At 24.7% G+C, this 72,089-nt stretch overlaps 6 protein-coding genes across 8 annotated transcripts; 2 read left to right on the top strand and 4 right to left on the bottom strand.

The window, feature by feature from the left end:
• The first annotated feature begins 29,964 nt into the window (after positions 1–29,964).
• Positions 29,965–30,718, top strand: LOC122502275. Its single transcript, XM_043612231.1, has 2 exons — positions 29,965–30,310; positions 30,452–30,718. The coding sequence occupies exons 1-2, from the start codon at positions 30,094–30,096 to the stop codon at positions 30,571–30,573; spliced, it is 339 nt and encodes a 112-aa protein (XP_043468166.1). The 5' UTR covers positions 29,965–30,093; the 3' UTR covers positions 30,574–30,718.
• An 11,129-nt stretch (positions 30,719–41,847) lies between these two features.
• LOC122502266 (prostaglandin reductase 1-like) lies at positions 41,848–46,572 on the top strand. Its single transcript, XM_043612218.1, has 4 exons — positions 41,848–42,020; positions 42,207–42,504; positions 44,993–45,266; positions 45,613–46,572. Exons 1-4 carry the CDS (start codon positions 41,915–41,917, stop codon positions 45,952–45,954), a joined length of 1,020 nt encoding a protein of 339 aa, XP_043468153.1. The 5' UTR covers positions 41,848–41,914; the 3' UTR covers positions 45,955–46,572.
• A 124-nt stretch (positions 46,573–46,696) lies between these two features.
• On the bottom strand, positions 46,697–53,837 carry LOC122502281. Its single transcript, XM_043612237.1, has 6 exons — positions 53,400–53,837; positions 50,513–50,876; positions 49,737–49,991; positions 48,055–48,353; positions 47,625–47,988; positions 46,697–47,010 (listed from the first exon to the last, which is right to left on the bottom strand). Exons 1-6 carry the CDS (start codon positions 53,681–53,683, stop codon positions 46,753–46,755), a joined length of 1,824 nt encoding a protein of 607 aa, XP_043468172.1. The 5' UTR covers positions 53,684–53,837; the 3' UTR covers positions 46,697–46,752.
• A 546-nt stretch (positions 53,838–54,383) lies between these two features.
• On the bottom strand, positions 54,384–59,361 carry LOC122502265 (alpha-tocopherol transfer protein-like). The gene is made up of 3 exons (XM_043612216.1): positions 58,819–59,361; positions 55,920–56,283; positions 54,384–55,408 (listed from the first exon to the last, which is right to left on the bottom strand). The coding sequence occupies exons 1-3, from the start codon at positions 59,100–59,102 to the stop codon at positions 55,151–55,153; spliced, it is 906 nt and encodes a 301-aa protein (XP_043468151.1). The 5' UTR covers positions 59,103–59,361; the 3' UTR covers positions 54,384–55,150.
• A 278-nt stretch (positions 59,362–59,639) lies between these two features.
• On the bottom strand, positions 59,640–62,574 carry LOC122502255 (alpha-tocopherol transfer protein-like). The gene is made up of 3 exons (XM_043612201.1): positions 61,987–62,574; positions 60,347–60,710; positions 59,640–60,212 (listed from the first exon to the last, which is right to left on the bottom strand). Exons 1-3 carry the CDS (start codon positions 62,265–62,267, stop codon positions 59,955–59,957), a joined length of 903 nt encoding a protein of 300 aa, XP_043468136.1. The 5' UTR covers positions 62,268–62,574; the 3' UTR covers positions 59,640–59,954.
• Positions 62,575–62,681: 107 nt separating this feature from the next.
• LOC122502259 (alpha-tocopherol transfer protein-like) lies at positions 62,682–71,831 on the bottom strand. 3 transcript variants are annotated; one of them, XM_043612207.1, is made up of 4 exons: positions 71,801–71,831; positions 66,913–67,205; positions 65,960–66,323; positions 62,682–63,674 (listed from the first exon to the last, which is right to left on the bottom strand). In XM_043612207.1, the coding sequence occupies exons 2-4, from the start codon at positions 67,188–67,190 to the stop codon at positions 63,417–63,419; spliced, it is 900 nt and encodes a 299-aa protein (XP_043468142.1). In that variant the 5' UTR covers positions 67,191–67,205; positions 71,801–71,831; the 3' UTR covers positions 62,682–63,416. The 3 variants fall into 3 exon arrangements, with proteins under 3 accessions (XP_043468142.1, XP_043468143.1, XP_043468141.1); XM_043612208.1 differs by lacking the exon at positions 71,801–71,831 and adding an exon at positions 67,353–67,372; XM_043612206.1 differs by lacking the exon at positions 71,801–71,831 and having other exon boundaries at positions 66,913–67,332.
• Positions 71,832–72,089: the final 258 nt, after the last annotated feature.

The raw sequence follows: 72,089 nt of genomic DNA, 5'->3' as shown, positions 1-72,089 counted from the left end.
ATAATTGAATCCCTGTAAAAATTTTAATTTTCTATTAAATTATATATTAAAATTATTCATGGAAAATTCAATCCTTTTAAACAATTTTATTAGAGTTTTTGTAAATTAATTACATTTTTTTAAAGAATTTAATTAAATTTCGTAAAAAATAATGTAATTTTTTAAAGTAATTTTAATTGAAAATTATGAAAATAATTGAAATTTACTAAGAATTTTATTAACAACTTTTGAGAACAATTGAATTGTTTAGAATTTTATTACAATTTTTAAAAATACTGGAACCTGTTAGAGAAATTTTATTAAAATTGTATGTTGAAAATAATTGAATTTCTTCAAAAGAATATCTTATATGATATTTACAAAAATAATTGAATTCTTGTCAAGGATTTTACAATTTATAAAAATAATTGAATTTTTTCGAAGAATATATTTAATTTTATATCAGAGTTGTTGAAAATAATTGAGTTTCTATTAAAACCACTTGAAAATAATTCAATTTAAAAAATATTTTTAAAAATAATTGCGTATTCTTTCGAGAAACTTTGTTAAAATTGTATTGAAAATAATTGAATTCCTCCGAAATATTTTATTATTTATAAAAATAATTGAATTCCTAAAAAGAATTTTATTAATTATGGAAATAATTGAATTATTGTGAAAAAATTTATAAAAATTTTTGTAAACAATTGAATTTCTGTAAAATTTTAATTATTTATGAAAATAATTAAATGTTTGCGTAGAATTTTACCAAAAAATTTTTTTTTTTTTAATAATTGAATTCATTTGAAAAATTTTATTTGAATAGATATTAAAAATCATTGCCTGAGGAAATTTTTTGAAAATAATTGAAATTTTGCCGAGAATTTGATTAAAATTATTGAAAATAATTGAATTTCAAAGACAAAATTTTGTTATTTATAAAGATAATTCTACATAATTTGTTAGTTAAAAGTATGAAAATTTCAGATTTTTTCAAAAACTTTTTTCGACGAGTGAATTCGATTAAAATTGTATTAAAAATAATTGAAATTCTATATAATGAATTTTATTATTCATGAAAATAATCAATTATTATTTTAAATTTAAATTATTTATGAAAATAATTCGATTATTGCGAAAAAATTTACATCTCGTGAAATTTTTATATTATTTATGAATATAAATTAATGTTTCCTTAGAATTTTATCAACATTTTTTTTTTTAATAATTGAATTGTTTTGAAAAATTTTATTAAAATAGTAAATATTGAAATTTTCGAAAATCTAAATTCCAATGGAAAAATAGAATTAAAAATAATGTCATTCCTAAAAAGAATTTTATATTATTGAAGAAAATAATTAAATTTCGGAGTTGAAGTTCATTATATTTATGATGATAATTGAAATTTTGATGAGAATTTAAAAAAAATTTTAGAATACCTAACATAATTGAATTCCTGCGAAAAAATTTGTTGCTTTTGAAAATATAATTGAATTTCTATAATTATTTGTAACTTCTCCAAAATTCAAATTTTTTTTAGTGTTTTTAACTAAAATTCGTCTTTTGTTATTGAAACTGAAGTTATCAAATGTTTTCGTTATGACGTAAAAAATTAAAAATTTTTTTTAAGACCAAGGAGCAAATATAATTTTTGATAAAAAGAAGTTAATAATTATTTTCATGACATATTTAATGAAAATAATTATTATATCTTCTTTTCAATCCATTTCGTAGCGTGAGAGACAATATATATATAGTTATATAGTAATTTTAGTTTCATCTTTTGTTCGGATTCTTTCAGCTTCTTCGTTGGATTCTTCTTTAGGTCAAAATTGATTAAAAAACCTATTTTTAAGTAAAAATTTTATTTAAATCATTATTAAAATTAAAAATTGAAATCCAGATTTAAATCATAACAGCCCTGATTTTAAAAATTAAAAATTAAGAAACATAACCTAACATTTTTAGAAACTCGATTTTAGTCACTGCCTTCTGTTTTCTTCACTGCAAAAGAAGATACTAATTTAGTATACCTTTTCTTCACTGTTAAAAAAAAGGTACTAATTTAGTATAATACCTTTTCTTCACTGTTAAAAAAAGGTACTAACTTAGTATAATACCTTTTCTTCACTGTTAAAAAAGGGACTAATTTAGTTTCCCTTTCTTCACTGTTAAAAAAGGTACTAATTTAGTACAGATTTTGGTAGTAAATTGTAATTTGGTTAAAAAAAGGTACTAATTTAGTATACCTTTTCTTCACTTTTAAAAAAAGGTACAAACTTAGTTTCCCTTTCTTCACTGTTAAAAAAGAGTACAAACTTAGTTTCTCTTTCTTCACTGTTAAAAAAGGGTACTAATTTATAGTTTCCCTTTCTTCACTGTTAAGAAAGGTACTAATTTAGTACAGATTTTGGTAGTAAATTGTAATTTGGTTCTATTTTAATACCGAAATCACAGCTTTAATTTAGAACCTGTTCTTACAGTGCGTTTTTAAATTAAAAAGCAAATTTTATAAATAAAAAAAAATACTAATACAAGTGTACAACACTTTCTCTCTGCTCACTCGTTTTCTTCACTAACACAAATAACATACATACACATATGTAAGCCAAAAAATACGTTCAGTTCAGTTTCCCTTAAGTAGGCTCCCCTTTGTTCGGATGATCTCTCCGCCATCATGTCAAATAAAGTGCAGCAATTTCGCTGCTAGGTAGGTCCGTGCGCGACCCGCATGAGCGAGCATTGGGCGCGATAATGCGTTTCAAAATAGATCCCCGCAGTGGGTAAAGGTAGGTGTAAATACCAGTATTGGGCTGGATTTGGCGCATCCCCCCAACTAAAAGGAAATGCCGCCAAAAGAACGCTTTTTTCTTCTTTCTTTTCTTATTGCTAATAATTTCAATAGGAAGATTTTCTCACAGTTATAGTTCGTGCCTTCAAATTTCGATTCATGTGAGCATATATACTACTATATACATGTGTGTGTGATCTCATATATAGGAGAAAAAATCTTAAGAGCATGTAGAGAGAGTATGCCGCCTATGATGAAAGCCGCCCGTCGGCCATCGTGTTTTTCCCAAATGGTTAGTACCCCCTTTTTCTCCACTATCTTTTTCCTCTTGCTTTCCAATCTTGACCGTGTGTTCCCTCCCATTGGTGCAAACCAATAACAAAACGACATGAGAAGGAAGAGAAAAAAAGATGAACCTCATTGAATTTTCTATTATTTAATTCTTATTTTTTTTCCCTCTCTGGAACTAGTGATGCATAACGATACGAGATTTTCAATTATTATAAGGTTGGTTTAGTATAATAGTAAACAAGGGTCTTTCTGTCAGGAAGAACAGACTCGAAATTATAGGAATTCGGAGAAAAAAATTTTCTCTCTTTCTTCAGTCACAACATTAACCTACAATTTTCTTCTCCTGAGGTCTCTCTTTCTTCAGTCACATATATCAATATGAAGGATTTAAAAATTAAATTTAAAAATTAAATTTAAAAATTTTTTTCTCTTTTTTCAGTCAAATATTGATATATATGACTGAAGAAAGAGAGACGACATAACCTACAATTTTCTTCCCCTGACGTCCCTCTTTCTTCAGTTACATATATCAATATGTAACTGAAGAAAGAGAAACCTCAGGGGAAGAAAATTGTAGGTTATGTTGTGACTGAAGAAAGAGAGAAAATTTGTTTCTCTTCTTTCTTCAGTCACATATTGATATATCTGAATTATTTTTAATCTTAAAAAACTTATTTCTGTACATAATTAAATTCTAAAATAACTTTCAAAAGATTATAGTTTATTTTAATCGACTTAAAAAAATATTTTGTTAAAAAAGAATTTTCAATTTTCAAAAATAATTAAATTTTAGAAGGTTTTCAACTAAAATATTCTTAAAAATTATAAAATAAGTTTCAATTACTCTGAAGAAATGAAGCAGTAATTAAATATGTATTTAAGTTTATTTAAATTTATTTTTATTTTATTTAAGTTTTAAATAAATTTATTTTAAATCGCATGAAAAAATTATAGATTCCTAAAAAATTCCAATTCAATATTGTTTTAAGATTCAGTATAATTAATTTAAGATTCTAAAATATTAATTCAATTCAGTCAAGTTTCGCTTTTCAAATTTTTCCTCACTTGTGAATATATTTACACAAACTCTGTTTACTGTTCGATTCATAAAAAAATTTTCCAAAACCTCGTTGATCGAGCTAATTTCAATTTCGTTTTTAATCAAATTTTTTAATATTTCAAGAAATTTGAAAAAAAAAATAATTATATATTTAACTGCAAATATGAATATTAAATTTCCATCACACGGAGAGAGAAAAAATATTAAATTTTTTAGAAGTATTTTACAATTTGGGTAAAATATGCGACAAAGCAAAATTTTGATATAAAGAATGGAAAAAAAAAAATTATGTGAAAAGTAAAGTTTTATCAAATATTAAAAACAAGAATTTTAATATAAATTCAATTATTGTCGACAATTTTGATGAAATACTTTTTAAAAAAAAAATCATTAGGTATTTTCAAAATTTTTCATAAAATTCCTTAAAAAAAATTCAATTATTTTCAAAAATTTCAGATAAAATTCTTCCAAACAATTCAATTATTTTTTTTAAATAAGAAAATTCTTCGAAAAGAATTGAAATATTTTTATAAATAATAAAATTCTTCAGAGGAATTCAATTATATTTTTGTAATTAATAAAATTCTTTTGAGAAATTCAATTATTTTCAACATACGACTATTAATAAAATTTCTCTAACAGGTTCAATTATTTTTAAAAATTGTAATAAAATTTTTCTAAACATGTCAATTGTTCTCAAAAGTTTTTAATATAATTTTCATTTTTTCTATTAAAATTTTGCTTTATCGCATTTTATTTCCCAAATTGTAAAATACTTTAACAAAATTTAATATTTATTCTCTGTGTGCTTGTCTAGATAACATTATCTATATCAAAGAAATTGGCAAATAGTTTATCGTATGTCATTCAAGAAAGATGTTTAAATAAAATAAATTAACATTAATTATGTAAATTTGAAATTAAATATTAAATTCCCAATAATCTGAAGTATATTTAAAATTCGTTTATCTTCTATTACAATGTGTTTAATTTTTTTATTACAATTATTTTTATATAATAAAAGAAAAATTGGATATACGATGAGAGTTATAAATTATAAATAATAATTAAATAAATAAATAAATTAATAATAATAATAATAATAATAATAATAATAATAATAATAATAATAATAATAATTAACCAGTGTTGCCAAATTGGAAGATTTTTCTTCAAATCTAAAGAAAATTAAAGTAATCTGCGATATTTAAAGAATTTGAAGAAATATTGTAAAAACTTGAAGATTTTTTGAAAATTTTGCGAAGGCTGTGTATATATTAAGTAATAATGAAAATCTTTATAAACATTTAAATAATATAAACAAAACATTTTTTAAAAATAAATTAGAATTTTTCATTACATTTTTATGATTATAATAATAAATGTAATAATTATTAATTACTACAGTAAATGTTACTGTCCCACTTCTTATTTTGCAAATTACAAAATTTTATATTTTCAACTAAAAACATCAATTTTTCAATAATTTCAGATTCAAAATTTAAAAAATTTTATTATTAACTATTATTTTTAGCAAGGATTAAATTATTTTAAAAAAGTTTTAATAAAATTTTTGATAAGAATTAAGTTATTTTCAAAATGTTTAATAAAACATTATTCTTTGGAAGAATTCAATTATTTTTATAAACAGTAAAATTCAGGAATTCAATTATTTTCAAAACAATTTTAAAAAAATCACGAAAATATTCAATTCTTTAAAAAAAATTTTTAACAAAATTCTTGTTAAGAATTAAATTATTTTCAATAATTTTAATAAAATTCTTTCGAAGAATTAAAAATTTGATTCTTATAATAAATAATATTTTTTGCTAAAATTCAATTTTAATACCTACAATTTTAATTAAATCTTTTTTCTTTTTATATTCATCATTTCAATTTAATTATTATTTTCTACAATTTTTAACTAAAATTCTTCTCTAAATCAATGATTTTTCATTTTTTTTTAATAATTTTCGAAAAAGTTTTTTCTGAGAATTTTCAAATCCATTTCTTTACAATACAATTTTAAGTGAAATTTCAATTATTCGAAAATTCTTCAAATTAAATACATTGTAAAAAATAAAAAATTCAAATGATTTAAAAAAAAATTTAATAAAACTTTTTTAAAACAAAAATTATATCTACAGCATTGTTAGTTAAAAGTATGAAAAAATCAAATTTTCCAAAAATTTTAATTGTAACCTTATTCAAAATATAATTATTGCTAATAATTCACGCAATGATAATTTTAATATAGTGAAGAATTTTATGAAAATTTTTTAAATAATTTAATTCCTACTATATGATTTTTGTACTTTATGTAAAATAATTAAATTATTCAAAAGAATTTTGTTACTTATGAAAAGATAATTGAATTCTTTCCACGAACTTTATTTGAATGTTTAGAAAATAATTGAATTTCTGCGAAGAATTTTGTGAAATTTTTGAAAATAATTGAATTTCTGATGAAAATTTTGTTATTTTTGAAAATAATTGAATTTCTGCGAAGAATTTTATAAAATTTTTGTAAATTGAATTCCTAATAAAAATTTTGTTGTTTTTGAAAATAATTGAATTTCTGCGAAGAATTTTATGAAATTTTTGAAAACAATTGAATTCCTGCTAAAAATTTTGTTATTTTTAAAAATAATTGAATTTCTGCGACGAATTTTATGAAATTTTTGAAAATAATTGAATTTCTGTGAAGAATTTTTTTATTTACAATGATAATTGAATTCTTGCCTAGAATTGTATTACATTTTTCAAATAATAATTGAATATTTGCGAAGAAAATTATTAAATGTTTAGAAAATAATTGAATTTCAACGAAGAAGTTTAAATTGTTTTTGAAAATAATTCAATCATTTTAAAAATTCTGTTCTTTATGAAAATAATTGAATTCTAATATAAAGAATTTTGTTATTTATAAATATTATTGAATTCTTGCCAAAAATCAATTTTTTGAATAATTTCAGATTCGAAAATTTATAAAATTTACTTATTAACTATTCTTTTTAGCAAGAATTAAATAATTTAAAAAAAAATTTTTAATAAAACTCTTGATAAGAATTTATTTTCAAAATATTTAATAAAACATATTCTTTGGAAGAATTCAATTATTTTTATAAACAGTAAAATTCATCGCAGAAATTCAATTATTTACAAAACAATTTTAATAAAATCACGAAAAAATTCAATTCTTTAAAAAAAATTTTTAATAAAATTCTTGTTACACGGAGAGAGAATATATATTAAATTTTGTAAAAATATTTTCAAATTGGGGAAAAACTGCGACAAAGCGAAATTTTGATATCAAAAAATACTAAACTTTAAAAAAACTTATGTGAAATTTAGTATAATTATATCAAATATCAAGAATATTAATTAAATTCTAATATAACTTTACTAAATTTCATATAAGTTTTTTTAAAGTTTAGTATTTTTTGATATCAAAATTTCGCTTTGTCGCACTTTTTCCCCAATTTGAAAATATTTTTACAAAATTTAATATATATTCTCTCTCCGTGTAAGAATTAAATTATTTTTAATAATTTTAATAAAATTCTTTCGAAGAATTAAGAATTTGATTCTTTTTATAAATAATATTTTTTGCGAGAATTTAATTTCAATATCTAGAATTTTAATTAAATTTTCCCGAAAGAATACAATTATTTAAAAAATTTTTTGATAAAATTCTTCAAATGACTTTAATTATTTTCAAATTTTAGGAAAAAAAACTTTGCAAGAAAGTTTCAGTGGATTAATTTTAAAATTCAAAACATTGAAAAAGAAAATTTATTAAAAAAGTTTAGAATTAAAAACTAACTTCTGCGAACAGATTCAAACAGAACAATATATTAATTTATTTAAAATTTTTTGTGAACTTTAATTTCATTTATCATAGTTTAGAAAAAATTATAACCAAAATCTGGGGGAATTTTTTTTTGACTAGTTTAAAGATTTCTGAAGATACAGAATATATATTTGTATATACAGAAATTTGTAAAATGCAAACTGTTCCTTTGTGGGCTTATTAGTCCTAGGAACGTATATTTTTAATACATAAATAAAAAAAAATAAATAAATAAGAAAAGTTTAAAGATTTGTCGTTTTAATCATCTGGTAGTGGTGGTTATAATAGAAAATGTTAATTATTATAGAATAGAGATAAATTTAATAGAATTTTTTTTGATATTAAAGACTATGTAGTGTATAGAGTATAATGTTTAGTATCAGTTATTCATGAATAGGTAAAAGCCGAAGGCTTCTGGCTAAAGAAAATTCTGAGCACGAGGATACTTACCGCATGTTGCTATAATGAGTCGGGACCTCGTCCTATTCAAGTTGGAGCGCGGCACATCGCCTCCAAAGGGAGATTAAAGTGCCGCGATCTTCAGAACTTTTTTTTTTTTTTTTATTTATCAAGCGCCGTCTTTCTTCAACGTCTCTAGTTGGACCTTTCAACTCCTCTTTTCATCCTTTTCTTGGTCTGACTCTCTTTTCAAACTCACCGCGATCCATTTTTGCCATTACGTACTATATATATACATGCGATGCACACAAACATTTTGTATACACTTAGGCTATATGGACTCGAAGTTTACAGATTCGAAAGTCTAACCCTCCATTCATTGCGAGAAGAAGAAGAAGTGCATTCTACCATTTTTAGGTTCGTAAATAATGGAGCTCGAAATAATTACCGAATAAGTACATCGGAAAGGCGGAAGTCCGTGAGCTCATATACAAACCACTTGAGTTTACAGTCGATTGAACATAATTTTATACAGATTCCTAGAGAGTGACAGTTCTGTCGATTTTTTTTTGCTTTATAGGTTATGATTTTCTTTATGCTTGAAAATCGAGAACAAAGATTCTCGGAGGAATTTTCTTCGATATGAAAATCGTAGAATCGAAAATCGAAGAAATAAAAAATAATTTTGTAAAGAGAAATATACAGGACTTTAGGAACGCAACAGGGTGGGGAAGCTACGCGCCAAAAGTTTCCTATTGGTTCGTAATATTTCCGGAAATATAACCAGCCAATTAGAAGCACTCGACTTTTAAAGAGCTATAATACAGGTAACTGCATATATGCAGAGCTCGAACCATAGTGAAATTCTGCTATGAGTTTTATTATTCATGAAAATAATTAAATGTTCGCGTTTCATAATTTTATGATTCTTTAAAAATTATAAGTTATTTAAAATTAAATTACAAAATCGAGTCGCAAATATTTTTCGTGAATTTAATATAATAATAATTAATTTTATAGATTTTTTTAATCTTCTAGTATAAAAATTGATAGAAATAAAAAATTAAGGGAAAAAAACAGAAAAAATTTATACAAAAGATGTATTCATTGCAGAGTGTTAAGTTTGTGTTATAAGAAGTTTTCAGAAAAAAAAACATACAGAATAGAACGAAAAGAATGAAGGAAGAAAAAAGAATGAAAGAAGAAAAAAAAATACATTATAGCTGTGATCAGACACATTTGCGGCTACTTGCGGCACTGAGGATGAAAAAGAAAGATAAAGGTACATGGAACATCCCTTATTTCGCGGCGGCTCATTGCACGGCTCGTCGAATCCGAATACTCACTCCCCTGGATAGAGTATTCAAGTCCAGGTGGTTGCCGGCTCCCTTAAAATTTTAGGTACCATCCAGGGACGTAGAGATAGTGAAAAACCCCACTTGGGGCGCAGCTGCGCCTTCAATTCTTACTTTCGAATTTCTTCAAGATTTTTCTCCAACTTTTTTTTTTTTCAAAATTCGCATTTATTACTTTTAACTCGTCCGAAATAAAAATTCAAAAAATACTCTTCCTATTCGGTAAATAAATAAAATATACAAATAATTAAATATATAAGTAAATAAATTAAAATGTCTTATTTTTATTCGTTTTTTGGCATCGAGATCGCAACTATAAAAAAAATGCCAAAAAACGAACAAAAATAAGAGAATTTTTGTTCGTTTTTTGGTATTTTTTTTTATTTTTTACAGTTACGATCTCGATATGAGAAAAATAGAATTTAGAACTAAATAAATATTGTCGAAAGAGTTTAAAATTGAAATGTATTTTTTCAACAAGCGAAGCTTTTTATGAAAAGAAATTAAAAGGTATTTTTTTGGTATTTTTTAAAAGGAAAAAATAGTAGGGCACGTTTTATAGTTTTTAAATATAGGGGAGAGGGGGAATACTGTGAAAACAAGTAGATCTCTAAGAAAAACTTTGCAATTCAGTGTAATCCTGTTGTAATCGGTATAATCGACTATTAATGGTATCGTGTGACATTATTTTCTTGGCTTGACAAATAGCTGTATTTGAAATTGTCAAGGGGTTCACCCCTATAACCGACAAATTGTTACCATTATGACCCGGTTTAGCCTTAAGACCACATATTTTAACCCTATAGAAAAATGAAACCCTTACGGGATATGTATATAGGTATATTCTTCAAATTATACTCATCGTATAAATATCAATCAATAAAGTGTCTTTTTTTAAAAACAGAAAATTTTACAACATATGCAAAAAGGAAAAAAATTAGTAAAGAAAAAAAAGTAAAAAAATTTATTACTATTTTTTAAATTATGCTTTAAACGTTTTGGAAATAAATTATTTTTATCTACTGCGTTTTAACTGATTATAGAGAATTTTATTTAAAACTTTATTATATGGAAAATATCTATACGTTTTTAAGCGTTTTTAAAAAAGCTCCACTGCGGGGTCCGCAGTGGACCCCGCTTGCCAGCTTACGTAATTTTTTTAGCTTGCTCGCCCAAGGGTTAAACAGTAGAAAAATTAAAATAATTTTATAAAAAATAAATAAAATAATTTTTTATTTTTCAAACTGTACATTTTTTTTAGTAATAGAATGTTATTTGAAAATTGTATATATGAGATTTGAACGTGCGGTGGCGGATATCTCAGTCCGGTATATAATCCCGGTGCGAGAGGCACGCACGAAGCGATTACCCACTACCTTGTGAACCACAGGAGGTGGAGGGGGAGGTAAGCCACCCTTAAGAAGCAACGATACACCAGTATGAGAGTGTTTTTTCTGGTAAAAACGCAGAGAAATAACGCGCTTACATGCAATCATCCGAGCTCTTTCTTTTCTCAAATGGCTTTTACATTTATTAGTTGGGCATTTTTTTTTCATATTCTTTATCCTTCACCAGGATCGTATTTTTCGTTTTCTCGACTTCAAATTACTATACGAATTTCGTAATTTTTTCCAAATTATTATAAAATTTAGATAGTATTGACTAATTAAAAAAAAAGTCGGTCACTAATTCAGGAAACATTTTTACTAATTCAAAATTAGAGAGCAAGTAATGTAAAACTTGTAACAATTATTAATATTAAAATATTAAATTGCCTTTTATTTATTATTAATCCCTCTAGGATTAAATTAACACCAGAAAGGATTAGAGTAATCCAATTTGGTGTTATTTTTGACTATGAATGAAATTTTACTTTAAATCAAACACCAAGTCAACGATTTGTAAAAATTCAACGAATTTAGCTTCACCAGGGACAATAGTTTGTTGGTACCTTACAAACTTAATTACTAATTAAGTTAAAAACTTACTTATAAACTCATTAACCTACTAACTCACTAACATTCTAACTTAACTTACAAGCTTAATTACAAATTAAGTTAATAACTTAGTTATAAACTTATTAACCTAGTTACTTACTAACTAACTTAAAAACTTAACTACTACTTAACTTCTTAACTCATTAACCTACTAACTTACTAACTAATATTCTAACTCAACTTACAAACTTAATTCTTAATTAACTTAATAACTAACTTACAAACTTATTAACCTACTAACTTACTAATTAGTTAACCTTCTAACTTAACTTACAAGCTTAATTACAAATTAAATTAATAACTAACTTATAAACTTATTAACCTACTAACTTACTAACTAATTAACTTTCTAACTTAACTTACTAACTAACTTATAAACTTAACTACTAATTAACTTTCTAACTTAAATACTTATTAACCTAATAACTTATAAACTTATTAACCTACTGACTTACCAACTAATTTACAAACTTAATCACTAATTAACTTAATAACTAACTTACAAACTTAATAACTAATTAACTTTCTAACTTATAAACTTACTAACCTACTAACTTATATACTTATTAACATACTAACTTACAAACTTAATTACTAATTAACTTTCTAACTTATAAACTTACTAACCTACTAACTTATATACTTATTAACATACTAACTTATAAACTTACTAACCTACTAACTTATATACTTATTAACATACTAACTTACAAACTTAATTACTAATTAACTTTCTAACTTATAAACTTACTAACCTACTAACTTATATACTTATTAACATACTAACTTATAAACTTACTAACCTACTAACTTATATACTTATTAACATACTAACTTACAAACTTAATTACTAATTAACTTTCTAACTTATAAACTTACTAACCTACTAACTTATATACTTATTAACATACTAACTTATAAACTTACTAACCTACTAACTTATATACTTATTAACATACTAACTTACAAACTTAATTACTAATTAACTTTCTAACTTATAAACTTACTAACCTACTAACTTATATACTTATTAACATACTAACTTATAAACTTACTAACCTACTAACTTATATACTTATTAACATACTAACTTACAAACTAACATTATAATTTAACTTACAAACTTAATCACTAATTAACTTAATAACTAACTTACAAACTTAATAACTAATTAACTTACTAACTTATAAATTTATTGACCTAGTAACTTACTAACTAACTTACAAACTTAATTACTAATTAACTTTCTAACTTATAAACTTACTAACCTACTAACTTATAAACTTATTAACATACTAACTTACAAACTAACATTATAACTTAACTTACAAATTTAATTCTTAATTAACTTAATAACTAACTTATAAACTTATTAACCTACTAACTTATTAACTAACTAACTAACTTTCTAACTAACTTACAAACTTAATTACTAATTAAGGGTATCCCACTTATCGACTAATTAACTTACTAACTTACTACCTTAATATGTATCTTACTGACTAACTTACTATCTAATTTCTAACTAACTCACAAATTTACTTACTAATTTACTTACTAACTATAACTTACTAACTAACTAACATTCTAACTTGCAACTACCTTACTAAGTAATTTACTAACTAACTTACTAACTAACTAGCTATCTAACTTACAAACTTAATTAATAAACTTACATATCTAATTACTAACTAACTTACTATTTTATTAACAGATTAACTTACTAACTGAGTAACTGACTAACTTATTAAGGTTCTAAGTAACAAAGTTACTTAGTAAGTTAGTCCGTAACTAAGTTAGTTAGGTAGTCCGTAACTAAGTTAATTAGCTAGTTTGTAACTAAGTTAATTAGTTAGTTGTTTGTTATCGTTGACTTGTTTTTGATTTGAAGTAAAATTTCAGTCATAGTTAATAATAACACCAAAATTGATTATTTTAATCCTTTTCGGTATTAATTTAATCTGCAACGCCTTTAAGTACCTCACAATTTACTAATTAACCTTCTTACTTACTTACTAACTAACCAACTTTCTAACAAACTTACAAATTTCATTACTAATTAACTTACTAACTAATTTACTAACTAACTGGCCAACGAACTTACAAACTTAATTAACTTACTGACTTATTCACTTTTTACGTTACTAATTAACTTACAAACTTACAAACTTATTTAACTTACTAACTTATTTACCTTTTAACTTATCAAGTAACTTACTAACTTACTAACTGACTAACTTATTAAATTACTAACTTATTAAGGTAGTAAGTAACTAAGATAGTTCGTAACTATGTTAAGTTAGTTAGTTAGTAATAACTAAGTTAAATAAACTAGCTAATTAGTAAGTTAGTTAGAAAGATAAGTAGTGATTAAGTTAGTAAGTTTGTTTGTAAGTTGGTAAGTTAATTTAGTAATTAAATTTGTGACTTAGCTGGTAAGTTAGTTCATAAGTTAGTCAGTAAGTTAGTTAGTAAGGTAGTTAGTGATTAAGTTAGTAAGTTTGTTTGTAAGTTGGTAAGTTAATTTAGTAATTAAATTTGTGACTTAGCTGGTAAGTTAGTTCATAAGTTAGTCAGTAAGTTAGTTAGTAAGGTAGTTAGTTAGTTAGTTAGTTAGTTAGTTAGTTAGTTAGTTAGTTAGTTAGTTAGTTAGTTAGTTAGTTAGTTAGTTAGTTAGTTAGTTAGTTAGTTAGTTAGTTAGTTAGTTAGTAACTAAGTCAGTAAGTTAGTTTGTAACTAAGTTGGTTAGTTAGTTCGTAACTAAGTTAATTAAACTGTAAAAAATTTAGGGAGTTAACGGACTCAGGAGTTGGGAGTGAAATTTTTCTAGTTAAAAATCAACTCCAAAAGAGAGTTAATTTCTAACTGCCTTCATTCAACACCCGCGCGAGTTATTTTTTCCTTGGGAAGTTAGCATTTGGGTGTGAAATTTTAAATCTCTTTATTTAACTCCCCTGGCATTAACTCCCCAATGGGTGCGACTTTTATAGACCCCCCCGGGGGAGTTAAAATTTAACTCTCTTTTTTTACAGTGTAGTAATCGTTGACTTGGTTTTAATTTGAAGTAAAATTTCAATCATAGTAAAAAAAAACACCAGAATAGATTATTTTAATCCTTTTTGGCGTTAATGTAATCTACAACCCTTTTTATACCTCGAAATGTATAATGTAAGCATAAAAATATAGTTGCTAGTAGCGCTACCTGTTGGTTTTCTTAATAACCAATAAATTGCCAAATGCGCCATTTTTTTTTGTCAACTGCCCAACCCTGCTGAATGAAATTTTTTTTCTCAACTACCCAACCTTTCGAGATGAAATTTTGAAAACTTTTGAATAATGTAAATGAGCAAAAGACGCAAAGTCGCAAACTATAGAAATTACGAGAATTACCAATTACATTTTTAAATTTTCATAAAATTAATAGAGACTGTTTCGTTAGTGTTGAATTTTTTGAAGTGAATATAGTTATAAAATTGAAGAGTGAAAATTTTTCAGAAAACATTTTTCACTTGTTCGACTTTTAGTGTTTAGTTTTACATATATAAATTTATTTGCTGCGTCTTGAGAATAGACGAGCACACGACCTGCGCATCGACCGCCCGCCGCATCCATGTATAAAGGTTGTTCACAGTACATCTCTTTTTCAACAATGCGCTCGGTGGTGTAGATTACTTTTGAAAATAGGCGGCGTGACGTAAACGACCTGTCGTTTGTCCCTGCACAAAGCCCTGTTTGCCGACACAATTTTACCGGATTAACGCGGTATCCTCTCCTCTCTCAAGATTTTCTCCCAGTATTCACGATCACCATCTTATTCTTATTCTCTCATGGTTATATTCATATTACTATATATACGTATAAATTTCGAAAAAAGAAAATTTCCGAGTTTCCATTTATTAAGTATATAAAATTGTCCTCTGACATATGAGCTCCAAAAAAGCAAAAATCTATTTTTTTCGTGTAATTTTTTATTATTATTTTATGTTGCGTTCACTTGATATTGAATTGAATTTTCGAAAAATTCCCAAATCTTTTCTTACAATGTGTGTTAAATAAATATTTAAGAATTTATTAAAAAAACCTTTTTTTTTATTTGAACAATTCTCAGTCATGAACATATAATAGTATACTATTTAATATTTGGTAAATTTTTGACATCTACAAATGTTGCAAAATTCTTTATTTACTCATATTTTTCGTTTTGTGGTTATAATCACGATTTTTAATAACTTTGTATTAATTTTTTTTTTTACTTCTTTCAAACATGCGTAAAAATATTCCGCCAAATATTTACATATCCGTATTAAATTTTAATAATTACACAATATATTTACCGAGTTTTGCAATTCATTAAAGTATTTTTCAAAGTTCCGAATTATAAAATCTATGAATACATATTTTTATTAAGTATATATATTACTATACAAATTTGAAATATTTAAAATTTCTGAAAATTGACGCGTGAAGAAAATTAAAAATTAATATAGAAAAACACAAAAAAAACGAAAATCATTATCCAAAAGGATTCAAAAGTACTCTATTTTTAAATTTAAAACTATCAATGTAATAAATTTAAGATTAAAGTTAAGATTAAAGTTACGATTAAAGTTAAGATTAAAGTTAAGATTAAAATTAAGATTAAAGTTAAGATTAAAATTAAGATTAAAATTAATCTTAAAATTAGTGTCTGAAGACTATAAAATTCAGTCAAAAATGGTTCTAAACGGTTTTAGTGAAAAGTGCAGGCTGAAAGTAAGATTTTACCGTCAAGTTTTGCATACGTTATATTAATAAATTTGAAGTTCCTGTAAAAATTTCTTTTCTTGTATGGATATTTTAGTAATACTATTAATATAAGCTGCGGGTACCTTCTGAAGGTTCCCGTATAAGAAGCAGAAACAAATCCGCTGCCTTTGGAAATGAGAAGCCGAAAACGATGATGGTCGATATGATAGTCGTGCCAATAAGCTGTCTAGGAATGCAGAGCCTTCTCGAAAAAGAAGGGAAAAAAAACGATACACTCAAGAAGCCTTCATCAAAAGCCGAATGCTCCCCGTGTATATATATATGATTTTTCCCAAGCACGAGACTAAATAAAACTTTCTTTCACTTCGTCCCGATGATCTGGACACTGACAATCGCGATTTATATCTACTTGAACGATTTTATTATATGTATATTCAATTCATACAATTTTTATTTTTCTAATGATAAAAATTCTATAGAGAAAATTTTTCTCTTAAACAAAAGTTTTTACTTTTTTCCAACATCAAACATTGATTTAGAGAGTAGATTATATTTTTTAAATAAATTACATATTTTGATATGATCCAAAAGTGGATACTTAGCCTGAAGAGTCCTCTTTCGGTTTCTATCTTCCTATTTTCACACTCGCGAGAATTAATTATTTAAAAAAGTAGCAAAAAGTAGCTTTCAAACTAAAAAAAAGTAGTAAAAAAAGTATAGCTAACAAAAAAATTAAACTTGAAGACCAAAAAAACTCGTTTTGGGCACTTCACAAAACTGACTAAAAATTCCATTTTATTTTATTTTTCCTAATGATTTTTTCCTAATTTTCATAAAAAATATTTACTTCTTTCTTATCCTATAGTGATAATAAATTATTGAATTCCTGCAAAAGAATTTTATTATTCATGAAAGAATTTAAATATTTCTAAAAATAATTTCATTCTTGCGAAGAATTTTATGAAAATTTTTAAATAATTCATTTCTTTCGACTAATTTTATGCAAATTCTAATTTAAATAATTGAATTCCTGAGAAATTCAATTCATTTTTATTTTATTCATGAAAATAATTGAATTCTTACGAAGATTTTTACAAAAAACTTTTTAAATAATTGAATTCTGTTTGGAAATTTTATGAAAATAGAAAAATTTTTAAAATCATTGAACTGCGAAAAGTTTTTAAAAATAATTAAATTTTACAATGAATTCTATTAAAATTTTTTAGAATAATTCAATTTCTGTGTGGCATTTTATTAAAATTTTTTTAAATAATTGAATTCTTATAAAGCAATTTATTATTTATGAAAATAATTGAATTCTTTCGAACGATTTTATTAGAATTTTTTTTAATAATTGAATTTCCAAGAAGAAATTTATTACTTTTAAAAATAATTGAATTCTTGTGATGAATACTGTTTTTTTTTATAAAAAGAATTGAATTTTGCAAACAATTTGATTAAAATGCCTCAAAATAATTGAATTTTTGGGAATAATTTTCTTATTTATCGACATAATTGAATTCTTTTGACGAATTATTTATGTAAATAATTGAATTCTTTCGAAGAATTATTAATGTAAATAATTGAATTCTTCCCAATATTTAAAAAAAACATTCTTTTAAATAATTGATTTTTTTGAGGAATTGAAATTAAATTTTAAAAAAAATTACGTTTCTCGAGCAATTCTTGTAAAATTTTATTAAAAGTAATTGAAATCCTGCGATGAATTTTATAATTTATGAAAATAATTTAATAGTTGCAAAAAATTTTATTAAAATTTTCAAAAATATTTGAATTCCTGACAAGAATTTTATTATTTTTGAAAATAATTGAATTATTGCGAAAAATTTTATTAAAATGTTTAAAAAGAATTGAATTTCTGTGAAAAATTTTGTTATTTTTTTAATATAATTGAATTCTTTATAAGAATTTTATAAATATTGTTTTAAATAATAATTGAAATTTTACGATGAGTTTTATTATTTATGAAAATACCCAGGTGAGAACTGACGGTGGATTCAGGCTTTACGGAACCTTCGTTGAGGCTTGGTCAACATTGATCAAGCCTTGGTGGGACGGCGGAACGAAGGTTGTTTCTAGCTATAATGTAACACTTATTTAAGACTGACGCTCCAGTCCTTGTTGAAGATTCGCGTTCAATGTTCAATCAATGCTGCGGAACCCTAATGCAGGACTGAAACAAGGCTGCTTCCACTGTTCCCAAATTTACGCGTCTCTCGCGCCCATTCAATATAATACGAATATATGAATTGTATATAATATTAATAATAATATTAATAATAATAATAATAATAATTATTATTATAATAGTAATGAATATTATTGTTATTATTTTTATTCATATTATATGCGTTTGTTAATTTAATGGCATTAAGTTACTATTATAATAATTATATTATTTTCATATAAATAATATATTACTAACAGTAAATGTCATTTAAAATAGTAATATTAAAAAAATAATTTTAGTAAAAGAAAACAATTTTTCTGTTAATCGGTACATTTTTTTCTCGATTTTTCAGCAGACTTTTTAATATTATTTACAAACATATTCACATTTTTTTTTCACAACACAACACACAAGTTTATTATTATATATAAACGCTTAAAACAAAGAATGAAAAATATTCGCTCGCATGTGGGATCGAAACTCACGTACCCCGCCCCTAACGCATACCGGAAGTTCTCAACGCACGCATTTAAACCGCTCGGCCACAGAAGGCTGGAAGGCACCTCGCCTAATCTACTATTTCAATGCCAGCGCCGTATATTCTGTATATACGGCGCGTCACTCAATATTTGTTGAGCATGGGACACCAATGTTCGTCCCATGCTCGATTCAAGACTCGGTCAATCTTGATACAGTATTCACTTTCTTTATTACCGTGTGCACTGAACAATATTAAATATAAATATTTATAAATTATTTAATATTAAAATATTTTTTATGATAATTTTATAAGTTAAATTATATATATTATTTTTTTCTTGTACAGTGTCAAATTATTATTTTCAAAGATATTTATCTTTGAAAAATTATGACTGTTTATCTGAAAAATTATTAGTGAAAAAAATGTTCATTAGGTAGTGATAAATATTTATGCTTAGTAGTTTTTACACTAGGATTAACTGTTTAGTAAATATTATCAAAAAAATATTTTTTAGCAAACACGCGCAGCTAAACACAAATAACCTTGAAACTCCAGCATTACCAACTCAACTCTTGAGTTGGCAATGCTAAAGTCTCAAGGTTATTTGCATTTAGTCGCACGCGTTTGACAAAAAATAGTTTTTTGATAATATTTACTAAACAGTTGATCCTAGTGTACAACTACTAGGCATAAATATTTATTACACACTAATGAACATTTTTTTACTGAAAATTTTTCAGACAAACGAAACTCTTGGACTTTGAAAACAATAATTTGACACTGAGCAAGAAAAAAAATAATATATAATTTAACTTTATTTATATGAATCTTATATAATTAATAATATCTAATAATAAATAATATAATAATAATTATTATTATTATTCTTATAATAATAATAATAATAATAATAATACCTAATAATAATAATAATAATAATTATTATTATTATTATTATTATTATTATTATTATTATTATTATTATTATTATTATTATTATTATTATTATTAATAAATTAATAATTAATATAAATATTATACACTAAATAAATATTAATATTTATTTACCAATTGATATCTTGATAATAATAATTAATAATAATTTTTAAATAGTATACAAAATTATCATAAAAAATATTTTAATATTAATTAATTTATAAATTATAAATATTTATATTTAATATTTTTAAGTGCACACGTCAATAAATAAACTGTCAAGATTGATTCAGGCTTGAATTAAGATCAGATGTTCGAGCTTCACTCACGAAGATTGACCGAGTCTTGAATCGAGCATGGAACGAACATTGGTGTCCAATGCTGAATCAACATTGAGTGACAGTGGTATAAAGACTGCTTCAACACTGGGTTACCCAGGCTGGGCGTTCAAGGCTCAATAAATCTTCAATCCATCGTCAGCATTGGTCTTTCGCGCCTGGGTATTTTAATTTTGGATGAATTTTATAAATTTTTTTTTAAATACTTGAATTATTTTCCAAAACTTGATGAAAATACTAGATATTGAAAATAATTGAATTTCTAATATCATTCAAAAATAATTGAATCATTTTAAAGAATTTGATTATAATTTTTGAGAATAGTTCTTTGATTTCTAGTCTTAACGAATTTAAAGTAAAATCTCAAAAGAACAGAAATAGTAGCTTTTAGTGGCTGAAATCTAAAAAAAAATACCCAAATAGTAGCCCAACGTAAAAAAAAGTAGTAAATAGGAGGTTTTAATAGATGAGTGCGAAGCCTGTATTTGATAAAAATAAAAACATGTGAAAAAAATTCTTATAAAGCTCCTTTTGAAAATTGCTGCAATCTTAAATTTTTCTCGTTAATTGAAAACTGTTTCTTATTAACAGCAAAAAAAAAATGCAAAGAAAAAACAGAAAGAAAGTAAAAAAAAAAGAAACACTTTATACTGATAACGTGTTTCTCTGAAATGGAAGAAGGCACGCGCTGAGTTTTGCGTTTAGTTGTGCAATGGAACAGTTGGTCTCTGCTGGAGCATCTGACTGTGATTGACCACATTACACAGAAGAGTGAACTTATCGCGATATATATACGAGCGCTCAGTTACAAGCGCATTATTTGCGAACCTACCCGAGAAAATCTCCTAATCAATTTTTACAGAGTCAGTCATTGGATCAGTGTGCACGAACTATACATATATACATACATTTTTATACGTAAAATACTCTCATTCTCTCTCTATATTCAGAATTGATCAATTTAGGGGAATGCCTGATTTGATTTACTTTCAGTCGCAGGTTTAACTTTTAGTGTATTTCATCCCCCCTCCCCCTAACCGCATTTTTCCCACTTCACTAAGTTACCTACATAAAACTATTGAGATCAATGGTATTTTACAATTTTATATTTTCTTCAATGGGGGGTTCAAATTCAATTTTTAATACTTTTTTCTTTTGGAATTTTGATTTTCACATCACTTTCATATCATTCTCACTTCAGTTACACTTTATTTTTGCTGAATTTAACTTTATTTGCATTACAAATTTTCTTACAAAATTTCATAGGTGATTTTCCTCAAATTTTGAAGATAAGTTAAATTCAATACAATAAAGTGACAGTGAAGAAAGAGTGCAGTGAAAGTGAAATGAAAGTAAAGTGACAGTGAAGAAAGAGTGAAGTGAAAGTGAAAGTAAAGTTACAATGAAGAAAGAGTAAAGTGAAAGTGAAATGACAGTGAAATAAAAGTAAAGTGACAGTGAAGAAAGAGTAAAGTTAAAGTAAAATGACAGTGAAGAAAGAGTGAAGTGAAAATGAAATGACAGTGCAATAAAATTAAAGTGACATTAAAAAAGTGTAAAGTGAAAGTAAAATGATAGTAAAGTGACAGTGAAGAAAGAGTAAAATGAAAGTAAAGTGACAGTGAAGAAAGAGTTAAGTTAATGTAAAGTGACATTGAAGAAAGAGTGAAGTGAAAGTAAAGTGACAATGAAGAAAGAGTGAAATGAAGGTAAAGTGACAGTGAAGAAAGAGTAAAATAAAAGTAAAGTGACAGTGCAGAAAGAGTGAAGTTAAAGTAAAGTGACAATAAAGAAAGAGTGAAGTAAAAGTAAAGTGACAGTGAAGAAAGAGAGAAGTGAAAGTAAAGTGACAGTGAAGAAAGAGTGAAGTGAAAGTAAAGTGACAATGAAGAAAGAGTGAAGTAAAAGTAAAGTGACAGTGAAGAAAGATGAGTAAAATAAAAGTAAAGTGACAGTGAAGAAAGAGTGAAGTTAAAGTAAAGTGACTGTAAAGAAAGAGTGAAGTTAAAGTAATGTGACATTGAAGAAATACTGAAGTGAAAGTGAAATGACAGTGAAGAAAGAGTGAAGTTAAAGTAAAGTGACAGTGAAGAAAGAGTGAAGTGAAAGTAAAGTGACAATGAAGAAAGTGTGAAATGAAGGTAAAGTGACAGTGAAGAAAGAGTGAAGTGAAAGTAAAGTGACAATGAAGAAAGAGTGAAATGAAGGTAAAGTGACAGTGAAGAAAGAGTGAAGTTAATGTAAAGTGAAAGTGAAGAAAGGGTGAAGTAAATGACTAAGTTTCGGTAAATGTAGGTTTTCTTCAGTAATAACGCTACTTTTATAATAAGTAAAACTTGAAAATACATTCAGTGTGTTCGGAGTATTAAAAATGATATACAAAGAAATTTTTCTTTCAGTGTGGAATAATACAGAAATCGTTAAAATCTGTATTTGCTAAAATTCTTTTCCTCATTTACGAATTCAATGTTATTCAAACAAAAAGAAAAAGAATTTAAGAAAACAATAAAAAAGGAATCTTTTTTTTATTGGATTTTATGTATTATACAATTTTTCATTAATTCGTAATCTATATGCTTCTTTCTATTCAATCTCAATAGACAATGATTCTATATTTACATCCGTTTTAATTTTAATAATTACGCAATCTTTGTTGAGTTTTCCATTACAATAGGTATTTCTAAGATCCGAATAAAATGAATAACTGGAAATTATGTCATTATTCTACTTTAAATAGAATGATTTAAAATTCTGATAAAATCAGATAAAATTGATACGAGGAAAGAAAGGAATAAAAAATTTCTTATTGTTCCCTGTGTAGATTTTGCTGATTTTAGTATGTCTGTCAATTTTAAACATATGTATATATAATATACACAAACCTGTTCTGTCATTTTTTTTCGATTCTTCTTTTTTTTTTTTTGAAAAAAATTATTTTGCGTTCGTTCACTGCGATGACACAGGAACGTTCAGACATTTTTATAATACTGACGTTAGACAGACGTACTCGAATGAACACACGCTGCGCCTGTTATTTGAGTTAACGACTTTGTAGACAGAATTTCGGCCAACGTCACAAATTTACAAGAATTAATTTAGAATCTTCGGCATTTTATATTTTAGCTCTAAATTTTTGATGACAGAAAATTTTCGCTAAAAGGAGTAGTATCTAAGATAATTTATCTAGATTCATCTAGGGTGCGGTCCTGGTGACATAAGGACTAACTAAAAATTTCATTAGTAAGAAAATTTTAATAGAATTCTTTGTAAAATTTAATTATTTTTAAAAACTTTTCCCAATTCAATGATTTTCAATATCTTCTAGTTTCATAAAATTTCCAAACAGAATTCAATTATTTAAAAAAATTTTGTAAAAATCTTCGTAAGAATTCAATTATTTTCATGAATAATAAAAATGAATTGAATTTCTCAGGAATTGAATTAATTAAATTAGAATTTGCATAAAATTAATCGAAAGAAATGAATTATTTAACAATTTTAATAAAATTCTTCTCAAGAATTATTAAGATATATGAATATGATTTTTTTTTTGTAATTTAAAATAAACAAAATGAGCCTTAAAGAAGAATTAGCTTAGTATTTTTTTGTTGTTGAACAAACGCATGAATTCCGTGAAATTGATGTACTTTGAGGATTTTTGAGGACAAAAGAGTAAAATCCTTCGTAATACAGTGGCGCCTGGGCATCAGGTTTATAATTTCTTGAAAGATATCTCAACCGACATCGTTCAAGATTATTATAAGGCCACAGTCGAAAGGGAATTCTTTTTTTTCCCTCACGTCAAAAGTCCTCTCACTGGTAGCTGGGAACCAGAGAGGATCATGGGGAGATGAAGTGTACCTAACTCAAGCATTCCTTATGTCAGGGTTCACCGACTGATCTAACGCCAGAAAGGTCAGCGGGAGACTTCATCTCAAATGCTACCGGTTGTTTCTTTAAACTCATCTTTCCATCAAGCCGACGTTTTTTTCCCCTCCCTCTCCAACCGAAACAACTTCTAAATCCAGAACCGAACTGAAAGAAACCAATAATTATCTCAAACAGTGCTGCCAAATTGGAAGATTTTTCTTCAAATCTGAAGAAAATTAAAGCAATCTGCGATATTTGAAGTATTTAAAGAATTTGAAGAAATATTTTAAAAACTTGAAGATTTTTTGAAAATTTTGCGAAGGCTGTGACTATATCAAGTAATAATGGAAATATTTATAAACATCTAAATAATATAAACAAAACATTTTTTAAAAATAAATTAGAATTTTTCATTACATTCTTATGATTATAATAATAAATGTAATAATTATTAATTACTACAGTAAATGTTACTGTCCTACTTCTTATTTTGCAAATTACAAAATTTTATATTTTCAACTAAAAACATCAATTTTTCACTAATTTCAGATTCAAAATTTAAAAAATTTTATTATTAACTATTATTTTTAGCAAGGATTAAATTATTTTAAAAAAGTTTTAATAAAAGTCTTAATAAAGAATTAAGTTATTTTCAAAATGTTTAATAAAACATTCTTTGGAAGAATTCACTTATTCTTATAAACAGTAAAATTCATCGCATGAATTCAATTATTTACAAAACAATTTTTATAAAATCACGAAAAGATTCAATTCTTTGAAAAAAATTTTTAATAAAATCCTTGTTAAGAATTACATTATTTTCAATAATTTTAATAACATTCTTTCGAGGAATGAAGAATTTGATTCTTTTTATAAATAACCCAGGCGCGAAAGACCAATGCTGACGATGGATTGAAGATTTATTGAGCCTTGAACGCCCAGCCTGGGTAACCCAGTGTTGAAGCAGTCTTTATACCACTGTCACTCAATGTTGATTCAGCATTGGACACCAATGTTCGTTCCATGCTCGATTCAAGACTCGGTCAATCTTCGTGAGTGAAGCTCGAACATCTGATCTTAATTCAAGCCTGAATCAATCTTGACAGTTTATTTATTGACGTGTGCACTTAAAAATATTAAATATAAATATTTATAATTTATAAATTAATTAATATTAAAATATTTTTTATGATAATTTTGTATACTATTTAAAAATTATTATTAATTATTATTATCAAGATATCAATTGGTAAATAAATATTAATATTTATTTAGTGTATAATATTTATATTAATTATTAATTTATTAATAATAATAATAATAATAATAATAATAATAATAATAATAATAATAATAATAATAATAATAATAATAATTATTATTATTATTATTATTAGGTATTATTATTATTATTATTATTATTATAAGAATAATAATAATAATTATTATTATATTATTTATTATTAGATATTATTAATTATATAAGATTCATATAAATAAAGTTAAATTATATATTATTTTTTTTCTTGCTCAGTGTCAAATTATTGTTTTCAAAGTCCAAGAGTTTCGTTTGTCTGAAAAATTTTCAGTAAAAAAATGTTCATTAGTGTGTAATAAATATTTATGCCTAGTAGTTGTACACTAGGATCAACTGTTTAGTAAATATTATCAAAAAACTATTTTTTGTCAAACGCGTGCGACTAAATGCAAATAACCTTGAGACTTTAGCATTGCCAACTCAAGAGTTGAGTTGGTAATGCTGGAGTTTCAAGGTTATTTGTGTTTAGCTGCGCGTGTTTGCTAAAAAATATTTTTTTGATAATATTTACTAAACAGTTAATCCTAGTGTAAAAACTACTAAGCATAAATATTTATCACTACCTAATGAACATTTTTTTCACTAATAATTTTTCAGATAAACAGTCATAATTTTTCAAAGATAAATATCTTTGAAAATAATAATTTGACACTGTACAAGAAAAAAATAATATATATAATTTAACTTATAAAATTATCATAAAAAATATTTTAATATTAAATAATTTATAAATATTTATATTTAATATTGTTCAGTGCACACGGTAATAAAGAAAGTGAATACTGTATCAAGATTGACCGAGTCTTGAATCGAGCATGGGACGAACATTGGTGTCCCATGCTCAACAAATATTGAGTGACGCGCCGTATATACAGAATATACGGCGCTGGCATTGAAATAGTAGATTAGGCGAGGTGCCTTCCAGCCTTCTGTGGCCGAGCGGTTTAAATGCGTGCGTTGAGAACTTCCGGTATGCGTTAGGGGCGGGGTACGTGAGTTTCGATCCCACATGCGAGCGAATATTTTTCATTCTTTGTTTTAAGCGTTTATATATAATAATAAACTTGTGTGTTGTGTTGTGAAAAAAAAATGTGAATATGTTTGTAAATAATATTAAAAAGTCTGCTGAAAAATCGAGAAAAAAATGTACCGATTAACAGAAAAATTGTTTTCTTTTACTAAAATTATTTTTTTAATATTACTATTTTAAATGACATTTACTGTTAGTAATATATTATTTATATGAAAATAATATAATTATTATAATAGTAACTTAATGCCATTAAATTAACAAACGCATATAATATGAATAAAAATAATAACAATAATATTCATTACTATTATAATAATAATTATTATTATTATTATTATTAATATTATTATTAATATTATATACAATTCATATATTCGTATTATATTGAATGGGCGCGAGAGACGCGTAAATTTGGGAACAGTGGAAGCAGCCTTGTTTCAGTCCTGCATTAGGGTTCCGCAGCATTGATTGAACATTGAACGCGAATCTTCAACAAGGACTGGAGCGTCAGTCTTAAATAAGTGTTACATTATAGCTAGAAACAACCTTCGTTCCGCCGTCCCACCAAGGCTTGATCAATGTTGACCAAGCCTCAACGAAGGTTCCGTAAAGCCTGAATCCACCGTCAGTTCTCACCTGGGTAATATTTTTTGCGAGAATTCAATTTCAATATCTAGAATTTTAATTAAATTTTCTCGAAAGAATTCAGTTATTTAAAAAAATTTTTTGATAAAATTCTTCAAATGACTTTGATTATTTTCAAATTTTAGGAAAAAAACTTTGCAGGAAAGTTTCAGTGGATTAATTTTAAAATTCAAAACATTGAAAAAGAAAATTTATTAAAAAAGTTTAGAATTAAAAACTAACTTAACTGCGAACAAATTCAAACAGAACAATATTAATTTATTTAAAATTTTTTGTGAACATTGATTTCATTTATCATAGTTTAGAAAAAATTATAACCAAAATCTGAGGGAATTTTTTTTTGACTGGTTTAAAGATTTCTGAAGGTAAATAAGAAATTTTTTTTTTAATATATATTTAATTAATTATTAAAAGTAATGAATTTATAGAAGAATTTTAGTTAGAAACACTAAAAAAAAACTGAATTTTAAAGAAGTTACAAATAATTAGAGAAATTAAATTATTTTCAAAAGTAATAAAATTCTATACACAAAAATTCAATTATTCTTTTTTAAATTCTCGTAAAAATTTTAATTATCTTCATAAATAATGACGTTCTTCTTCAAAGTTCAATTATTTTCAAAAATTTTAATAAAATTTCAATTATTTTCTAAAATTTTCCAAAAGAATTCAATTATTTCAACAAAAAAAAAATTTATGATAAAATTTTACGCAAACATTTAATTATTTTTATAAATAATAAAACTCATAGTGAAATTTTAATTATTTTTAATACAACATTTCAAACCAATTCCTGCCAAAAATGAAATTTTCTTCTAAAAAATTTTATTAAAATTCGTCAAAAAAATTGAATTTTTAAAAAATTTGATGATAAAATTCTTTATGAGACTTAAATGTTAAGAAAAGTTTAATTATTCAAAAAATTATTTTTCTCATCTATTTAAATACCTAATTAAATTCTCGTAGAATTTTCTAATAAAAATTGATTTAAAAATTAATTTCAATTAAAATTTTAGATAAAATAATTAAATCTATAAAAAGCATTATAGCCTCAATTTTTAGAAATAATTGAATTTTGAAAAGGTTTCAAATGAAAATCTTTGAAAATATGAATTTTTCATATTTTTAACTAACAATTCTGAAGGATTAATTTTTTAGAATAAAAGTTTAATTATGAATTTATTTTAAAATTATTTTAAATTCTCAAAGAACAATAATGGCATAATTTTCAGTTAGAAGATTTTATTAAATTTTTTTGAAAATAATTGGATTTCTGCGAAGAAATTTATTATTTATGATAAAAATTGAATTCTTACGAACAATTTTATCAGAATTTTTTTTAATAATTGAATTTCTAAGAAAAAATGTATTACTTTTAAAAATAAATGAATTCTTGTGATGAATATTGTTATTTATGAAAATAATTGAATTATGCAAAGAATTTTATTGAAATGTCTCGAATTAATTGAATTTTCGGGAATAATTTTGTTATTCATCTATAATAATTGTATTCTTTCGAAGAATTATTCATGTAAATAATTGAATTCTTGGAAAGGAATTTTATTAAAATCCTAAAAAATAATTGGATTATTTCAAAAAATTAGAATTAAAATTGTATTTAAAATAATTGATTTCTTTCGAACAATTTTTTAAAAATATTTGAAAATAATTAAAATTCTTGTGAAAAATTCTACTACTTTTGAAAATAATTGAATTCTTCCAAAGAATGAAAAAAAAACATTTTTTTAAATAAGTGATTTTTCCGTGGAATTGAAATTAAATTTTTAATAATAATTACGTTTCTCGAGCAATTCCTGTAAAATGGTATTAAAATAATTGAAATCCTACGATGAATTTTATTATTTATGAAAATAATTGAATAGTTGCTAAGATTTTTTATTAAAATTTTCAAAAATAATTGAATTCCTGAGAAGAATTTTATTATTTTTGAAAATAATTGAATTATTGCGAAAAATGTTATTAAAATATTTATGAAATATTTAAAAAGAATTGAATTTCTGTGAAAAGTTTTGTTACCTGTGAAAGTAATTGAATTCTTCATAAAAGAATTTTTTAAACATTGCTTCAAATAATTAATTTTTTCGAAATATAATAAATGTTATGAAAATTTTATTTTAAACAATTGAATTCCTGTGGAAAATTTTATTTGTAAAAATAATTGAATTTTTCGATTAATTAATTTAAAATAATTGAAATTCTTCAATGAGTTTTATTATTTTTGAAAATAATTGAATTCTTGTTTATAGAATTTTATCAAAAATTTTTTTAAAAAATTGAATTTCCATGAAAAGTGTTATTATTAGTGAATGTAATTGAATTAATCTGAAAAATTGTTTAAAAATTTTGTTAAATAATTGATTTTTTCGAAATTTTTTTCTATTCTAAATTAATCGATTTTTTTTTTCTTTAAAAATTGTATCGATGAAAAGAGACTAGGAAGTTTCAACAACTATTTGAACAATTGTTATACTCAAAATTTACGTCGTTATAGTTCATTGCTAATATTGATTAAAATGTGAAAGATAATTGACAATAACTGCGGATAACAATAATACAATATTTGTGTTCCTAAAATTTGAATTTTTTTTCCCTATACTATTGACATTTCCATATTCATGTATATATCATATTTATACATACATTTAATTTTAATCGCATATTTCTTTAAACACTCCTCGTTATTCTCTATAGAATTACATCAGCTTTCATAAAGTGAAGAAAATTCTAAAAGCGATCGAAAAAAATTTTCTACGTTTTTAAAATTTAAAAGTGTCAACTCAGCAGTAATAATGTTGAAAACTATATTTTCCAACAAACTAAAGATTTTTATTATCTCTTTCTTGTTGCATTCATTTGTCAGCATTGAAAGTATTCCAGTGAAAGCAAAAACAACGTCAGATGATTTATTTTATCCAATGGAGGAATTTAACGATACATCCTCAAGAACAAGGAGAGAATCAAATGTTACATTTAAGAGAATATTCCCATCAAGAATAGCAGCTGAAAGTAAGTCTTACAATTTTTATTAGCAAATATAGAAAAAAAATATCTTTAAAAATAAAAATTGAATATCATTTTGCAATTAAATTAAAACATTTATTTAAATTTCTTGTAAGTAAAAATTTAAGTTCTACTTTTAAATTTCAGGAACGTGCAAAAATAGTAAAGTTGAAGAAATTACCAGACCTATCTTTTGTTTAAATTTAACTGACATTAGTAAAAATTGGGACACATATTGTGCAGAAACACTTTATCAATGTTTAATTTAAATTTTTTTAATTTCTATTTTATAGAAATTTTATCCTAATAGTATAGTAATACTCTGTAATAATAAAAATATATTTATCAACTTCCACAAAAAAAAAAACAAATGGACGTTATGAAAAATTCTACAATTTTATTTAATGTATTATATCAACAAAAGGTGAATGTAAATAATAAATGACATTATTAATAAAATAAATATCTTTTGAGAATTTTTTTTAACTAAAAATTAATTATTTTAAATAACCTTTAATAATTTCCTTAAAATATAATTATTATTGTAAGTATTAAAATTATAATAAAAATATTAAAATACACAGTGGGGAAAAAAAATTAATTTAAAAAACAGATAAAAATTTAGGTATTCATTACTGATAATACGGTATCCAGACATTTATTTAATAAATATTGTATTTTGACTCATTTTAATAACAGTTGTTTAAATTTATAGGCGAGAATTTTGATGAAAGGAAAAAACTTTAATTCAAATTTTTACTTTTAAATAAAAATTCTTTGACGATCCTCAAAGCTTTTTTTTGTATAGGTACATATTTAAACTAGGAGGATATTTGGATAAAATTGTGTTTTTTTTAATAAAAATTTATAAATTATATTTTGTCAAAAAATAAAAAATAAAAAAAAAAAAAAAAAAAAAAATTTGTTCTTCTTTGATTGAATGTTTTAATAAAAATTCCTTAAAATTTGTTTTGCAAAATTAAATCACGGAGAAGACATTAATAAAATGTAAAACAAAAATTTCTTTTCAAATGTTAATTCTTTCTTTGAAAGGAAAAAAAGTCTAACAAAATGGTACATTTTAAAATAAATTGTTCAAGAAATATTTTTTTTTTTTTTTGAGAACGAAGAAAACTTTTGATTAAATTATCAGTATTGATAAAAATTTATGTAACTATTAAAAAAAGAAAATATTATAAAAAAAAAATTTTTTTTTTTTTTTAGAATTTTTTTTTTTTATAATATTATAAAAAAATTGATAAAAAATTGTTATGTAATTAAAAATTTTGTATAAAAATTATTTTTTATGTACTGAAAACTTGACGACCAAAAAAAAAAAAACTCGTTTTGGGCACTTCACAAAACTGACAAAAATTCCATTTTATTTTATTTTCCTAATGATTTTTTCCTAATTTTCGCCAAAAATATAATTACTTCTTTCTTATCCTGGTAATAAATTTAATTCCTACAACGAATTTTATTATTCATGAGAGAATTTAAATATTTATAAAAATAATTCAATTCTTGCGAAGAATTTTATAAAAATTTTTTAAATAATTTATTTCTTTCGACTAATTTCATGCAAATTCTAATTATTTAAGTAATTCAATTCCTGAGAAATTTTTATTATTCATGAAAAGAATTGAATTCTTAGGAAGAATTAAAAAAAAAATTTTTTAAATAATTGAATTCTGTTTGGAAATTTTATGAAAATAGTAAATATTGAAAATCATTGAATTGCGAAAAGTTTTTAAAAATAATTAAATTTTATAAAGAATTCTATTATATATATATAGTTTATTTACTCTCCCTACAATAGGTAGGGTTCGAGACTCCCAAGTACATACATAACAATCTTAACCTATATTTACAAAAATCCTTACAACTAAACATTCTCTTCATACAACTTAACCTAAAAAACGCAACTCTCTCCACGCTCTCTACCTTACGCATACGCTCTTAACCTATCGCCAGTGCCGGGCTTCCGTTTCCAGTTCCTTCTATGCCCATGCTGGCTTCAACCCAATTCGCCCACCCTTTTTTCAAAAACCTGCTTTCTCACCTCCCTTACACGCTCCAGTCATCCACTTTTATCCATCCATCCATCCATCCAAGCAAAATCTTCTCACCTCATTCTCAGCCTATACCTGTCTATCACACTTTACACACTTCCATCACTCCACCCATATCCTCCCCCACAACATACTTTACCCCATCCACCCAAATACAATCCTTACCCATTCTTACCTGTTTTCCTTTCACTCTCTCCGTCCACGCTGTTTCTCTCAATAGCCATAGCATTCTTCTCTCTCTCCAACATCTATCCTCATCTATTCTTATTACACTTCCTTTCAGTCTTCCTTTCACCCTCATTACATCCATTTTCTCTTCCTCACTACCCAACTCCACCAACCATAACTTTGGTACCCCATATTCACCCTTTCCTAACGCTTGTACCATTTTCACTGAGACATTAACCCCCACCCACGCCAACACTTTTTCCACTGCTCTTTTACCCTCCAACACACCTACATTCATACCTCTGATCACTACATTCTTTTTCCTTTTTTCATTTTCTACTACATCCACTCGTCTTGACAAATCTCCCATTTTCCACTTTAACCTCTCATATTCACTTCCCTCAACTTTCTCAGTCCCCTCATTCACTTCCTTTATAAATTTTTCTAATCCATTCATTCTTCTCCACATGCTTTCCTTATCCTTTTTCCACTTACTATCCCATTCATTCCACATTTCCTGCAATTTCTCCAACCTCTCTTCAATTTCCACTATCTCTTTGTCCCTTGATTCCCCATCCTCACATATATCCATCAAATTTTCCCTTACTCTCTTCGCTCCTTCATCCATCGCGTCCTTCATCATCCATACTAATTCTAACAAATCCATGCAATCCTCACACGTCATCTTTTTTCCATTCTTTCCTATTCCCCTTTCAAATACCCGCGCCTTTTTCTCATTCTCGCTAACACTACTTGAGTCAAACTCAGCCATTCCAGAAATCTACCTTATCACTCAAATGCTCAAAATTTTTCCACTGTCTCTCTCTCCTCTCTCTCACTTCAAGCAACCTAACCTCACAAAACACACTTCTCTTTTTTACCTTTTTTATCACTCACACATTCACTACTCTATACCAACATACCTTTCCTTTACACTACCGCAAATTACACTACACACTCAGCACTCTACATTACCCACCCTTTTTTAAAACCTTTATATTTCTCAAAAAAACTCTTAACTCTTTCCAAACGCGTGTACACCGAAACGGTACCGGAAACGGAAGCCTAAAGAATTCTATTAAAATTTTTGCGAATAATTATATGTCTAGCGTTTCATTAAAATTTTTTGAAAATAATTGAATTACTAAAATCATTTTATTATTTATGAAAATAATTGAATTCCTGCGAAAGATTTTATTGGAATTTTTTTAAATAATTGAATTTCCAAAAAGAAATTTATTACTTTTAAAAATAATTGAATTCTTGTGATGAATATTGTTATTTATGAAAATAATTGAATTTTGCACATAATTTTATTAAAATGCCTGCTCGAAATAATTGAATTTTCAGAAATAATTTTGTTATTTATCTTTAATAATTCAATTCTTTTGAAGAATTATTCATGTAAATAATGGAATTCTTGGGAAGAATTTTATTTAAATATTTGAAAATAATTGAATTCCGTTGAAAAATTTTATTTTGTAAAAATAATTAAATTTTTCGATGAGTTAATTTAAAATAGTATTAAAAATAATTGAAATTCTTCGTTGAGTTTTATTATTTATGAAAATAATTAAATTCTTGCTTTGAATTTTATGCAAATTTTTTTTTAAAATTGTTTTTTTTTTTTGTGAAAAATATTATTATTAGTGAATGTAATTGAATTATTGTAAAGAATTGTATGAAAATTTTATTAAATAATTAATTTTTTCGAAATTTGTTTGAAAAAGCTTTTCTAAATTAATTGAATTCCTGTGGAAATTTTATTATTTATGAAAATAATTGGATTTTGGATGATTTTTATTAATTTTTTTTTAAATAATTGAATTTCAAATATTTTTTGAAAATAATTGAAATGGAATAAATTTTTTGACTTCTAGTATTGCGTTGAAAAAAATATTTTTAAAAATTTTCCTTTTTTATAAAATTTTTGAGTAAAAGAAGAGAATTTCAACTGCATTAATAAATCTTTTTAGCGTTTTATACACATAAGTGGTTTTTAAAATTATCGAAAGAATATGTATTTACTGAATACTGACCCCTTATCAATAACCATTTATATTTGTCACGTCGAGATTTCAGATCCCTATATAAGTATAGGATCCCGACAATCTTATATAGTCCATTGGTCAATAAAATCTTAATATAATATTCTTTCACTAACAAAAAGTTCAATATAATATTGAATTCTTAATTCATTTAGAAAATCAAAATGAAATTTTTTCTCCTTTGTTTTCTACTATATTTATTTGTTTCGATTCAAGTAACTACAGCTCGAGAAGTAAATACCATTGCACGTTACTAAGTAGTGAATAAGTAGCCATCGAAAAATTAAACTTGACAACTCAATTTTCTTATAATTTCTCAATAACATTCAAAAATAGAATAATTTTTTTAAAATAAATATTGAAATACCTATTTATTTTACCTACAGAAATTAAAATATATTTCAAATGATTTCAATCATTTTTTTTTCTTGAAATTTGTAAATAAAATTATTCAAAACTTTAATCATTTTATTAAATTCTAAATAAATTTCTATTAGAAAGTTCTACGAGAATTTAATTATTTAAATACAAAAATAAATGATTGAATATTTCTTAAATTTGAATTCTCATAGAGAACTTTATTAAAAAATTTTAAAATAATTGAATTTTTACGAAGAATTGCATTAAAATTTTTTATTATAATTGAATTCATTCAAGATTTAAAATGATTTTAAAAATAATTATTACACTTTAAAAAACAAATTATATCAAATTTTTTTTAAATAATTGAATTTTTTCGAAGTATGTATGAAGTATGTCATTTTTTTAATTTGAATCGTACAGGGACAAAAATTACTTAAGTTTGAGGTGGAAATTGGATTTTATACAGGGGCGGATCCAGACAAGGTTCTTGGGGGGGGCCATCTGCTAGACGCTAGCTTGATGACCTTTTATGAATGAAATTTTTATTAAAAAAATTCCAGGAAGTTTGAATTCTCAGGGGGGGGGCATGCCGCTGTGGCCCCCCCCTGGATCCGCGCCTGATTTTATATTAAAAAAAAAACTAAACAATAGTGGTCAATAAAATATTTAATTTTTAATGTTTACATTTCTAAAAAGTACATAAATTTTTATTTTAGATTCTTGTGCAATGTTCCTGTTTTCTATGATCTACGTAATGTTTTACCATTCTAAGGGTAGGCATTCATAAGCTACCCCCTTACAATCCACCGTGCTAAATTCAAAAACAGTTGGATCAGGAATTCCAAAGCATTTTCCTGTATAGCTTACTATTTTATAGTTCGCTGATGCACATTTATCTAAAATTAATTTTAAAAAATAATATTAATTTCATTTATTTATCCACTTTAGGTTAAAAAAAACATGAATAATAAACATTTAGTGTAAATAGAAAAATAGTGTTAAAAATAATGCCAAAAATAGTGTTAAAAATAGTGTCAAAAATAGTGTTAAAAATAGTGTTAAAAATAGTGTCAAAAATAGTGTTAAAAATAGTGTCAAAAATAGTGTTAAAAATAGTGTCAAAAATAGTGTCAAAAATAGTGTCAAAAGTAGTGTTATATTTTCATGACATAATATTTTAATTATGATTGATAATTTTTGTCTACCAGTTTCGTGATTTAGATTGTTACAAACTATAAAATTTTTTTTTTAAGAAGAAGAATTGAAGAAGAAATTTTAGACTCACTTCTAGCCACATATTCTGTGGCGTATTTTTCCTGTGGATCAATGGAATTATTATCATCATCGAGATCTAGTCTGCCACCAGTGTGAACTCGGGCTTCGATCGAGACGATCACAAACAAAAGAAAACAAAAAATGAAGATTTTCATTTTAAACACTAGTTTCTTCCACAGGGCAAAAAGAATTATTAACAATATCTTGACAATTTTTTACGATAATCATAAGACATGGATTTCAATCTTTATATACACCTGCAAATCGGGCAAATGTCAACAAAAATTGAGCATATCAAACTGAATCTATAATTATGACCTTAAAATTACAAAGGTCATTAACGACAATTGCGTACACTTGAAATATAATAATATCTATAATTGAAAATCTATTTTAGAACACCTTCCTTAATATAAGAAAATATGTGTTAAATTTAAGATTATAAAATACAAATTTCATATCGATTTCTTATGTTTCATATCAATTATACTATCATTATTGAAATGAAAATTTTTTTAAATTTACTTTACCCGCATGGATTTTTTATTAGAATTTTCCTTATAATTTGGGGTTCATTTAATATTTTACTATTTCAAATTATTAAGTCAAACATTAATAGTTTTATAATTAAAAAAATTAGTTACAATAACAAATTAGTTACTTTCTATAAAAAATAATTTTTGAAACTCTTTACTGATTTATTTTTAGTAAACGAATCCGCTATTTATTTATAAAATTTGCGACTTAATTGATTGGATAGAATAAATTACAGTTGTGTCAACAAATTTTTTCAACTTTTTATCAAAATAATAAAAAGGGCGGAAAAAACACGTGTTTAAAAGATATTGACCTCTTTATCACTAACTATTTATATTTATAAAGTTAAGATTTCAGTAAGCAGAATCTCTACTTAACAGTTTAAAAATATTTGTAATTTACTAAGTAGCCTACTAATTTTCAAACGCACTTCCTAAGTTACTAACTAATTAACTGACAAACTAACTTACAAACTTAATTACTAATTAACTTAATACCTTAGTTACTAGCTAACTTAGAAAGGTATAGTTAGTATGTTGATTAGTAATTAAGTTAGTAAGTTAGATAGTAAGTTTGTTAGTAAGTTAGTAAGTTAATTAGTAATTAAATTTGTAAGTTTCTAAGTTCATTAGTAAAGTAGTTCGTAAGTTAGTAAGTTAGTAAGTTAATAAGTTAATAAATTAGAAAGTTAGTAAGTAAGTCATTAAGTTAACTAGTAAGTTAGTTAGTAATTTAGTAAGTTAGAATGTAAGTTAGTAAGTTAATTAGTAATTAAGTTAATAAGTTAGTTACTAAGTAAGTAAGTTAGTTATTAATTAAATTAAAATAAATTAAATTAAGTAAGTTAGTAAGTTAATTAGTAATTAAGTTTGTAAGTTTGTAAGTTAATTAGTAATTAAGTTTGTAAGTTTGTAAGTTAATTAATAAGTTAGTAAGTTCATTAGTAAGTTAGTTCGTAAGTTAGTCAGTTAGTAAGTTAGTAAGTTAGTTCGTAAGTTAGTAAGTTAGTTAGTAATTAAGTTTGTTAGTTAGTCAGTAAGTTAGTAAGTATAAATATGTTAGAAAGTAAGTTAGTTAGTAATTTAATGAGTAATTTGTTTGTAAGTTAGTAAGTTAGTTAAATCGATATCTTCATGTTTTATAATAATATTCTTATATGTTATTGAATTCAAAATTTTTGAAAATCTTAATTTCTATGAAATATAATAATAATAATTAAATATTCATTTAAAAATAAAGTTCTTTAGAGTCAGGAAAAAGTAAAAATTTTGTCTGAAAATCAGGAAGTTATTTAATTTGGTAAAATATAAATGTATTTTACAAACAAATTACATTATAATTTATAAATTACAAAAACAACTAAACAGTAGTATTAAAATAATTGTATATTTAATATTTAATATTAACATTTTTAAAAAATACAAATTTTTATTCTAGATTCTTATATGTAAATACTTGAGTTTCTTTATTCTCCATCCGTAATATTTTACCATGCTGAGGGTATGCATTCATAAGCTGTCCCCTTACAATCCACTGGGCCTGATTTAAGAACAGTTCGATCCGGAATTCCGATGCATTTTCCGGTGTACTTTACAATTTTAATGTCCTCCTGACATTGACCTGAAATTAATTTGAAAAAAAGAATATAAATTTCATTTATTCATACATTTTGGATTAATAAACATGACTGATAGATATATACAGCAGGTAAAGCAAAGTCTTAAAGTACTTATACATAGCTCAACCATGTTTTTTTTTCTTAAATCCAACTAATTTTTGTATCATTTTTAAAATTAAAAATTTAAATAAAATTAATTTTAAAATTGCAATAAAGAAGAAGTTTTATACTTACTTCTAGCCACAAATTCTGAGGCGTATTTCTGTCGTGGATCTATGAAATTATCTTCATTAAAATCTAGTCTGCCACCATTGTAAACACGGGCTTCGATCGAGACGATTACAAACAGAAGAAAACAGAAAATGAAGATTTTCATTTTTAAACACTAGTTTCTTCCACAGGGCAAAAAGAATTATTAACAATATCTTGACAATTTTTTACGATAATCATATGACATGAATTTCGATCTTTATATACACCTGCAAATCGGGCAAATGTCAACAAAAATTGAGTATATCAAACTTGAATCTATAATTATGACCTTAGAGTTACAAAGGTCATTGACGACAATATTGTGTACACTTGAAATATAATAATAATATAATAAACACCTTAAAATGACGAAATTATAAATTAAAATACATTTTAGAACACCTTTTTCTTAACATAATAAAAATGTGTGTTTAATTTTAGATTATAAAAATGCTTCCTCTAAATTTTTTATAAATTCCTATACAATTCCTATCAATTACTATCCTACTTGAAATAAAAATTTTTAAAAATCTACTTTTCCAGAGACTTTTCTTTTTTGGGTTTTTTTTTATTTTTGGGATACATTTAATTAAAATAGTGAAAAAGAAAATTTAGTTATAAATAGAAGTTACATATAAATTAAAACATCATTAAATATATATAGGTTTCACAGTAAATTGTGGGGTATTAAAAAGCGTTGAAAATTAAATTAACACCAAACACGATTACAATAATCCATTTTGGTGTTATTTTTTATTAGGACTGAAATTTTACTTTAAATCAAAACCACGTCAACGATAACTAATTAATTAACTTAGTATGTTAGTAAGTTAGTAATGTTAGTAAGTTAGTATGTTAGTAAGTTAATTAGTAAGTTCGCAACTTAGTAAGTTAAAAAGTTTATAAGTTAGTGAGTTAATTAGTAATTAAGTTTATAAGTTTAGGAATTAAGTTAATAGGTTAATTAGATACAAAATTAGTATGTTAGTTAGTAATTAAGTGCGTAAGTTAGTTAGTAACTTAGTAAGTTAATAAATTAATTAATTAGTAAGTTAGTAAATTAGTTAGTTAATACGTTAATAAGTTAATAAATTAATTAGTAAGTTAATACGTAAATAAGTTAATAAATTAGTAAGTTAATACGTTAATAAGTTAGCAAATTAGTAAGTTAATTAGTAATTAAATTTGCAAGTTTAGTAATTAAGTTAGTAAATTAATAAGCAAATAAATTAGTAAATTAATAAGTTAATAAATTTAAAAGTTAGTAAGTAAGTTAGTAAGTAAGTTATTAAATTAATAAATTAGTAAATTAAATAATAATTCACTTCGTAAGTTAGTTAGTAAGTTAGTAACTTTGTAAGTTAATAAGTTAGTAAATTAATTAGTAATTAAGTTTGTAAGTTTTGTAATTAAGTTACTAAGTTAGGTAGTTACTCAGTTAATAAGTTAATAAGTTAATAAATTAATTAATTAGTAAGTTAGTACATTAGTAAGTTTGTAAGTTAATACGTTAATAAGTTATTAAATTAGTAAGTTAGCAAGTTAGTAAGTAAAATAGTAAGTTAAATAGTAAGTTAGTAAGTTAATAAGTTAATAAATTAGAAAGTTAGTAAAGTAAGTCACTAAGTTAATTAGTAATTAAGTTTGTAAGTTAGTAAGTTAGTAAGTTAATAAATTAATAAGTTAATAAGTTAATAAGTTAATAAGTTAATTAGTAATTAAATTTGCAAGTTTAGTAATTAAGTTAGTAAATTAATAAGTTAATAAATTTGAAAGTTAGTAAGTAAGTTAGTAAGTAAGTTACTAAGTTAGTTAGTTACTCAGTTAATAAGTTAATAAGTTAATAAATTAATTAATTAGTAAGTTAGTACATTAGTAAGTTAATACGTTTTTAAGTTAATAATTAGTAAGTTTGTAAGTTAATACGTTAATAAGTTATTAAATTAGTAAGTTAGCAAGTTAGTAAGTAAAATAGTAAGTTAAATAGTAAGTTAGTAAGTTAATAAGTTAATAAGTTAATAAATTAGAAAGTTAGTAAGTAAGTCACTAAGTTAATTAGTAATTAAGTTTGTAAGTTAGTAAGTTAGTAAGTTAATAAATTAATAAGTTAATAAGTTAATAAGTTAATAAGTTAATAAGTTAATAAGTTAATAAGTTAATAAGTTAATAAGTTAATAAGTTAATAAGTTAATAAGTTAATAAGTTAATAAGTTAATAAGTTAATAAGTTAGTAAGTTAATTAGTTAATAAATTAGTAATTAATTTTGTAAGTTAGTTAGTAAGTTAATTAGTAATTAAGTTTGTAAGTTAGTGAAGTCCCTGGTGAAGCTATATTCGTCGAATTTTGACTAATCGCTGACTTTGTGTTTGATTTAAAATAAAATTTCATTCATAGTAAAAAATATCACCAAAATGGATTATTTTAATTCTCTCTGGTGTTAATTTAATCCTAGAGTGATTAAACTGTTGCAGATTATTTTAATCCATTCCGGTGTTATTTTAACACCTCACGATTTGCTGTGTTATCATTAAAATGTATTGGAATAATTTGAAATTTTTGTCGCGCAGTTAAAAGCCAGCTGTGTTTAAAATTCTTGAATATCACGATGAAGAAGCAATACCTTGAAATTATATAGTTATATTTACTAATGTTAATAGATTGTAGAAAATATTCAGATTGTCCGTATTTAAAAATAACCGGATATTACCAGATAGTGGGGATTGTAAAGAATCTTCAAATACAGAAAAAGAATTTTAAAATTTTCAAGAGGGCTAAGAAAAAATAAAGGTCTAAAACTGTTAGCGTCTTAGCACCAAAATGATTGAATCTTGGTTCCAATTTTTAAATTTTGTCTGATTTTTAAATTTAAAACTCTAGTCCTAACTCTAGGACTTAAAATCCTACTCTCAAGGCTAAGATTCAGTTAAAAATGTTTCTAATATTAATGGGTTTAGTTAAAAGCTGACTGAAAGCACATAAGATTTTTTTATAATGCAATGTATAAAGAGTATAATAAAAGAAGAGTTAATTTTTAAAAATCGTAATCTTAATTTATTTACGACTATAATATAACGAAAAGAAGAAAATCATAAAGTAAAATTTGCCAAATTTTATATACGCAGTAAAAATATTTTCAAAGTCTAATTTTTCGTAAAATCATTGTCAATATATTTTCTTTATCTAATGTATATACTAACTTAATACCATGTAAGTCATTTTCACAAAAAGTCTTTAACAGACTAGTACTCTAAATTCCGTACACAAGAGTAAAAAAAAATGGTTCTTGCTAGAAAAATCATCTTGATCAAAAATTTTCAAGGGCAACCACAGTCTACTGATTTTAAAATTGTAGAGGAAGAGTTACCAATTCTAAAAAATGGAGGTATGTTGTCTAAAGTTGAATTAGGTACCTACTTTTGTTTTTAGAAATGAATTTTTTTCGAAAACTTAGATTTGAAATTACTATTGGAACAAGATGAGAATTAATTGATTTATTAATTAATTGATAGATAAATTAATTAATTAAATAATTAATTATTGCTACCATACCGATTTTCACTCTGTATAGAAGTTCTCGTCGAGGCGGAATTCTTTTCGGTGGATCCATACATGATGTCGTCTGCAATTAATGAATCGGGTATTGGCGAAGTTTTCCACGCGAATCAGGTAGCTAAAATAATTGAATCAAAAGATCCTGCATTTCCCGTTGGCCAAAGGGTTAAGGGTTACTATGGTTGGAGAACTCATACGATCATCAATCCTTCGAAATGGGATCATTCTGGATTTTTGAATGAGGTGCCCAAAGTACTGCCATCGTTAGGCGATTTACCTTCTTCTCTCTATCTCGGCGTTCTTGGAATGCCAGGGTGAGAAAAATGGTCAATAAAAAATAATTTAAATTAATTAACAGGCTTCGCACTCATCTACTAAAACCTACTATTTACTACTTTTTTACGTTATGTTACGATTTAGATACTTTTTTTAAATTTCAGACACAAAAAGCTAGTATTTTTGTTTTTTTTTTAGAATTTCTACTACTTTAAATTCGCTAATAATAATAGAATCAAAAAACTATTCTCAAAAATTATAATCAAATTCTTTCAAACGATTCAATTTTTTTCAAAAAATATTCAAAATTCAATTATTTTCAATTCAAAGTATTTTCATAAAATTTCGCAAAAGAATTCAATTATTTAAAAAACAATTGATGAAATTCATCTAAAATTCAATTATTTTCATAAATAATGAAATTTCCAGAGAAATTCAATTAATTTAGAATTTCACTAATAATAATATTTTTCACAAAAAAAAAACAATTTTAAAAAAAAATTTGCATAAAATTCAAAGCAAGAATTCAATTATTTTCATAAATAATAAAACTCATCGAAAAATTTCAATTATTTTTAATACCATTTTAAATTAATTAATCGAAAAATTCAATTATTTTCACAAATTAAGTTTCCCACACGAATTCAATTATTCAAAATAAAATTTTCATAATATTTTGAAAAAAATAATTGTTTAAAACAATATATTTATAAAATTCTTATGAAAAATTCAATTATTTTCAAAAATATCGAAATTTTTCATAGAAATTCAATTCTTTTTAAACATTTTAATACAAATTTTCGGAATAATTCAATTATTTTCATAAATAATAAAATTCTTCTCAGGAATTTAATTATTCAAGATAAATAACAATATTATTCTCAAAAATTCAATTATTTTGAGGCATTTTAATGAAATTCTTTGCAAAGTTTAATTATTTTCATAAATATACCAATATTCATCACAAGAATTCAATTATTTTTTTTTGAATTTCTTTTTAGAAATTCAAGTATTTTAAAAAATTCAAATAAAATCGTTCGCAAGAATTTAATTATTTTCAAAAATAACAAAATTTGTCATAGAAATTTAATTCTTTTTTTAAACATTTTAATAAAATTTTTCGCTATAATTCAATTATTTTCATAAATAATAAAATTCGTCTCAGGAATTCAATTATTTTTGAAAATTTTAATAAAAATTCGTAGCAACTATTCAATTATTTTCATATTTATAATTTTCATTATAAAATTTATCGCAGGATTTCAATTACTTTTAATAAAATTTTACAGGAATTGCTCAAAAAATGTAATTATTCTTAAAAATTTAATTTTAATTTCTCGAAAAAATCAATTATTTAAAAAAAGTTTTTTTTTTTAAATTCTTTGGAAGAATTCAATTATTTACAAAAATATTAGAATTTTATACAGGAATTCAATTATTTTTAAATATTTTAATAAAATTTTTTTGAATAATTCAATTATTCTTTTAGAATTTAATAAAATTCTACCCGAGAATTCAATTATTCTTTTAAAATTTAATAAAATTCTACCCGAGAATTTAATTATTTACATGAATAATTCTTCAAAAGAATTCAATTATTAAAGATAAATAACAAAATTATTCCAGAAAATTCAATTATTTTGAATCATTTTCAAAAAATTCTTAGCAAAATTCAATTATTTTCATAAATAACAAAATTCATGAAAAGAATTCAATTATTTTTGAAAGTAATAAATTTCTTCTTGGAAATTCAGTTATTTTAAAAAATTCTAATAAAATCGTTCGCAAGATTTCAATTATTTTTATAAATAATAAAATGCTTTTTCGCAATTCAACGATTTTCAATATCTACTATTTTCATAAAATTTTTAAACAGAATTCAATTATTTCAAAAATTTTTTTTTGTAAAAATCTTCGTAAGTATTCAATTATTTTTATGAATAATAAAAATTTTCCAGCAGTTCAATTATTTAAATTAGAATGAATTGAAATCTTGCAATGAATTTTTATTATATTTTTTTTAAAATAATTGAAAATTGAAATCCTGAGAAATTTTTATTATATATGAAAATAATTGAATTTTGGAGAATATAATATTTTTTTTTTAAATAATTTTCGAACATAATTGAATTTCTGCAAACGTTTATAACTTCTCTAAAATTCAATTTTTTTCGATAGTTGCCTTGATTATAACAAAAAAGTTTATTAAATTCTTTTACCAAGATTTTTTAGTCTTAAAGAAATTGCATTTTTAAAATATTTAGATTTATAAAAGTTTAAAATTAGAATTTAAAAAAAAAATTTTTTCTTTATAATATTTTGATCATTTTCTATAAATCTAGAAAACCATAAATAGTAATTGTTTAAAATATTTTTGTTATTAGCCCATAATTAACTAAATTTTGACCATAGTCAAAATATAAAAATTTTAAGATTTTAAATTATTTTTGTCTTTGCAAAAAAGGAATAAAAGTCTGTCTAATTTAACAGATATTTAAAAAAAAAAATTTTTATTTTCATTTTTAGAGAAACAGCATATTTTGGATTTTTAGAAGTCTGTCAACCAAAAAAAGGTGAAATTTTAGTTGTTAGCGGTGCTGGCGGTGCAATTGGATCGCACGTTGCACAAATCGGAAAAATTATAGGCCTCAAAGTAATTGGAATAACTGGAACAGTTGAAAAATGTCAGTGGCTTAAAAATGATTTGAAAATCGATCATGTCATTAATTACAAAACCGAGGACGTTTCAGTAGCTTTAAAAAAATTTGCTCCTGATGGTGTGGACTGCTATTTTGATAATGTACATACAAGTATTTTGTTTATAAAATTATATATCTAATAATTTTTATCTTATAAAATTATATATCTAAAAATTTTTATCTTATAAAATTATATATCTAATAATTTTTATCTTATAAAATTATTATATCATCTATATACTAATAATCAGTTTGAAATCAGTTTCTTATGTTAACTCTTTTTGTTTCCTATTCTTTTAAAAAATAATTTTTCCATAAGGAAAAAAAAATTTCAAATTCAAAAGTTTAAAAAAAAAAAAAAATTTTTTTTTTTAAATTAAAAATTTTAAAAATTAATTAAATTACATTAATAAAAGATATTAATGCAAAAAAAATTCAATTTAACAGATTGGTGGTCCTATTTCGGATACTGTAATTAATCATATGAAAGAATTCGGACGAATTTCAATTTGTGGAAGTATTTCGAGTTACAGTGATGATGCACAACTACAAAGACCGAAAAATTTCTATCAAATGCTATTTTTGATTAAACAGTTGAAAATGGAGGGCTTTATGGTAACAAGATGGAAGCATCGCTATGGAGAGAGTTTCAAGCAAAATTTCACTTGGATTCAAGAAAAGAAACTCAAGTATCGCGAAACCATTTATGAAGGCTTTGAAAATACGGTAAATGCCCTTTTGGGTTTAATGCGACGCAAAAATATCGGGAAAGCAATTGTTAAATTATAAACTATTGAAAATTAATTTTTTTTCGAATTTTCATTAAATAAATGTATCTTCTTTACAATTATTGATTTTTCACAATTTTTGTATAAATATATACATAGTGAATATTTATCTTGTCGTCAATTTGTATATTCAAATTTTATGAAAGCAATCTACGACAAATAATTCTTCTGCTCCACACGTTCATCAGAAGAATTGTTTTTACGTCAAAAAATTTAATTTTCAATGTTGGAAATTTTTTTTTGTTATTATTTCTTCATTTTTTTATTGCAGTCAAAAAATCGATGCATATTTCTAATGAGGGCAAATAATGAAAGTTGAATTTCATTTTTATTGAATTTTTAAGTAGAAAAAAAGTAGATTTTTTTTTAAATTAATGATACTTTTTAGAAATTGAAATAAATTATTATTAATGCTAGACATAGAGTGAATGTGACAGTAGGTTGCGCAATAATTTATATTACGTAAAAGTGAGAAAATGAACAATGCTATATTGTTAAAATTAGAAACTGTTACAGACATTTTTCCTTTGACGAGGATTTTAATTATTGATAATTAAGTAATAAACAAGAAAATTAAGAATTTAGTTTTCCTTTTATTAATATTGTAAATATTATAAATTATTAACTAATGACTTTTAAATAAAACTAATGACTTTTTAAATAAAATAAAAATACTATAATAATAAATTTATAATAATAATTATATAATAAAAATATATAAAAGAAGGGAAAAAATTGACGAATTGATGGACAATTTTTCTTTTATTAGGAATTAAATTAGGAAATATTTTACAATTTTCTAATCGATGTCAAGTTTTTTGAAACTTCCTTCAACGCCAAAAATTTCGCCCGCATTTTTCGATTTACCAGGACGAAGATTTTCGTTCACTCGTCCATTTGTCTCGTCATTGGCAAACCAATTGCGGAATTCGGTTAAAAGTTTCTTTCGTTCATCATAATATTGTGATAGTGGTCCCGCTTTTCCACCAGCTTCATTTGGCAATATTTCCAGGGGGATGAATTTTTCTAAACTCTCCTTTGTTGTATGAAGATGCAACTAAAAATTCAATATTATAATTAAATTTCAATTTCTGTATTTGGAAATGTTAATAGTTTATAGATAAACCCAGAACTTTGATTATTTTATTATTATTTTAATTAACAAACGTTTTCGCATTAAAACCGAATTAGAACTTTATAACTTCGAAGAATTATTATTTTTTCTTACCGAAAATTGTTTACACATTTCACTTCCTAGAAGAGGAAATCCCCGCAAATAGTTGTCGTATTTCAAAAAACTGCAAGGTTGGGTAGCTATAAATATTTCTGATGCTACGCAGGGTTCGGAATGTAAGATTCAAGAATAGACGTTTGCGTTTCCGATGAAAATTCTACGAGACTGTCTACAATAGGTTCGTTTTAACTCCTTATGCTGACCATAACATAAGAATATAAAATTTATTAAATTTTCATGTTATATTCAACATAGGAACACAAAAAGAGCATTGTGAACAAAGCCTTAAGTTAAATCCCCAGTATGTTCGAATATTGTGAAAAGTGGACAAAAATTTCAAATAAACGAACTACCCAACCCTGGTCAACTAAAACGTGAGAAACAAGGTCAGTGATATATCACCATCCTTCTTTATCTTATTAATAAAAAATTCTCACCATATCCAAAAGTTCCTTTTTCATAAATGGCTTGCAAATTGTGAGCATTAAATCGAAAATCGGAGAGGAATTCATGACATGTATTTGTTTGAGTCGAACTGGAAGTGCATCTTGAAGGTAAAATAAGGATTTTTTTGCAATTGCTGGACTCATCCTGCTGACGTGTCCCAATTGTGTACCGTGCATGTCTATGAGAATAACGTGACCCTTGACAGTGCCCACTGTGTGGAACCACACGTCCAATACCATATTGTAACCCTTCAAGGAATCACTGTGCACAAAGTGTGATGGTTCTAGATCAATCAATCTTGAGTAAATTATGCTGTAGCCAGACTTTGATAATCCTTTTAGTGGCGTGTACACTCTGTATAAATATAGAAATTTTAATAAATTGTAAATTTAAATTTTAAAAAATTAATTAAAAACTTACGCTAAATCGAGTTGCCTTTGAAGTGGCGGGCAATTTAAAATGTCCCTGTTTATAAAAAATTCGGGCACGTGTGTTCTCATTGTGTAATAATTGTCTATCGTTCTTTTTGTTGGTTCAATTGAATAATAATTACTGTGCAGAAATAATATCAAATCGATGTCTGGAATTTTTGGTAAATGTGGTTGTTTCTTGCACCATTCTCTCAATGCTTCTAGATCCGATTCTTTTAATTCAGGATTTTTTTTAAATTCCTCCTCGACTGTGATCATTTTTACGGAACTCATACTTTTAAAGTTTTCTTATTTCTCGATTGTTATCGAAATTTGTAGCCAACAGAATTTGTTAATTTTTAACCACTTTATTTGTAATTTAAAATTATAAATTAATATTAATTAATATTAATATTAATTAATATTAATTTTAGTTTTTTTAATGAAAGGTAAAATATGTTAGTTTTTGATTTTTAGTTAACTGATGTATCATTTTAATATTTCCTTATTATTGTAGAAAACAATTTTTTTATTTAACAGTTACGATATAGCAGTGATTGGATTAAAAATAACTTATATGGTTCATGTTCCTTCGACGGTCACTAATAAGGAACTGTGAAGCAATTTCAACAACTAGCTCTTGTTTATGCCTCATGGAGCAGTATATTGCAGTATATGATGTCATCATTTCATAATGACAAAGCTAGTTATGAATGATATGCAGTAACGATTTTTTTTAAAATTTTAACATTACATTACAACAATAATTGTTGTATGCATGAAAATATGATCACAGATTACAGAAAAAATGAAATTATTTTATACATTCTGCAAGTTTATTTCTTCTTTGTCATAATCCACTTATTAATTTTGTGCACGAAATTATAAGAGGGAAATGATTTTCAAGACATTTAAGAAATTTAAGATTTTAAGAATTGAGTTATTACTTATTACTTTAAATGAAAAGTAAGTTAAAATCATTTAACACTTGTTCTTCTTCTATTATACATTTTCAATTATGATTACCTCAAATAATATACAAAATAATGTATAACAACTTATTATTATTAAGGTTTGTTTTAATAATTTTTTTCAGTACTTCTTGTCTTCTTTTTTTTTGCTAATTAAAATAACAATTAAATTGAAATAAATAAAATCAAAATATAACAAATTTAGTTATTTATTTATTAATAAATATAAATAAATAAATAAAAACTAATAATAATGATTTTCGGTAGCAATCTATCCGACGTGAATCATAATCATCACAAATAAACACTGTTGTAAGGAAGGTTAGGTATATTACGAACTGTATGCAGAGATGGGCAGTTACGCGTAAAAAATCCAGAACTCTATACATTTTTCTTTTAATACAGATCATGACAGTCTTTATTTAATAATATGTAAGACACTAAAATACATTCTATAAATAAAATACATCTAATTTATTTAAATTATATACAGAAATTGTTGTTGGTCATGGTTTTGCTAAATGGTGGGAGGTTTAAGGCTAAAGCACAATAGTGTCCTAGAATCGTAATGAAAGAGTTAAAAAAGGATATTAATATATATTCGTCCTTCTCTAACTCCATCTTTCGCTATTTTTCTTTGGTCTTAAAATAGGAGAAATTAAATGTCAACATGCTATTAAAGGCACTTATTGTTGTATTATAGTGAACAATCGATTTTTCAGTCAATATCAAGTTTTTTGAAACTGCCCTCAACACCAAAAACTTCACCGGCATTTTTAGACTTTCCAGGTCGAAGATTTTCATTGACACGTCCACTTTTTTCGTCTTCAATAAACCAATCACGAAATTCTGTCAAAAGATTTATTTGATCCTGATGAAATTTTGACAATGGTCCTGCCTTTCCACCGGCTTCATTCGGCAATAAATCCAGTGGAATATATTCCTCTAGACTGTCATTTGAAGTGTGAAAGTGTAACTAAAAAAGGAATTCAAATATAACATTCATTATACAGCGAACTGCTTTTATGCTGTTCTTCCGGTTTGCACACACTTTTCTGTAAACCGTAGCATTTCTCTTACAAACTTATTAGTTCGTGGCTAACATTATACAGGCAATTGCATATATGCTGTCCTTCCAGTCTAAAGGAATTTTTAAGTCGTGTCACTTCTATCAAATATTTTTAGTTCGTGACATACGAATGTCCATTCATTTGTCATGAACTGTCATGAACTACCATAAACTAACAACATTTTTATAGAATTGTCACGACTTTTGAAAACGCCGTCAAACCAGACGGACAGCATTGATGCATTTGACTGTACACAACTTTGCCATAAACTAACAACATTATGATAGAAAGGCTACGCTGTTTAAAGACGTGTACACACTGGAAGGACAGCATATAAGCAGTTACCTGTATTTAAATTCTACAATTGAAAGAAGCCGTGAATCTAAATAATTACCAAAGTCCATTTTCTTTTTGAAGTCGTACTCACCATGTCCAAAAGTTCCTTTTTGATAAACGGCTTGCAAACCGTCATCATAACGTCGAAAAGCGGCGAAACATTCAAGACATGAAGCTCTTTGAGTCGAAGTGGAAGGGCGTCCTGAACATAGAGTAGTGATTTTTTCGCTATTGAAGGATTCATTCGACTGACGTGACCCATTTGTGAGCCGTGCATATCCATAACAAACACGTGACCTTTGACAGTGCCCTGTGTCCGTAACCATATATCCACCACCATGCCGTTGATCTTCTCAATCTCGGAATGCACAAAGTGAGATGGATCGAAGTCAATGAATCTTGAGTAAATTATGCTGTAGCCCTTTTTGGACAGGCCCTTCAACGGCATATATACTCTATTAATAAAAAAAAATTTTTTTAAATTAATTATTTGTGAACCTGAAGTGTTGTGTAAAACGTAAAACAAAGCACCTAGCTTTAAAGGATCCATTTTTTTGTTATTTTTTACTATGACGGAAATTTTACTTCAAATCAAAACCATGTCAACGATTATTAACTAACTAACAAACTAACTAACTTAGTTACTAACTAACTAACTAAATACCTTACTAACTAATTTACTAATTAACTAGGTAACTAACCTACAAACTAAATTACTAATTAACTTACTAACTAACATACTTACTTAACTTAGTTATTAACTAACTAACCTACTTACTAACTTATTAACTCACTAACTTACTCACTTACCAAGTAGCTTTCTAAATAACTTACAAACTTAATTACTAATTAACTTACTAACTTATTAACTTACTAATTTACTAACTTAATAACTTTCTACGGGACTTACAAACTTAACTACTAATTAAATTACTAACTAACTTAGTTACTAACTAACTTACTTACTAATGACCTTACAAACTTACTAAATAATTTACTAACTATCTTACTAACTAACTTTCTAACTAACTTACTAACTTACTAAGTAGTTTACTAACCTACTAACTAACTTACTAAATAATTTACTAACTATCTTACTAACTAACTTTCTAACTAACTTACTAACTAACTTACAAACTTAATTACTAATTAACTTACTAACTTACAAACTTAATTAGTAATTAACTAACTAACTAACATACTTACTTAACTTAGTTATTAACTAACTTACTCACTTACTAACTAACTTACCTACTAACTTAATTACTAATGACCTTACAAAATTAATTAATAATTAACTTACTAAATACTAACTTACTAACTTTATAACTTACTAAGTAACTTACTAACCTACTAACTAACTTACTAACTAACGTACTAACTAACTTACTAAATAATTTACTAACTATCTTACTAACTATCTTACTAACAAACTTTCTAACTAACTTACTAACCTACTAACTAACTAACTTACTAACTTACATACTAACTAACTTACTAAATAATTTACTAACTATCTTACTAACAAACTTTCTAACTAACTTACAAACTTAATTACTAATTAACTTACTAACTAATTCACTAGCTACCTTATGAATGAAATAAAGAAGTAATTCTATTAAAAAAGAACAAAATTTGTAATTATTTGGACCCAAGGCCACAATTAACAAACAGTATTCGACAAAAATTAAGGTCCTTGAAAAAAATACCGAAATTAACTTAATTATTAAATAACTTACTGATTTAGTTACTTACTACCTTACTAAGTTAGTTAGTAACTAAGTTAGTAATTAAATAAGTTAGTAAGTAAGTTATCTAGTGAATTAGTTAGTAAGTTAATTAGTAATTAAGTTAGTAAGTTAGTAAGTCAGTAAGCTTGTAAGTTAATAAGTCAGTAAGTTAATTAAGTTATTAGTAATTATGTTTGTAAGTTAGTTAGTAAGTTAATTAGTAATTAATTTTGTAAGTTAGTTATATAGTTAGTAAATTAGTTATTAAGTTGGTAAGTTAGTAAGTTAGTAGGCTAGTAAATTATTAAGTTAGAAAGTTATAGTAAGTTATTAAGTTAGTAAGTTAGTTACTAACTATTGTCTCTCGTGAAGGTAAATTCGTCGAATTTTGTCAAAATGACATCGATGTTATGAATTTTCGATGTCGATGTTTTTCTTTCGATATCCCATCACACTAACAATTCTATGCAATTATATTCTACACTGTGAAACCCTACGCAGTTGCACTGGAACGCTGATTATAAGGAAACCGATTATTAGGAAAGTGTTGTTATTGAAACGGGACGAGGAGTGAAGGGGAGGGTCGAGATTGCTTCGTTGATCGTAGTAGCGTAGCTATGAAAGGAACCGTATCCCCCCCCGTGTTATTAAATTTTATTTTGTAAAAATGAAAGAATTTATTAATATTTTATTAATATTATAATCAATTAATAATCCGGGTAACAATTTTTCTAAATAAAATTTATTTTTTCTGCAGAAATTAATTTATAATGCATACATATAGTGTTTCTTACGGCCCTGCATGTTTATACTTTTCCGTCAAGGTGACCTAACCGAATTAAAACAAACGATTTAAATAAAAAAAAACGATTTTCTAAAAAAATTATGATTTGTCGTTTTCAATATAGTTTAAAATATACTAACTTCCAATAATTTTATCAAAAATAGTAATAAAATAATGTAAAAAATTTAATTCAATTTCATTTTAGCGTTTTTCTTTAAATAGTAAGATATTAAAAATTTTTCTTTTTTTAAAGTAAAAAGATCGTCAATAAAATTCCCTATAAAGTGGAAGTATACATAAAAAATTATCAAAGGGACAAAACACATACGGCTGTTCAAATTTTTGTTTTTCCTTTCCTGCTTCACATATTTACTTAAAAATATTATAAATATTAGTATTTAAATTACGTAATAAATTATTATACATTATTATAATTTAATAAAATATTGTGAAAAAGAACTTACGCAATATCGAGTTGTTTTCGAAGTGACGGGGAATTAAGAATGTCTCGGTTTGTAAAGAGTTCAGGCACGTGTGTTCTCATTGTAAAATAATTGTCAATTGTTCTTTTCGATGGTTCTATTAAATAATAATTACTATGCAAGAATAGTATTAAATCAATGTCAGAAATTTTTGGCAAATGCGGCTGCTTTTTGCACCATTCTCTCAATATTTCCAGATCCGATTCTTTTAATTCAGGATTTTTTTTAAATTCCTCCTCGACTGTGATCAATTTTGTTGAACTCATGGTTTTCTTTTTTTTATATCACTAACAATGTAATTTTGCTAATTTAGTTGTTTAACTCATATTTATTATTTCGATCGAGCCTGAAGTATATTTAATAATAAAATATTAGTTTTAATACCTAAATATTTTTAAAATAGGATTTAAATAATTTTATTATTACTTAATTGTAATTTTATTATTCTTTTATACTATTTCGAATTGTTATATTATTTTTTCACTTTTTGACAATTTTTTATTTAAATTTTGTTTTTTGTTTACTATTTTAAAATATTGATTTATTATTATAATGGTTTATTAAATTATTATTTTTATGTTTTATTAAATTAATTAGTTTTTTAGTAATTTTTTAAAATTTAATAACTTATAAAAACGCTTTTTTATTTGAAAGTAACCCAAATAGAGGATTATAGTGTTTTTCCTATGATCACGAATAAGGAACTAAATGAAACTTCAACGGCGCAAACTCTTGTTAATTCATTAGGAGAATGATGTCATCGTTCAATAAATGACAAAGCTGGTTTATCAAGGATATGCAACAATTTTCTTTTTAAATCTCAACATCGTAGTTGTTATTAATAATAGTAGTAACAATATTTAATAAATATTAATAATATTACTTTTATTAATATTTATTAATAAATATTACGAAGGTTTTTAAAAATTTTACTTTAAATTTAAACTGTTCAAAACGTAACCTGAATTTTTTTGTCGCCTAAAGTCCATGTTACTGAAAAGCGTCACTCATAAGAAGGTTAATAGAACTAAATGTTTATTTTATATTTAAGTGTTGCGTCAGCCTAGAGCCTACAAGTTAAATTAATTTTTCTGAAAAGTGTTTTGGATGTAATTATATTTAAATCGACACTCTTGGTCCCCTTGGTCCTAAAATCTGATCGTCTTTTCTTTCTGTGAAATGCTTTTTCCCGTAAATTGACAACTTAATGTTTACTTCACAAGTACACACTGTTGTAAAAAGTTAGGTTAGGTGTATTACGAATTGTATACAGAGATGGGCAGTCACGCGTAAAAAAAACTCAGAACTCTGTGCACTTTTCTTTTAATACAGATCATAACAGTCTTTATTTAATATGCAAGACACTAAAACACATTCGATAAATAAAATACGTCTAATTGATTTAAATTAGACACAGAAATTGTTGTTGAGGACGCGGAATGTAAAACTCGGGACCTAATAGGGAAAATTAAGTTTTAAGGTTATGTTTACTTGAAAATCGTCGTTCATAACAGTGACGTCATGGTTTCACTATACATGATGGGAGGTTCAAGGCTAATGCACAATAGTGTCCTAGAATCATAATAAAAGAGTTAAGAAAGGATATTAATATATCTTTGTCCTTCTCTAATTTGCTCTTCCACTATTCTGCTTTGGTGTTAAAATAAGAGAAATTAAATGTCAAGATGCTATTAAAGGCACTTATTGTTGTATTATAGTGAACAATCGATTTCTCAGTCAATATCAAGTTTTTTAAAACTGCCCTCAACACCAAAAACTTCACCAGCATTTTTAGACTTTCCAGGCCGAAGATTTTCATTGACACGTCCACTTTTTTCGTCTTCAATAAACCAATCACGAAATTCTGTCAAGAGTTTCATGCGATCATCATAAAATTTTGACAATGGTCCCGCCTTTCCACCGGCTTCATTCGGCAATATCTCCAGTGGAATATATTCCTCGAGACTCTCCTTTGTGGTGTGAAGGTGTAACTAAAAAAGAATTCAGATAGAATATTGATTATATAGGTAACTGCTTTTATGCTGTTCTTCCGGTTTGCACACTTTTCTGAAAACCGAAGAATTTCTCTTACAAACTTATTAGTTTGTGGCTAACATTATACACTCAGATGCTTTAATGCTTTCCTTCCGGTTTGACTTAATTTTAAAATCATGTCACTTCTATCAAATATTTTTAGTTCGTGACATACGAATGTCCATTCATTTGTCATGAACTGTCATGAACTACCATAAACTAACAGCATTTTTATAGAAGTGCCACGACTTTTGAAAACGTTGTCAATCCGAAAGAACAGCATTAATGCATTTGACTGTACACAACTTTGCCATGAACTAACAACATTATGATAGAAAGGCTACGCTGTTTAAAGACGTGTACACACTGGAAGGACAGCATATAAGCAGTTACCTGTATTCAAATTCTACAATTGAAAGAAGCCGTGATTCTAAATAATTACCAAAGTCCATTTTCTCCAGTACTCACCATGTCCAAAAGTTCCTTTTTCATAAATGGCCTGCAAATCATCATCATCAGATCGAAAATCGGCGAAACATTCATGACATGAATCTCTTTGAGTCGAACTGGAAGGGCGTCCTGAAGATAGAGGAGCGATTTTTTCGCCACTGAAGGATTCATTCGACTGACGTGACCCATTTGTGAGCCGTGCATATCTATAAGAATCACGTGACCCTTTACAGTGCCCTCAGTCCACAACCATATATCCAGCATCATATTGTAGGCCTTCTCGGTCTCGGGATGCACAAAGTGAGATGGTTCGTAGTCAATCAATCTTGAGTAAATTATGTTGTAGCCCTTCTTGGATAGTCCCTTCAACGGCATATATACTCTATTAACAAGGAAAAATTAAATATTTTAGAACCTGTACTCAAAAGTAAATTATGAGATATTAACAAGCGTTGTAGATTAAATTGACACCAAAAAGGATTAAAATAATCCATTTTGGTGTTATTTTTTACTATGACTGAAATTTTACTTCAAATCAAAACTAAGTCAACGATTACTAACTAACTTAGTTACAAACTAACAAACTAACTACCTTACTAATTACTTTACTAACTTACTAGATAAATAACTTACAAACTTAATTGCTAATTAACTTACTAACTTACATACTTACGTTACTTACTAACTTAGTTATTAACTAACTAACTTACTAACTAACTTACTAACTTACTCACTTACTAACTTACTAACAAACTCACTAACTTACAAACTTAATTACTAATTATTTTACTAACTAACTTACAAGCTTAACTACTAATTAACTTACTAACTTAATAACTTAATAACTTACTAATTTACTAACTTACTAACTTACTAACTTAATAACATCCTAACTTACTAACTTACTAAGTAACTTTCTAACTAACTTACAAACTTAATTACTAAATAACTTACTAACTAACTTAGTTATTAACTAATTTTCTAACAAACTTACAAACTTAATTACTAATTGACTTACTAACTAATTTTTTAACTAACTTACAAACTAACTTACTTACTTAACTTAGTTATTAACTAACTTACTAACTAACTTACTTACTTAACTTAGTTATTAACTAACTTTCTAACAAACTTACAAACTTAATTACTAATCAACTTACTAACTAACTTACAAACTTAACTACAAATTAACATACTAACTTATTAACTTAATAACTTACTAACTTAATATCATCCTAACTTACTAACTTAATAACATCCTAACTTACTAACTTACTAACTTAATAACATTCTAACTTACTGACTTACTAAGTAATTCTCTAACTAACTTACAAACATCATTACTAATTAACTTACTAACTAATTTTTTAACTAACTTACTAACTAACTTACTTACTTAACTTAGTTATCAACTAACTTACTTACTTAACTTAGTTATTAACTAACTTACTAACTAACTTACAAACTTAACTACTAATTAACTTACTAACTTACTAACTTATTAACTTATTGAGTTATTAACTTACTAACTAACCTACAATGTAACTTTCTAAGTTACTAACTAATTAACTTAGTTAATAACACACTAACTTACTAACTTGTATAGCCAAGATTGAAAGCTTAAGACGGGTGGTATAAACAAATAAATAAAAATTAATAAATAGTTAGTTATTGAGTTAGTTAGTAAGTTAGTAAGCTATTTAGTTAGTTATAAAGTTAGTCAATTAGTAAGTCACTTAGTAAGTTAGAAAGTTAGTTTGTTAATAAGTTAGTTAGTAAGTTAGCTTCATTTTTGACGGAACCATAAAACATTGAAAATTGGTAAATTTCTTTAGAAGTGACAAACTTTTATTAATTACATTAAAATAGGGTAAGAATTCCTGAAGTGGGCCCCTAAATTTTTTTGGGTCTATGAATTTTTCTCATTTTTATACGTTTCGATAGCCTATGATGGTATAATTAAAATTTGTAAATAGTTTTCTGATATTCGAATATTTGCAAAAGTCATTAATGTTCAAAGTTCTTTGTAGCGTTTTAGTAAATAACCAATTAATCGCGATCCAATTAATGAACCGATTTTAATAAAACCTGAAAGAGTGTTTAATGAGGAATTGTACTTTAGATAAATGATAAAAGTTTTAATTAAAAATAGGATTTGTTTAAATAAATTAACTTCATAATTTTTTAGGTTAAAAAAATATGTTTTTCATCTTTTTTTTATTTTTTTTAATAATCAAAGAAAGAATACTTTTAAGATTTCTTTTCAACAATAAAAAAGTGTGATTTTCTATTTCTTTAGAAAATATAATATTTTTAATATTAAAAATTAAAAATTAATTAATTAATTAATTAATTAAAAATTATTTATTTTTAATATTTTTAGTTACAAAAATTTTTTGAAAAGTAAAAGAGATTTAAAAAAATGAATTCAATTTCGAATTTCATAATCGTTTTAAACGTTCAAATGAACGAAATTAATTTATTTCTTCTTCAAATTAAATTTTTATTTCTATAATTTTGCAACATGAAAAACATTAATTATATAAAGTTTCCAAATCTAAAATTTCAGTTTATAATCTTTATTATAATCAGTATTAAAAATATTTTTAATGAAATATATTTCGTTCATATTAGAATATTCTACACTTTTTGATCATTTTAGTTTTGTTTTGCGTTTTTCTCTAAAATAATAAGATATACAAAAATTTTATTTTTTATAAAAGTAAAAAGATCCTGTGATGTAGTACAGATAAAAAATTATCAAAGGGCCAAAACACAAACGGCTGTTCAAATCTTTAGTTTTACTTTCCTGCTTTACTTATTTACTTAAAAAAACTAAGTATTATCATTTAAATAATGTAATAAATTATTATAAGTTATTATAATTTAATAAAATATTGTGAGAAAGAATACTTACGCAATATCGAGTTGTTTTCGAAGTGACGGGGAATTAAGAACGTCTCTGTTTGAAAAAAATTCAGGCACGTGTGTTCTCATTGTAAAATAATTGTCAATTGTTCTTTTCGATGGTTCTATTAAATAATAATTACTATGCAAAATTAGTATTAAATCGATGTCAGCAATTTTTGGCAAATGCGGTTGCTTTTTGCACCATTCCCTCAATATTTCAAGATCCGATTCTTTTAATTCAGGATTTTTTTTAAATTCCTCCTCGACTGTGATCATTTTTGTTGAACTCATGGTTTTTGTATTATTAACTCAAACCGAATTTTGTTAATTTACTTGTTTAACTTATATTTATTTATCTTTATTATTTATTAAATTATTTTTTATGCTTTATTAAATGAATTAATTTTTTATTTATTTATTTTTTTTATTCATTAAATTTTTTTATGCTTTATTAAATTAATAAGTTTGTTAGTAATTTTTTTAAAATTTAATAACTTAAAAAAAAGCTGTTTTATCTAAAAAATCTCCCACATAGATGATTAGTGTTTTTGCCATGATCACTAATAAGGAACTAAATGAAACTTCAACGGCAATCTCTTGTTTATGCATCATGGAGCATGATGTCATCATTCTATAATGACAAAGCTGGTTTATCAAGGATATGCAACAATTCTTTTTTTTTCTTTAAATCTTGAGATTTAAACATCGTATTTTGAATAATTCTCATGTGGACGAAAATTTTGATCATAGGTTACAGATGAATAACTTAAAAATCATTTTTCAAAACGTAATTATATTTCCTTTCTGTCATTTATACAGCTGTTATGTATTCAATTTTTATACATGAGAAAATGGACAAGAAAATTTACAAAATGGTAAATAATATTAAAATTTCAGTTAATATTGAATATTAGTTGTTAATTAAAAATTAGATTAAATAATATAATATTTTAATTCTATTACAAACTTTCCAAAACATAACCTCTATATTTTTTTGCCGCCTAAAGTCTATTTTACCGAAAAGCGTCACTTATTCGGTTAATAAAACTAAATTTAATTTAAATTATTTATTCAAGTGTTGCGTTAGCCTACAAGTTTAATTAATTTTTCTGAAAAGTATTTTCGATCTAATATTTGTAAATTTTAATCGATAGCTAGTGATTTGAAGCTACCTTCAGCGCCAAAGAGATCGGTAGCGTTTTTCGCTTTTCCAACGCGTTTAGATTCATTCACACGTCCATGCAATTCGTCGTGCGCAAACCAATAGCGAAATTCCTCCAATTCCTTGATACTATTTTGTCGAAATCCCTCCACAGGACCTGCCTTACCGCCTGATTCATTTGGCAAAATTTCCATGGGAAATAGTTTTTTAAATGTGTCGATTGCCGTATGAAAATGTAACTGAAAATTTATTTAGTTCAATTATTTTTTTTTTCAGTTATTATTTTTGCAAAAATATAAGTCGGTTCAATTTTAATGTTTAGAAATAAGAAAGTGGACATGTACGAATATAGTTATGGTTATAGTTACTATACCATGTCTATTAATTCCTTCCTCATAAATGGTTTTGTCATTGCAAACAGCATATCGACTGCGGCTACTGAATTAATAAAATGTATGGCCTTTAAACGAACTGGAAATGCATCTTGAAGATAGCAGAGAAATTTTTTGAAAATTATAGGACTCGTTCTTGTCACGTGACCAATACTTATTCCCTTTACGTCAATAACCAAAACATGACCAAGCATTGTTCCATGCGTTTGCAACCACAAATCAAATATCATTACGTGAAGTTTCATCGTGTGCAAATGGACATACTTTGTGACGTCGCTGTCCATTAATTTCCAAAACAAAACACTGTAACCCTCATTTGTCTTTCCCTTTAGAGGTGTAGTGAAACTGTAAATGATAATAATTCAAATTCATTTCGAATATGATTAATATTAATTGGAATATCGATCGATATCTTCTACTTTTTTTATTAAGTGGTTATATCCACTTAGAATTTAATTATTTTCATAAATAATACAAATTTCACAAAAGAGTTCAACTATTTACAAATTTTTTATAAATTAGTGAAGAAAGAGAGTGTAGTTAAAGTAAAGTGACTGTGAAGAAAGAGAAGTTTAAGTAAAGTGACTGTGAAGAAAGAGTGAAGTGATATAACAAAGAAATGATAGTAAAGTGACAGTGAAGAAAGATGAAGTGAAATAACAGTGCAATGAAGGTAAAATGTCAGTGAAGAAAGAGTGAAGTTAAAGTAAAGTGACAGTGAAGAAAGAGTGAAGTGAAATGACAAAGAAATGATATTAAAGTGACAGTGAAGAAAGAGTGAAGAGAATTTGAAAATAAAGTTATAGTGAAGAAACATGAAGTGAAATAACAGTGAAATGAAAGTAAAGTGACAATGAAGAAATAGTGAAATGACAGTGAAGTGAAAGTAGAGTGACAATGAAGAAAGAGTGAAGTTAAAGTAAAGTGATAATGAAGAAAGAGTAGTGAAGTTAAAATAAAGTGACAGTGAAGAAAGAGTGAAGAGAATTTGAAAATAAAGTGATAGTGAAGAAAGATGAAGTGAAATAACAGTGAAATGAAAGTAAAGTGACAGTGAAGAAAGAGTGACGTTAAAGTAAAGTGACAGTGAAGAAAAAGTGAAATGAAAGTAAAGTGACAATGAAGAAAGAGTGAAATGAAAGTAAAGTGATAGTGAAGAAAGATGAAGTGAAATAACAGTAAAATGAAAGTAAAGTGATAGTGAAGAAAGAGTGAAGTTAAAGTAAAGTGACAATGAAGAAAGAGTGCAGAGAAATTGAAAATAAAGTGATAGTGAAGAAAGATGATGTGAAATATCAGTGAAATGAAAGTAAAGTGACAATGAAGAAAGAGTGAAATGACAGTGAAATAAAAGTAGAGTGACAGTGAAGAAAGAGTGAAGTTAAAGTAAAGTGACAATGAAGAAAGAGTTGCGAAGTTAAAGTAAAGTGACAGTGAGGAAAGGGTGAAGTTAAAGTAAAGTGACAGTGAAGAAAGAGTGAAGTGTAAGTGAAATGACAAAGAAATTATAGCAAAGTGACAGTGAACCTGTACCTTTCTTCACAGCAGGTCACATATAAATGTTAAATTATTAATTGATATTAAATTTCTTTTATAGAATATAAATTTTAATTATACATACGCGACTTCCAATGCGGTTCGCAATTCCGGCGACTGTGTCAAATCCCTGCTCGTGAAAAATTCCGGTAAATGTGTCCTCAACGTAAAATAAGTTTCAATATTCGTCTTTGTTGGTTCCATCAGGTAATAATTGCTATGTAGGAAAAGAATTAAATCCGTGTCAGTGACTTTCGGCAAGTGCGGTTGTTTTTCACACCATTCACGTAGCATTTGCAGATCCGATTCTTTAAGATCGGGATTCTTTTTAAACTCCTCGTCCACATTGATATACTTCAGAACCATGACTATTCGAAAATTTAGTTCCTTTCAATTCAATTTTAGTAAAGTATTTGATAAATATTAAAGGGGGTAAAATTTCTCTGCTTATTCTGTACCACTATTTTCTTTTTGTTCTATGTTATATATATTATATTATGTATTATTATATTATATATTATATTTCTTTTTGTAAAAATATCTTTTAACAATATATAAATCAAATATACCGCCGTATATTCCGTACAGGGGAAAAAAATTATGAAAGTAAAGATATAAAGAAATAAAGATGTAAAGTTGGGGAAAAATATTTACTGTACTGTAAAAGAGTGAAATGATGACTGTTGTCGCAAACTATCGTTTATCTAAGCTACATACTAAGTAATCAAAATTGTCGTGACTTTGATTTTTAAGAATGACAAAGCTATATTAATGGTAAATTATAGAATTGTTTTTATTTTTCACAAACATCTTACAAATGCTGTTTCCTTGAAGGAAACGTATAATAACACTGCCTTAGAAAACAATCTTTAAAAATAAAAAAATGCTACAAAGTATATGATTTTTTTAGAAAAATACCTAGAAATTAGAATTTTAGGTCACGCCTTTTTTACAAGACACGCTCATTTCGGCACTAGATTCATAGTGGGGGAACAAAGAGGACTCACATTTTTCTAATTCTAATTGATTCTTTCTCTCCTTAATAAAAAAAAATTCGATAGCTTCTACCTTATTGGCCAGAAGTATTTTTTTAAAAATTCTTTTTAAAGAACTTTTTTTCTTTCTTTGATTTTCATTAACTTAAAATATTAACGTTAGACTTAACATTTAACGTTAACCATTATACTCTTTGGTGTTAAGTTTACAATTTGGCTAAATTGACAAAGAAGAATTACAAAAATTGCGTTAATGATAGATTGAGACAGCAGAATTTTTCGCCACCATGTCTAAAAAATCTTAATATTGTCAAAAGCAACAATATACTTTCAGTATAGTTTAAAGTTTAAACATTTAGTAATTTAAAGAAAGGAGAGGGAGAAAAAGGTGGACAACTCGAATATTTTCGCCCATAAATAATAATATTTTCTAAGAAAGTAGAATTTTCGTGAAATGGTATAAATAAAATATTATTTTTGTGTTAAAATACTGATAAACATATGTTTATGAATTGAAAATTTAATCTATGTCGAGCTTTTTAAAACTGCCCTCAGCGCCAAAGAGGTCAGTGGCATTTTTTGCCTTTCCTGGACGCAGTGTCTCTTGAACACGAGCCGTTTTTTCGTCTTGCTCAAACCAATCGCTGTAATCGTCCAGTTCCTTTTTTCTCGCATCATGAAATTCACTCAAGGGTCCTGCCTTTCCACCGGCCTCGTTAGGTAATATGTCCAGGTCAATGTGTTTCGCTAATGAAGTATTATTGGTGTGAACGTGCAACTAAAAGAAAAAAAATTGTATACCTTATTTTAATTGAATTTTTCATCTTGAATTTCAATTTTACAGGTAAAGAAGTTAAAATATTGGTAAAATATTTTGCTTGATCGATTTTATATTTATAGGCTTCGCACTCGTCTACTAAAACCTACTATTTACTACTTTTTTTAGGTTATGCTACTATTTAGGTACTTTTTTAGATTTCAGCCACTATAAAAGCTATTATTTCGGTTTTTTTTTGAGAATTTACACTACTTTAAATTCGCTAATACTAGAAATCAAAAAACTATTCTCGGAAATTATAATCAAATTCTTTAAAACGGTTCAATTATTTTCAAAAAATATTCGAACTTTAATTATTTTCACATTATTTTCAATATCTAGTATTTTCATAAAATTTCACGAAAGAATTCTATTATTTAAAAAAAATTGATAAAATTCATCAAAATTTCAATTATTTTCATAAATAATAAAAACTCATTGAAGAATTTCAATTATTTTAAATACTATTTTAAATTAATTAATGAAAAAATTCAATTATTTTCAAAAATAAATTATTTCCACAAGAATTCAATTATTTAGAACAATGTTTATAAAATTCTTATAAAAATTTCAATTATATTAAAAAAAAAAAAATTTTCAAAGAAGTTCAATTATATTAAAAAATAATATAATTCATCGCAGAATTTCAATTATTTTTAATACAATTTGACAGGAATTGCTCCAAAAATGTAATGATTCTTAAAAATTTAATTGCATTTTCTCGAAAAAATCAATTATTTAACAACATTTTTATAAAATTTTTCATAATAATTAAATGACTTTCATTAATAACAACACTTTTCGTTGAAATTCAATTTTTAAAAAAAAAATTTTTGATAAAACTATAAGCAAGAATTCAATTATTTTTAAAAATAACAAAATTTTTCACAAAAATTCAATTTTAATATAATTTTTTTGCAATAATACGATTATTTTAAAAAATAACAAAAATTTTTCACGGAAATTCAATTATTTTGAGGCATTTTAATAAAATTTTATGCAAAATTCAATAATTTTCATAAATAACAAATATTCATAACAAAAATTGAATTATTTTTAAAAGTATAATAAATTGTTTCTTTGAAATTCAATTATTTTAAAAAATTCTAAAAAAAATCGTTCCCAAGAATACAATTATTTTCATAAATAATAAAATGTTTTTTAGGAATTCAATTATTTAAGAAAAACACAATTTTTCACAGAAATTCAATTCTTTTGAAGAAGAAAAATGTAATTATTCTTCAAAATTTAATTTCAATTCCTCACAAAAATCAATTATTTAAAAGAATGTTTTTTTAAAATTCTCTAGAAGAATTCAATATTATTTAAAGAAATATTAGAATTTTTCACAGGAATCCAATTATTTTCAAATATTGTAATAAAATTATTCCAAAGAAATCAATTACTTTAAATACAATTTTAATTAATTTTTTGAAATAATTCAATTATTCTTTTAGATTTTAATAAAATTCTTTCCGAAAATTCAATTATTTACATAAATAATTCTTCGAAAGAATTCAATTATTAAAGATAAATAACAAAATTATTCCCGAAAATTCAATTATTTTGTGGCATTTTAATAAATTTTTTACAAAATTCAATTATTTTCATAAATGACAATATTCATCTCAAGAATTCAATTATTTGTAAAAGTAATAAATTTCTTCTTGGAAATTCAATTATTTTAAAAAATTCTAATAAAATCGTTCGTAAGAATTCAATTCTTTTCATGAATAATAAAAATTTCTCAGAAATTGAATTATTTAAATTAGAATTTGCATAAAGTTAGTAAAAAAAAAATCAATTTTTTAAAAATTTTTCTAAAATTCTTCGCAAGAATTAAATTATTTTAAAGGACAGAGATATATTTGTGTCCTTTTCCATCGCATACGTTTCGTTATTGCGAAAGACTTTCGCAAAACTATTATATACTTTCGGTCTTAATACCGATAAAAGAAAGATACTGTAGAGACACCATTATAGAGAACGGGGAAGCACAGAAAACATTAAGCCCTATTCACAATGGATTCTTGCACGTGAATAGTATTTTTTTTTTTTGGTAACTCCCCAACCTTGCAGATTGTTGACAAAAAGTTTTTCATTTAACACAGTTGGGCAGTTGACATTATAGAATTATAAAATTATAATTATAGAAATTTTAAGGATTATAAAATTATAATTATAGAAATTATAAGAATTATAAAATTATAGATCTAATTATCCAATTATAGAAATATTTTACATACCACTTCAGTTAATTCCTTCTTCATCAATGGCCTTATCATTTGAAGTATAACGTCCATTGCGGCATTAGAATTCATAAAGTGCAATCCCTTTAGACGCACTGGAAGGGCATCCTGAAGGTAGACCATAAACTTTTTTGACGTCAAGGGACTTAATCGAGCGCAATGTCCCAAGGAGATGCCAGCCATGTCGGCCAATAAAACATGTCCACTGGTTGTGCCTTCCGAATGTAGCCAAACGTCGAAAATCATTGAGTAATATTTTAAAATGTCAATATGCACAAAATGCGATGGATCCGAATCGATTAGTTTCCAAAAAATTATTTTATGACCGTCCTTGGTTTTTCCCTTCAATTGTGTCGTGACACTTTTACAGAAATAAAAAAGAAATTCATATATAATTATACAGATTTATGAAATAATTTGTAAAATCTTTTTCCCCATTTTGAATTTTTTAAATCCGACTTGAAACTAACGTTCAAGTCGGATTTAAAAAATTCAAAATGGCGGATCCAAAATGGGGAATTATTTTTACAAATTGACCGCATATTCGCTTAAAACTTATCAATTGGGGGTTTTTTAAGTCACTGAACATGAATTTCAAGTCGGATTTTAAAAATTCAAAATGGCGGATCAAAAATGGGGAAAAGAATTTTATAAATTGACAATTTTTTATTAAAACTTGTCAATTGGGGGTTTTTTAAGTCACTGAACGTGAATTTCAGGTCAGATTTTAAAAATTCAAAATGGCGGATCCAATATGGAGGATATTTTTTTTTTAAATTGTTGCAAATCGTTTGAAATTTATAACTCTGGGGTTTTTTGGGGTCACTGAGTAGAAATCAAATGTCAAATTCAAAAAAAAATACTAATTTACCAGACTTTAAACAAATAACTTTTTATGAAATTAAAAAAAAAAAGTTGAACTTGAATAGAAAAAAAAGATGATCACTTACGCAACATTTGATATTTTCTGAAGTTCCTTGGACGTTTTAAATCGTCTGTTGGAAAAAAATTCCGGCACGTGTGTTCTCACTGTATAATAACAATCAATCGTTGTCTTCGTTGGTTCCATTAAATAATAATTACTATGCAAAAACAATGCTAAATCGATATCAGGAATTTTTGGTAAATGCGGCTGTTTATCGTTCCATTCCCTCAACAATTGAATTTCATTGTCTTTCAATTCGGGATTTTTTTTTAATTCCTCCTCGTATGTTATAAATTTTGCCATTATTTTGATAAATGTCTGTAAAAATGAAAAAAAATGTTTCTTTTTATTAAAATAGTTCGAATGTTTCCAAAAAAAACTTAATTTTACACAAATATTTGTCGATTTTTGTGGCATTGTGTCCAAGGCCACAAAATCGACAAATATTATTTGTAAAATAGGTACGTAATCAACTTTTTTTTTCTTTTTTTTTATTATTATTTTAAACTAAGAGTGTAATTTAAAAATTCTATTTCTCATGAGCGCTGAGAAAAAACTGCAAAACTATTGAAGATAATAATGTTCTCGCGTGTTAGAATCGCGTGCGCCAATATCATTTCACAGTGCATTGTCAATTGACTATTAGGTGAATGTTAAATGGCGTAATTAATTTATAAGTAACATTAGATTGCACAACTTTATTATAAATATCGTATATTATAAAATAAAATAAGTGAGGTAAAAATTTAATACTATAATTATTTTTTAAAAAAAACCACATCTTTTCAATTTTACTTTTTTAGAAAAAAAATAATAATAATAGTAACAATAATTTTTTAATAAAATTAAAATTTAGATTTTTAGTCGTTTACAAAATTGTTCGATAAAAAAATCTAAGTCAAAATAAATAGAAAAAAAAGAAAAAGAAAAGAAAAAAAGGAAAAAAAAATAGAAAAAAAAGTAGAAAAAAATGTTATGAAAAAAATATATATTGAAGGGTACATTAGAAAGTGCATGAACAGAATACTAGTTTTCTTCGCGAGACCAGTTTTCAACGGAAATATGAAAAATTTCTTGTGTGAGGGAATTTTTTTTAAAATTTTTTTTTTATTTTTTATAATGCAGACGGCATTGATCATGGACGTGAACAGGACAGGCGGACCACCCCGACCTCGAGCGATCATGTCCCGATCACCTAAACCGACCGCCCTCTCATCCATCATACCTCCGCGGTTTGTGTCACGTTCCTCAAGTATCTCATCTTTTATTCACTTTTCTTTTTTCTTTTTTCATTCTTTTTTTACTTCTTTGCTTCTTTCGATTCTCTTTTCTTTTACGATTTTTACTTTCATAAATGTTTTTTTCTTTAATATTCAGTTTGATTTTTATTTTTTTCAATTCAATAATAAATTAATAATAATAATACAGGCTTCGCATTTATCTATACTAAAACTATTTTCAATATCTAGTATATTTTCATAAAATTTCGCAAAAAAATTCAATTATTTAAAAAAAAAAATTATAAAATTCATTGAAAATTCAATTATTTAAAGGGAAATTTATAAAATTCATTAAAAATTCAATTATTTAAAAGAAAATTTATAAAATTCATTCAAAATTCAATTATTAAAAAAAAAAATTTATAAAATTCATTCAAAATTCAATTATTTAAAAGAAAATTTATAAAATTCATTCAAAATTCAATTATTAAAAAAAAAAATTTATAAAATTCATTCAAAATTCAATTATATAAAAGAAAATTTATAAAATTCATTCAAAATTCAATTATTAAAAAAAAAATTTATAAAATTCATTCAAAATTCAATTATTTTTATAAACAATAAAAGTTCCACAAGAATTCAATTAATATAGAATAGCATAATGAACAAAAAATTACGAAAAAATCAATTATTTAACAAAATTTTTAAACAATTCTTCACAATAATTCAATTACTTTCACTAATAATAACATTTTTCATGGAAATACATTTTTTAAATAAATTTTTAATAAAATTCTAAGCAAGAACTCAATTATTTTCATAAATAATAAAACTCATCGAAGAATTTCAATTATTTTTAATAATTTTTAATTAATTAATCGAAAAATTCTATTACTTACACAAATGAAGTTTTCCACAATAATTCAATTATTCAAAATAAAATTTTCATATTATTTATTATATTCCGAAAAAATTAATTATTTAAAATAATGTTTATAAAATTTTTATGAAAAATTCAATTATATTTTCAAAAATAACAAAATTTTTCACAGAAATTCAATTCTTTTTATAAACAGTTTATTCAAATTTTTCGCAATAATTCAAATATTTTCAAAAATAATAAAATTCTTCTCAGAAATTTAATTATAATTGAAAATTTTAATAAAATTCTTTGCTACTATTTAATTATTATCATAAATAATAAAATTCGTCGAAGGATTTCAATTATTTTTAAAAAAATTTAAATAACATCTTCTGAAAGAAATCAATTATTTCAAATACAACTTTAATTAAATTTTTTAAAATAATTGAATTATTCTTTCAGATTTTAATAAAATTCAATTTTAATAGAATTTAATTATTTACATAAATATTTCTTGAAAGAATTCAATTATTAAAGATAAATAACAAAATTATTCCTGAAAATTCAATTATTTTGAAGCATTTAAATAAAATTCTTTGCAAAATTCAATTATTTTCATAAATAGCAAAATTCATTTCAAGAATTCAATTTTTTTCATAAAAAATAAATTACTTCTTGTAAATTTAATTATTTTAAAAAATTCTAATAAAATCGTTTGCAAGAATTGAATTTTTTTTAAAGTAATAAATTTCTTTTTGGAAATTCAATTATTTTCAAAAATTCTAATAAAATCGTTCGCAAGAATACAATAATTATAGTAAATTGCTTTATAGGAATTCAATTATTTTCTAAAAAATTTAATAAAATTCTTATCAACTATTCAATTATTTTCATAAATAATAAAATTTATCGAAGGATTTTAATTATTTTTAATACAATTTTACAGAAATTGCGAAAAAAATGTAATTATTCTTAAAAATGTAATTTCAATTTCTCGAGAAAATTATAAATATTTAAAAAATTGTTTTTTTTTAAATTCTTCGGAAGAATTCAATTATTTACATAAATATTTGAATTGAAATAATTCAATAATTTTTTAAATAATTCAATTATTCTTTTAGATTTTAATAAAATTTTTCCCAAGAATTCAATTATTTACATAAATAATTCTTTAAAAGAATTCAATTATTAAAGATAAATAACAAAATTATTTCCGAAAATTCAATTATTTTGAGGCATTTAATAAAATTCTTTGCAAAATTTAATTATTTTTATAAATAACAATATTCATCACAAGAATTGAATTATTTTTAAAAGTAATAAATTTATTCTTGGAAATTCAATTATTTAAAAAATTTCTAATAAAATCGTTCGCAAGAATTCAATTATTTTCATAAATAATAAAATGCTTTTAAATAAAATTTAAAAATCAGCGAATTTAAAATCTTGCAAGTGCGAGGAATCGAACCCCGGACGTTAAAATTGCAGTGCATGTAATTTTCCTCTCGACCATAGTGACCCAAGGTTCATTTATCTTTTACCCTTCTTTTTAAGATTTTAAGTTTGACAAATTGAAAGTTTTCTAAATTAAACTAATAGTAAAAATGCAAAAAAATTGGATAAAATATTATTAAAGTCAGAAAAATAGAGAAAAAAATATTTTAAATATATTTTAAGTAGAATTTTTTTTTTTTTTTTTAAAGAGATGGGTCTAGTCGACATACACAGTGCAAGGGACAGATAGTCATCGACCGTTTGCTACAGCCCGACTCGTCGCGACCGTAGAGGCGATAATAACACGTTTTATTCTTGACCAATATTAATAATCCACCATTGACACTTATAATTTATATGTTGAACGGTCGTTCAATAGCTTTCATTCTAACGAAAAACATATTCACCTGGACAGTATCAGCTTAATTGATAATCCCTTCTGAATAAACTAATTTACTTGAGCAATACGTTATTAAACAAACCTTGATTTTCTCTATTTTAAATCTTTGTCAGATACTGGAGATTTTTTTTTAACTAATAAAATATTTTTTAATTCTCTACCAAAAATATGTAACTTTATTTATTTTATTACTTACTTGTTAATTTTTTTCATTCAAATACAGAACATTTTTCTTTTAAATTTTTTACTTTTTATATTTAAATATTTAATATTAATATTATAAATAATAATAATAATTATTATTATTAATATTAATATTTTTTTTTATTTTATTATTTTTTTATATTTATATTTATTTTTTAATTAAAAACAATCAAAAAACGGTTTTAACAAAAAGTATCATAAAAAGTTTTAATATATTTTAATTAAATTGATAATTAATTAATTAATTAATTAATTTTTAATTAAATTAATATTCAATTTAATAAAATAAAATTCAGATTTTTGTTAAAATTCATTTTTTGACAATTGAAAATTACTTGCGAAAAAATCAGGTGAGAAAATTTATAGCCGCACCGGGATTCGAACCAACCACCATTAGAAAGTGAGAGTATTAATGCTAATTGATGCCTTACGCACTACAACCATCAAAGCATTTTTACGAAAAAAAAAATATGAAACTGAATTAAAAACAATAATTTTTATTGAAATATTGTATTCAATTTTTTCGAACCAACTTTTTCGTGTGTAATATTTTCAAAATACCAAACAATAATTTTTTAAAAAAATATCAAAAAAAAACTTGTAAGTAAATGAAAATCAAAGTTTTTTGTAATTGTAATTAATCCGTTTAGAGTCAATTAGCACTTTTTCTTTTTCTTTTCTTATTCGTTTTTTTTTCTATGAAATAAAAATTAAAACACATTTATGAGTATACCTGTGAATAAAAAAAGACGTTATTATGCAGCTCGTTCTTCAAAACTGAATAAATAAATTAAAATAGACTTTACATTAAACAAGCGTTAGAGCAAAAAACTGTTGAGTCATGACAGTAGGAGGATATTCGACTTCTAATGACAACGGTAATGACTAATTACCTTTTGAACTGCATGTGAACTTTAATTAAGTAACTGTATTCAATTATATAATAACACAAGTCAATTATTACATCATATTTTTCCATTAATGAAAAATCATATAACAACTTTTCTTTAATAAAAAAGAAA

The sequence above is a fragment of the Leptopilina heterotoma genome, unplaced genomic scaffold (genome assembly GCF_015476425.1).
Source record: "Leptopilina heterotoma isolate Lh14 unplaced genomic scaffold, ASM1547642v1 Lhet_224, whole genome shotgun sequence".
Taxonomy (NCBI): Eukaryota; Metazoa; Arthropoda; class Insecta; order Hymenoptera; family Figitidae; genus Leptopilina; species Leptopilina heterotoma.
Note: the sequence above shows the minus strand (reverse complement) of the source record. Positions and strands in the feature narration are given on the sequence as shown.

Bases quoted from the DNA above. Each gene is read 5' to 3' on its own strand.
- LOC122502275 (XM_043612231.1), top strand. From the start codon at position 30,094: ATGTTGAAAACTATATTTTCCAACAAACTAAAGATTTTTATTATCTCT. The intron at 30,311-30,451 runs GTAAGTCTTACA...TTTAAATTTCAG, and splicing joins ATCAAGAATAGCAGCTGAAA to GAACGTGCAAAAATAGTAAA.
- LOC122502266 (XM_043612218.1), top strand. From the start codon at position 41,915: ATGGTTCTTGCTAGAAAAATCATCTTGATCAAAAATTTTCAAGGGCAA. The intron at 42,021-42,206 runs GTATGTTGTCTA...CACTCTGTATAG, and splicing joins ACCAATTCTAAAAAATGGAG to AAGTTCTCGTCGAGGCGGAA. The intron at 45,267-45,612 runs GTACATACAAGT...TCAATTTAACAG, and splicing joins TGGACTGCTATTTTGATAAT to ATTGGTGGTCCTATTTCGGA.
- LOC122502281 (XM_043612237.1), bottom strand. From the start codon at position 53,683: ATGAGTTCAACAAAATTGATCACAGTCGAGGAGGAATTTAAAAAAAAT. The intron at 50,877-53,399 runs GTAAGTTCTTTT...TTTTATTAATAG, and splicing joins CGAAAACAACTCGATATTGC to AGTATATATGCCGTTGAAGG. The intron at 49,992-50,512 runs GTGAGTACGACT...TTCCTTTTTTAG, and splicing joins AAAAGGAACTTTTGGACATG to TTACACTTTCACACTTCAAA.
- LOC122502265 (XM_043612216.1), bottom strand. From the start codon at position 59,102: ATGAGTTCAACAAAAATGATCACAGTCGAGGAGGAATTTAAAAAAAAT. The intron at 56,284-58,818 runs GTAAGTATTCTT...CCTTGTTAATAG, and splicing joins CGAAAACAACTCGATATTGC to AGTATATATGCCGTTGAAGG. The intron at 55,409-55,919 runs GTGAGTACTGGA...ATTCTTTTTTAG, and splicing joins AAAAGGAACTTTTGGACATG to TTACACCTTCACACCACAAA.
- LOC122502255 (XM_043612201.1), bottom strand. From the start codon at position 62,267: ATGGTTCTGAAGTATATCAATGTGGACGAGGAGTTTAAAAAGAATCCC. The intron at 60,711-61,986 runs GTATGTATAATT...TATCATTTACAG, and splicing joins CGAACCGCATTGGAAGTCGC to TTTCACTACACCTCTAAAGG. The intron at 60,213-60,346 runs GTATAGTAACTA...ATAAATTTTCAG, and splicing joins GGAAGGAATTAATAGACATG to TTACATTTTCATACGGCAAT.
- LOC122502259 (XM_043612206.1), bottom strand. From the start codon at position 67,304: ATGCCACAAAAATCGACAAATATTTGTGTAAAATTAAGTTTTTTTTGG. The intron at 66,324-66,912 runs GTAAGTGATCAT...TTTCTGTAAAAG, and splicing joins CAGAAAATATCAAATGTTGC to TGTCACGACACAATTGAAGG. The intron at 63,675-65,959 runs GTATGTAAAATA...TTTTTCTTTTAG, and splicing joins AGAAGGAATTAACTGAAGTG to TTGCACGTTCACACCAATAA.